The following is a 56,197-nucleotide window of genomic DNA, read 5'->3' as shown; positions in this document are numbered from 1 at the left end:
CAACCTCTGATAGTAACTCTTACATTTTCACTTTCAGTAGTTTGACAAAACTCTCAAAGCAAACTTGTCTCTGTCCTCTAAATTCAGTTTCTAATTTCATTTGTGATAAAGAATGCCTTAAAACAACAAAAGAGTCATTTCTCGTCCATGCTTGTTTTGGCTAGAGCATGGTGTAGTATTATATTCATCCTGGAACATTGTGCTGCTATAACTGTCAATCAAAAATGATTCATTATTAAAATAATACATATTTGTAGCTGTAAGAGCTTATAACGAATTTCCATCTCTGTACTTTACTTATATAAAAAAAATAAACATATATGCAAATAAAAACACATGTATTTGTCCGAGCCAACTTGTCTCTGTTCTCTGATATCAATTTCTATTTTCATATGTAATAAAGAACCCCTTTAAAACAAAACATCTCATGCTTATTTTGGTGAATGCATGGCATATTATATTTAGCCTAGAACAGTGTTTTGCATTGACTTTATCATTTTAGAGCATAAAATTCTGCATTAAACTAACAATGTTCTTTTTTTAGCTGTTTAATTAAAAACGTACTGCCCTTCAAGTCATCCTCGATGTACAGTATATGACGTCTGTTTTCTGTCAGATGAACACAAAGTAAATAAAATTTTTATCTTGCTGTAGCTCTTCCAAGATGTATTACAGGGGAATCTCCATCTTAGTCCTGGAGGTCCGGTGTCCAGCAGATTTTAGCTCCAACCCCAATCATACACACCTGGGCTAGCTAATAAAGCTAGGCTTTCTATAAACATCCCTGCAAATGTGTTAAGGCTAAAGTTAGTTAGTTGGAGCTAAAATGCAGGACACTGGACCTCAAGGACCAAGTTTAAGAACCCCTTTTGTATAATATTGGATAGTGACTTTCATTTTAAAGATTTGTAAAGGGAATATATCTGTCGTTAAAATAACCAACATGCTGTCAGGGGATTATTGCATGTCTTATGAAGTGGAGTGATGTGTTTTCATAGCAAAAAAAAATGTATATTGTTTTTTAAGTGATGAACTCCAATCACTAACTTCCATCAGCAACCTATGGGCTATATGCAGAGCTAGTGTTTTTCAGCTAATGATGAACTTCTGGTAAGAGCTTTATGTGACTATTTCTAATTTAAGGTTTCTTTTACAGCATTGATGTTGTAATGTAATTACAACACATTCAGTTAATAGACTTAAGCTTTCATTTAGTTGGCTTGCACAGAAATTGCATTAAAAATACTGGGGTAAAATTAATTTCCATATTTTTAAGACATGGCGCAAGAACATATAATTGAATGCAGTGCTTTTGGTTTGGTCTCTGAAGTTATATCGTATTTCAGTCAGCCAGTGAAGATTGCGGTTTTTTTTAAAGAAATCAGATCTTAAACTTGGCAATTTTGTAAATGAGATGACAATTAACCGGAAGCTCCAGGGCTGGCTGACTGAAATTAAAAGTCAGTGTGCAAATTGTTTGTTATGTGTGCAACGTATGATTTATGATGTAAGACACATTCGTAGCTTAAAAATCTCTGGCAGTACAAGAGAGAAGGGATACATCAGTTGCCGGAAGTTAATGATAAATATGTATATTATAACAGCAGTATAATTATCATACAACAATAATTTAATAATAACTGTTTTTACATTATTGTGAGGGTTGGGTTTAGGGTTGCGTTAGATGTAAAATAAAATACAATGGAATGGGTAATTTAATAAATAATATGAATACTACTCATTATATAAATATAATTTTTACATTACTGTGAGGGTTGTGTTGGGGTAGACATAAATAAAACACAATTTAATGGCTAATTTAATAAATATTAATCTGTATAACTACTGTTTTTACAATACTGTGAGGGTTGGTTTTAGGGTTGCGCTAGGTGTTAAATACAATTGAATGGGTAATTTAATAAATAATATAAATACAACTCAGTATAAATATCATTTTACATTACTGTGAAGGTGTTAGGGTAGGCATTAATAAAATACAATTGAACGGGTAATTTAATAAATAATATAATTAATACTCAGTATAAATATCATTTTTACATTACTCTGAAGGTTGTGTTGGGGAAGGCATTAATAAAATACAATTTAATGGGTAATTTAATAAATAATACTCTGAATAACCACTGTTTTACATTACTGTGGTGGTTGGGTTGGGGTAGGCCTCAATATAATACAATTCAATGGGTAATTTAATAAATAATATGAATAAAACTCTGTATATTTACCATTTTTACATTACTGTGAGTGGTTTAGGTTCAGAGTAGGTATTAATAAATTACAATAATGAGTAATTTAATAAATAATATGAATAATACTCAGTATATAAATATCATTTTTACATTACTGTGAGGGTTGTGTTGGGGTAGACATAAATAAAACACAATTTAATGGCTAATTTAATAAATATTACTCTGTATAACGTTCGAGGTTACAGAAGTAACCCTTCGTTCCCCGAGGAGGGGAACGGAAGTGCCATAGAGTGGATTGATTGAATCCACGAAATGGGAGGATTCGGATCAGAAGCCGCTTGTCTGGAGAGTATTGAACAGGCCAATGAATGAAATTAATTGGCAGCATAAGCTTGCGCAGGTGTGCGGCATCTGCAATTATCTCAGCATATAAGCACACCTGAAGCCAGCAGACGCCATCCTTTTAAGCTGAAGAGACTTTCAAACAGCTAAGGGACAGTCATTATGGGGACGGAGTATGGCACTTCCGTTCCCCTCCTCGGGGAACGAAGGGTTACTTCTGTAACCTCGAACGTTCCCCTTCGGTTGGGGAACTTCAGTGCCATAGAGTGGATTGATTGAATCCACGAAATGGGAGAAGTATGGAAAGCGCCATAATGACTGCACCTTACCAACACCCCCGATGAGGAGATAGTCAAGCAAGCGTGACGCACCCACATCATGGGGGGCGCGGTCCTCCAACGTGTCCCTGGCCCTAATTTATCCTACTTCAACAGAAGTTTTACGGATTTAGATATATTTTTTGGGAAGTCGTGAGCATCTAGATAATTCTAGGAAATACGACAGTACGTTGGGAAGCGTGCAATCCCGATAGGGAGGACGCTGCGGAGGCCATCCGTTACCCAAGGGGGGGATAGATGGCAGAATTTACATATGGACTAGCCCTAAAAAGGGGGAGTACTCATAGCAAAAGCGTGGTTAGCGGAGAGGGAAGACACGGGTCCGCCCAGGGGGGGGACCTAACCGTGGCGGAATGAGCATATGGGATCGCCTAGTGGGGATCACGCATAGCAGGCACCTATACCCAAAACGCGGGCTGACCAGCGGGCAGACCTACAACGTAGTGGGCCAGCAAGTGACTCCTCCGCTGAGTCAGTGCTGGGGGCCACGGAGGAATCTGCAGGGCTCACCTGACGGGGAACTTTACTGACAGATAAAAAGGCGCACGTACCTCCGTGTTAGGGAGAATGGCGCAGCAAGCGTGTTTCAACACCCTACCGAGTTGTCTCCTCAATCACCAAAGGGTTACCTAATACCCTTGAGGAAACCGGCTCCACTCGCAAATTGTAAAACCTTGCAAATGTGTTGGGTGTCGCCCAGCCCGCAGCTTTACAGATGTCTGTTAGAGAGGCGCCGCGTGCACGCGCCCAAGAGGATGCAACGCTCCGAGTGGAGTGTGCACGTACTCCCGGGGGACACGGCTGACCTCGACTCGAATAAGCGAGTGAAATGGCATCCACAATCCAGTGGGATAATCTTTGTTTCGATACGGCACTTCCCTGCTGCCGACAGACAAAGAGCTGCTCAGATGATCTAAAATTCTGAGTACGGTCCACATAAATGCGCAGAGCGCAAACTGGACAAAGTAAAGAAAGGGCTGGGTCTGCCTCCTCCGGGGGCAGCGCTTGCAGGTTCACTACCTGATCTCTAAAGGGGGTGGTAGGAACCTTGGGCACATAACCGGGGCGGGGTCTCAGGATGACGTGAGAGTAATCCGGCCCGAATTCCAGGCACGAGTCACTGACCGAAAATGCCTCCAGGTCCCCGACCCTCTTGATGGAGGCCAACGCAACCAGCAGAGCTGTCTTTAGGGACAGAAATCTTAGAGATACTGATTCGAGTGGCTCAAAGCGATCGGATCACAGACTCGTGAGAACGAGGGCGAGATCCCAAGAGGGCATGAGAGGGGGGCGAGATGGATTAATTCGCCTAGCACCCCTAAGGAACTGGATGACCAGGTTATGCTTTCCCACGGTGTCGCCAGCTACCGCGCTATGATAAGCGGAGATGGCGGCCACGTAAACCTTGAGAGTGGAGGGCGACAGCCTGCTGTCCAACTTCTCTTGAAGGAAAGAGAGCACAACACTAATCTGGCAATTTCGGGGGTCTTCTCTGCGAGAGACGCACCATTCAGTGAATAGACTCCACTTCAGGGCGTAGGCGCGCCTCGTGGAGGGGGCTCTAGCCTGAGTGATGGTATTAACCACCGCAGTCGGTAGGTTACCTAAGTCTTCCTCGCGTCTAGGGACCACACGTGGAGGTTCCAAAGATCGGGGCGAGGGTGCCAGATGGTGCCCTGTCCCTGAGAGAGTAGGTCCTCTCTCAAAGGGATCCGCCAGGGGAGGGCCGTCGCGAGGAGTGAGAGCTCTGATATCCAGGTCCGGTTGGGCCAAAGGGGCGCAACTAGCAGAACCTGTTCCTCGTCCTCCCTGACCTTGCACAGAAACTGCGCGAGCAGGCTCACTGGGGGAAACGCATACTTGCGCATGCCCCGAGGCCAGCTGTGGGCCAGTGCATCCGTGCCGAGAGAGCCCTCGGTCAGGGAAAAAAACAACTGGCAGTGAGCATTCTCGGGGGAAGCAAACAGATCGATCTGGGCCTCCCCGAATCGCGCCCATATCAGCTGAACAGACTCGGGGTGGAGTCTCCATTCTCCAGGGCGTAACAGCTGTCGTGAGAGCGCATCGGCTGCACGATTGAGCGTGCCTGGAACGTGAATGGCGCGCAGCGATTTCAGCCGCGGGTGACTCCAGAGGAGCAGACGGCGGGCGAGCTGAGACATGCGGCGAGAGCGCATACCCCCCATGCGGTTGATATACGCCGCCGCCGCCATACTGTCCGTCCTGACCAGCACGTGTTGCCGCTCCAGCACCGGTAAAAAGCGGTGGAGAGCGAGGAACACTGCCAACAGCTCTAGGCGATTGATATGCCAATGCAGCTGGGCACCCTTCCACAGGCCCGCAGCCGCATGCCCGCGACACACGGCCCCCCAACCCGTGTTGGAAGCGTCTGTTGAAACAACAACATGGCTGGACGCCTGTCCTAGAGGCACACCGGCCTGTAGGAACGAGGGGTCGTTCCAAGGGCTGAGGGCGCGGCGACACAGCGCAGTAACCGAGACCCGGTGTGTGCCCGCGTGCCATGCGCGTCTGGGGACCCGATCGTGAAGCCAGTGCTGAAGTGGTCTCATATGGAGCAACCCGAGCGGCGTGACGGCGGCTGCGGATGCCATATGCCCCAGGAGCCTCTGAAAGAACTTCAGTGGGACCACTAGTTTGCTGTCGAGCTCCCTCAGACAGTTCAGCAACAGGCGAGCGCGTTCCTCGGAAAGGTGCGCTACCATGGTGATCGAGTCCAGCTCCATCCCGAGAAAAGAAATCCTCTGCATGGGGGCGAGTTTGCTCTTTTCTCGGTTGACCTGAAGCCCCAGTAGGCGGAGATGCCGAAGCACCTTGTCCCTGTGCATAATCAATTGCTCCCGCGAGTGGGCTAAAATCAGCCAGTCGTCGAGATAATTGAGTATGCGAATGCCCGCGAGCCGAAGGGGCGCTAGGGCACCCTCCGCGAGTTTGGTGAAGACCCGCGGAGACAGAGAGAGCCCGAAGGGGAGGACCTTGTACTGCCACGCTCGACCCTCGAACGCAAACCGCAGAAATTGGCGGTGGCGTGGAAGAATGGAGACATGGAAATACGCGTCCTTCAGGTCTATGGCTGCAAACCAATCCTGAGGACGAACGCATTGGAGAATGCGCCTCTGCGTGAGCATTCTGAACGGCAGCCTGTGCAGACAGCGGTTCAAAACACGCAGATCTAGGATTGGCCGTGACCCACCGCTCTTTTTGGGTACGATGAAGTATGGGCTGTAAAACCCACTCTCCATCTCGGCTGGAGGAACCGGCTCGATTGCACCCTTCGCCAGGAGGGCAGCAATCTCCTCTCGCAAGACAGGGGCGGACAGGGGGTTGACCCTGGAGAAATACACGCCCGTAAACTTGGGGGGCCGTTTCGCGAACTGAATCGCGTAACCGAGTCTGATTGTGCGTATGAGCCACCGCGAGGGGCTGGCCCGCGCTAACCAGGCAGGCAGAGCCCTCGCTAATGGAGTCATCGCTACAATCGCTGACGTACCAGCGGTGGGGCAGCGCGGAGTGGGTGTGCTGATCCGGGAAGCACGAGGGTCCCGCGGAAGAGCTGGAGGAGAGCGATTCGCTCTGGCTCCGCACCCTGACTCCGGAGAGGGGGCTGGAGGGCTGAGGGAAGGGAGACCGTCCCCCCAGCGCTCGTGAGCCACTGGCGAAGCACGTAGAGTCTGCGAGCCGGAAGGCAGCGCGTCCCGGACTGGCAGAACTCGTGCAGTCACATCCGGGGAAGGGAAAAAGTGTTCTTTTACTGATGTTTTGGTGGCACTGAAAAGTACCGTTGTTATCGGGGCCCCGCCCTCCAGCGGGGAAAGAGCAAGTTTCCTCTTCTCCGGATGGCCTGTCTCAGGGACGCTTCGCGGTCCGTTTACCGGACTTAACGGAGCCCTGGGCAGGAGGGGCTGCCTGCTTTCGAGGTGTACGCCGCGCCCGCTTGGCCGGAGGCGCAGGCGGGGGCGGGGCAGCACTCGTTGGCAGGCGCCCTCGGCGAGGAACAGCGGAGTTGGATGGCTCGGCGGGCGGAGCGGGCTTACGGCCATGCCGATAGATGACATTGCCCATCGCATCCGACTGCTCTTTCACCGCCTTGAATTCCTGGGTGAATTCACCGACGGTGTCGCCGAACAGGCCAGCCTGGGATATGGGCGAGTCAAGAAAGCGAACTTTGTCAACATCGCGCATATCGGCCAGGTTTAGCCAGAGGTGGCGTTCCTGAACCACAAGTGTGGACATCGTCCTCCCCAGCGCACACGCGGCGGACTTAGTAGTCCGAAGAGCATAGTCGATCGCGGTGCGCAGCTCATGTAATAAGCTTGGGTTGGACCCGCCCTCGTGCAGCTCGGCCAGCGCCTGCGCTTGGTAGCGCTAGTAGGTGGCCATCGCGTGCAAAGCAGAAGCAGCCTGGCCCGCAGCCTTATAAGCTCTGGCTCCGAGGGAGGCAGACAACCTACAGGCTTTGGACGGGAGGCGGGGCAAACCCCGCCACGTAGAGGCGCCGCGCGGACAAAGATTGACCGCGATAGCGCGCTCCACTGACGGGATCACCTCATACCCCCTGGCAGCTCCGCCGTCAAGGGCGGTGAGGGCGGAGGCACACGCAGCACGGGCAGAGAAAGGTGCCCTCCAAGACTGCGTGAGCCTACTGTGCACTTCCGGGAAGAAGGGGACGAGAGGCTTCGAAGGCTTCGCCTTCTGGTCCTCTACGTAGCACCCATCTAGTCGGTCCGGCCGCGGAGCTGGGGGATAAACCATCTCCAACCCCACGGCCGAAGCAGCCCGGGAAAGCACGGCTAAAATGTCCGCTTCAGGATCCGATTTGACAGCGCTCACCTGCCCGGAGGGGGCGAGCGGGTCCGGATCTTCGTCGGACAGTGAAAGCCCACCCTCCGATGCCACGGAGGACATCTGATCTCCGGTGTCAGCGAGTGTGAGAGCTACCATCTGGTTAGACGGATCACTCCCACTACCCGAAGCTTGGATGGAGCGCCGTGAGGAGCGAGAGGTCCGCGAGCTCGTGGGCGGCGGATTATCTCCCGCTGAAACCCTCAGATCTGCCCGAGCGCCCGCTGCTTTTTTAGAACAGGAGGCAACTGGGGTGGCTCGCTCTCTTGCGAAAGTTAGCCGCGATCTTAGCTGTGCAACGGTCATGGCATCGCAATGACGACATGAACCGCCCGCGAGCACCGCATTAACATGCTGGACCCCCAAACATGCAATGCAGCGATCGTGTCCATCATACGGAGCCAGGAAACCCCCGCATCCAGAAACGCACAGTCGGAGCGCCATCCTGAAAAGGACGTGCTGCACGACTGTGTTGCTCTTTTTAGGAAAGTTTGCAACAATACGCACCGCTCTGGAGGACCGGACCCAAAGAACCGCAGGCAAGGGAGAAACCCAGCTCGACCGTCTGCCACCGCGAAGACCCACTCTGGACCGGGAGACACACTCGTTCGCTCTGAAGTGCTGATCAGCAAGAGGAATTTACATTGCTGTTTTTACATTACTGTGAGGGTTGGTTTTAGGGTTCCGCTAGGTGTTAATTAAATACAATTGAATGGGTAATTTAATAAATAATATGAATACCACTCAGTATAAATATCATTTTACATTACTGTGAGGGTGTTAGGGTAGACATGAATAAAATACAATTGAATAGGTAATTTAATAAATAATATAAATAATACTCAGTATAAATATAATTTTTACATTACTCTGAAGGTTGTGTTGGGGAAGGCATTAATAAAATACTATTTAATGGGTAAATTAATAAATAATACTCTGAATAACCACTGTTTTACATTACTGTGGTGGTTGGGTTTGGGTAGGCCTCAATATAATACAATTCAATGGGTAATTTAATAAATAATATGAATAAAACTCTGTATATTTACAATTTTTACATTACTGTAAGTGGTTTAGGTTCAGAGTAGGTATTAATAAATTACAATAATGAGTAATTTAATAAATAATATGAATAATACTCAGTATATAAATATCATACTTACATTACTGTGAGGGTTGCGTTGGGGTAGACATAAATAAAACACAATTTAATGGCTAATTTAATAAATATTACTCTATATAACAACTGTTTTTACATTACTGTGAGGGTTGGTTTTAGGGTTGCGCTAGGTGTTCATTAAATACAATTGAATGGGTAATTTAATAAATAATATTAATACCACTCAGTATAAATATCTTTTTACATTACTATGAGGGTGTTAGGGTAGGCATTAATAAAATACAATTGAATGGGTAATTTAATAAATAATACTCTGAATATCCACTGTTTTACATTAATGTGATGGTTGGGTTGGGGTAGGCCTCAATATAATACAATTCAATGGGTAATTTAATATATAATATGAATAAAACTGTATATTTAACATTTTTACATTACTGTGAGTGGTTTAGGTTCAGAGTAGGTATTAATAAATTACAATAATGAGTAATTTAATAAATAATATGAATAATACTCAGTATATAAATATCATTTTTACATTACTGTGAGGGTTGTGTTGGGGTAGACATAAATAAAACACAATTTAATGGCTAATTTAATAAATATTACTCTGTATAACTACTGTTTTTACATTACTGTGAGGGTTGGTTTTGGGGTTGCGCTAGGTGTTCATTAAATACAATTGAATGGGTAATTTAATAAATAATATGAATACCACTCGGTATAAATATCATTTTACATTACTGTGAGGGTGTTAGGGTAGGCATTAATAAAATACAATTGAATGGGTAATTTAATAAACAACATAATTAATACTCAGTATAAATATCATTTTTACATTACTCTGAATAACCACTGTTTTACATTAATGTGATGGTTGGGTTGGGGTAGGCCTCTATATAATACAATTTAATGGGTAATTTAATTAATAATATGAATAATACTCGTTATTTACTGTTTTTATATTATTGTGAGGATGGGGTAGGCATTAATAAAATACAATTTAATGGGTAATTTAATAAACAATATGAATAATATTCTGTATAATTGTCATTTTTACATTACTGTAAGTATTGGGTTTAGGGTTATGGTAAGGGTAGACGTTAATAAAATAAAATTAATGGGTAGCTTATTAAATTAATAATATATGTGTCTAGCTGGAACTACTTACAGTACTAGTTTGTTTACCACAGAAGACGATGATGAAAAATAAAACTATGTGGCTTGTGGCGTTGTCTGAAATCAGTTACTGGAGTTTTATGAAATTAATTAAATATTTATACTTGATACCAAACTACATTAATCCTCTTAATAAGACCTGAATTAACTCCTTGGTATTGTATGTTTGACTATCCATGCAGCATGAAAGAGCCAGGATAAATATTATAGTTACTCCAACTGTGTTTGTCTGACAGGAAAAAGTCAAGGATTGAGTAAACTATGGGGTTATTTCGTTTCTGGGTGAATCATTCCTTTAAATATCTGTTAAAACATATTTATTTACGCACAAAAACCCACACAAGCAAATAAAAAAGACAATTATTTGTCCAAACCAATATCAGACTGACAGAATTCTTTTGTCCAAATAAACACTTGCAGAAAATATTTGTGAGAAGCACCGCAGTCTCCATCTGATCCGCTAGTTTGCCCCTTTCACATCCTCTGGGTGGACACTGATGACCCCAAAGGGGCCTTGTTGCCTGCTGGGTCAAAGTGCATCACAAATCACTCCATCCTGAAGCTTCTTCCCAGGCCAAAAACAGACAGCCGTCAGAAGACACCAATCTTTAAACACTAAAACCTCATTACATATACAGATAAGACAGCGTTGCTTTAAGTGGTTGAATCAATAGTCTGAAACAACACTCTTAAAAATAACTAGCTGCTTATCTTGAAAACAGGCCTACAATGAGTCTTGGAGAAGAAAGGTTTTGGCTATTCTATTGTGATATGCAACATAAACTATTTATTTACTGCACTGCATTGCATATAGAGTAAAAAAATTTGTTCGCTAGCTATAGTACTAATATGCGCATGTGTTTGTTTTTAACTAATGTGCAACATTTCCTCATTCAGAGGTAGCAGTGAGGATAACATCAAAACATCAGGAAGACATCAAATTCCACTACACACTTTTTTGTTTCTTTCACAAACATGAACACTTCATCAGCACATCAAATTAGCAAGACCCATTTAGATGTTTGTCAGAACGTATATATGATGTCATTCATTTTAGTTTCATCAGGAAATACATTTAATAAAAATACATACGTTTCCGTTCAAAAGCTGTTGGTGTGTAATTTTGTTTAATTGATTGATTTTGTCTTTAATAGGGATATTAATTATTTTACCATGTTTTGAAATCTATCTATTAGGGCTGCACAATATTAGAAAAATCTAGCATTGTGATATCACTGAAAAATCCAGCTTAAACCAGCCTAGACTGGTTGGCTGGTTTTAGCTGGTCGACCAGGCTGGTTTTAGAGGGGTTTTGGCCACTTCCAGTCTGGTTTCCAGCCATTTCCAGCCTGGTATTAGCTGGTCAAGCTGGGAGTCCAGCCAAAACCTGCTATATCCAGCTTAAACCAGGCTGGTCAAGCTGGTTTTAGTTGGATTTGGCTGGTCATTTTCTAGCCTGATCAGCTAAGACCAGGCTGGAAATGGCTGGAAACCAGCCTGGAAATGGCCAAAACCCCTCTAAAACCAGGTTGGTCAACCAGCTAAAACCAGCCAACCAGCCTAGGCTGGTTTAAGCTGGATTTTTCAGCGGGGTATATATTTTTAGTATTTTGCAATATATATTACGATATGTAATAGGGATGTCCTGATCAGGTTTTTTGCCCTCAAGTCCAAGTCATTTGATTTTGAGTATCTACCAATGTCGAAACTCGATCCGATACTTCTATACAAAAGAATTAAGAAGAGCGAAGAAACAGATCCAGGATGTTCCTTATTTTTTATTTAATTTAGTTTTATTTGTTTGTTGTGTTAAACAACAGCAGACATACTCGCTGCTTCCGTGTTCTACTTTGCCAGCATTTAACCAATAGTGTCTGCAACAAAGTGAGGTCATGCCGCACACGTTACTGTTTCTGTGTGAGGTCAAGAAAAAGGTCTGACTCAGCATAACTATAGATGTTTTAAAAAATAATGAGAATAGTGCATCCGCAAAGTATTCATAGTGCTTCACTTTTTCCACATGTTTTTGTTTCAGTCTTATTCCAAAATGAATTAAATTAATTTATTTCCTCAAAATTCTACACACATTACCCCATAATGTCAATGTGAAATTAATTTTTTTTTTTTTTGGAAATTGTTGCAAATTTATTAAAAATAAAAAACCTGAAAAACCACATGCACATCAGTATTCACAGCCGGTAACATAAACAAATGTGAAAAAAGTGAAGCCCTATGAATACTTTCTGAATGCCTGTTTAAAATGAGCTGAACCAACATTTTTTTACAATTTCTTTGGCCAATTTATATGTTTTATGTTCAGTCCACTTAAATTTGTAAACCATTAAGTTAACTTAAGCGTTTGTGTTGGGAAAACATGGAGGAATTGTGTTGGTCTAACTACCTGGTCAGGGGATTTGTAGTTCCCAGCATGCTTTGCATGGGATTTAATTAAAAGCGAGAAATGTTGACAATAAAAGTAATCTTAGGTGTTTTAAGTTATTAGAAATCTGTCTATCTGCCTTTCATAAAAAATGTAAATCCTTGGTGTGATTGCAGTGCTAAATGGTGGTACTTTTTTGTATTTTATTTTGTGTGTGTGTGTGTGTGTGTGTGTGTGTGTACATATACACTCACATGATAAAAGAAACAACCAACCAAACAAAAAACATAGTTTAACATTTTAAATGTATGTTGGGTAACTTCTGATTACTTTCATGCGTCACTGCTGAACACTTAAATAAATAAAAAAAACACACACTAACCTTGAGCTTTTGAACGAAGGTACATTTTTTCTACCACAATATACAGAAAAATAAATCAACTTAAAATACAGATGAAATACAAATACTGAGGCCATTAAATATCAATAATATTAAAGTGTATAAGGTAAATAGCATGTATGGGTCCTGTTCACAGAAAATTCACAGTGTAAAAATAAAGCAATGTTTGAATCACTTTTTTGGATTACAGAAAGCCTTTTCCCGTGCCCTTATGCTCTCTTTTTTTTTTCTTTATTTCTTTTCTTTTACTATAACCCAGCATTTGTTGCAGTTGGATGCATTCCTAGAAATTACTCTTAAGTCCCACCAAGGTCAAAGTTTCACTTGAATCCTTAATGCTGGAACAGAATCCATCTGCTACCCTTCACATTTGCTGTCTTGTGTTTATGCTTGATTTTGTACATATTCATACACACGCACACACACACACACACACACACACACACACACACACACACACACACATGCACACACACACACGCACACACATAAAAACTCATTTAGCACTCAAACACAAATCTTCATTTTCTTCCTAAAGAGAGGTGACGTCCAGCGCACAATACAATTCACTTAAGAACTAAACAAAGATATAGGCAGGAGGTGACCTAAAGGTTCCTGTTTAAAAAAAAAACAAAAAAAAAAAAAAACTGCATTTTTGAATATGCTAACAATAACAACCGGATGCTGAATATGAAGGATTGGCTGCCTCCTCAGCAGAACGCTGGGAGTTTCTTTGGCAAAGTTCACAGGAGGGAACCAAAAAAAAACTTCACTCTTCCTTTTTTTGACTTCCTTTCTCATCGGACAGTGACGATCCTGACCGTGTTGGTTGTGCAGTATTTACCCAAGGAAAGCATGTGGAGCCCTTGATCAGGGTTCATTTGTAGCTGTTAGGTTCAGCTGCATCCTGTTGCTGTTGGTCTTCACTCCCACCACTTCTCACACAGCAAAACAACACTCCCGAAGTCTAAGAAACAGCTGTTGTGGGAGACTTTAAATATATCAGGTCCATTGTCTGGTCTGAAGCTGTATATATATATTAAAACAGCTTGATGCGCCAAGCACAAGGCCTTTTAGTCTTATATAAATGTTTGTATAAATGTTTTGTAAGGCATATTTGTTTAGAACGTTCTTCTCAGTCGCTGTATTTCCGGACTCTGTCGGTGTAGAGGTTGCCGGGCTCATGGTTTTTGCACTGAATGCTTGTGCCGTTCACTGGACCTGAACTGGACACCTGGTTGTTAGAGTAACACCAGCAGCACAAGCAGGACTGAAAGAGTGATAGAAAACAAAGTACACTGTTACCAATTTTTTTTAATATGTTAATACGCTAATATGTTAATAATTTTTTAAGCTGTTAATATGCCTAGTAAATTACTGTATATCAATTACGATCAAAAAAAAAAAAAAAAAACTTACATAGTATTTACAATTACAGCACTATTTATCTTGCTGAATAAGTGTTTACAGAATTGTATGTATATCTTTACTTTATACACTATTTTTTCAAAATGCAACTTTAAAATACATCCCACAAAACTGCCCTACAGTAAAATACAGGTCATATTTCAGTTAAATACCATGTAATTTACAAAAATCATTTGCAATGTATATAAAATCTATAAATAAATTGGTTCATAAATGCATACATTAAAAAATGTATACATTTTATACATAAATTTAGTGCATTTTTCAAAATTATTTCTTTTTTTTTTTTAAATGTGTACAGCAAAACACCAACATCTTTTAACACATTCAGTATATAATGTAATGAGCTGTTGCTTCCATCAATCTTTCTAGAAGAAGATGAAGCCTTTATACCCTCGTTTCGGATGCTCTCACGGCAAAACATCTGTTTAGTTTTATCATTCGTGTTGGACTTGTAACTTAGCAGTTCATGGGAATCTTTTAAAAATATGTACACTGCAAATAACCTAAACAAAATTCAATGTTTGTGCTAATTAACAGTTTGTATTTTATGGGTGTTTTCTTTTTTTCTTTTCTTTTTTTAAATTCCATTATTGGATGTTGATCTTTAGTGTCAACATTTTTATGATGATGAAAATTAAACTCCAGTTTAACTTTGATTGATATTTTAGTAGTTTGATAGCAACACTCAAACATTTTTGCTGCTTGACCAATCTACTTTTTTAAAATGAATTGAAACAACACAACTCTTAAGGTTTTTTTGGGACACCTTTAAATGTTTTATGTGTTATCCACAATTCCACAATTTGAAAAGTTAACATGATCAATTTGTGTTGTGAAAACATGAAGGAATTGTATTGAACCCAGGATTTTTTTTTACATTGAATACTGTGAATTCATAAAAATAACTACAATCTCACATTTGATAACAGTATTGGTTTATTGTAGGCGTTGTGTTAAATTCAAACAACATTTATGTGACAGTTCACCCAAAAAGGAAAATTTACTCAAAAATCATTTACTTATTCACTCAAAATAATAATAATAATAATAATAATAATAATAATAATAATAATAATAATAATAATAATAATAATAATAATAATGATGATGATGATGAAGTTTATCATTAACTCTTTGTAACCTTTTGATTTTATTTAATTGGTCAGTTTTTAAAATGTATGTTGTCAGATTTTTTAGAATCAAACTAAATCTGTTAAAATAAAATACTATTAGACTTAATCAGTTTGAACAAATGTATATGGTATAAATTTATAAAGCTGTAGAAAAAGCCAGATCCAATTAGTTAAATTCTGTGAGATTTGTGAGAATTTACTTAATAAGGCAAAATTGATGCAGCTCCATACTCCACACAATAGTGTGTTTTGAATTAATAAGAATATAAACCCCATTGGATTTACTGTTATTAAGTCTTCTTCTCATTTGTTTTATTTATGTTTAACCTAAAAATATCAATCACATAAAGTTTATTTAGTTTAAAGTTAATTTAAAGTTCAATTATGTTAAATGTACGTGATCCAATTTGCTGGAAATTTCTTATGTTACGTCTAAATATATATTTTTAAGCAACTCAAAATAGGATTTTTAAAGAATGTTAGAAACCGATAACCATTGAATTTCATAGCATAAAAAGTACTATGAAAGTCAATGATTACCGGTTTGTAACATTTCTCAAAATAACTTATTTTGTGTTTGACAGAAGAAAGATCCTCAAAAACAGGTTTGTGACAATTGAAGTGTGAGTAAATGTCAGAAATTTCAATATTGGATGAACAATCCCTTTAACATTTTAATACTTTTCAAATATTTCATTTCCAAACTTCCACCATACACACGACAATCAACATTATAAAATGTTATCAGGTTGATATTGATTTTAAATATAGAACTCATTGGACATTTTTATTTTAGGAGTAATAGAGCTATGCAATGTTAAAAAGTCTTTGTCAGAAATGTTTCCATAAGCACTTTCTTTTCACAACAAGGCTTGACAGTATTATACGTACATTAGTGCACTTAGGCATTGTATTCGAGGGGAATGAGTTTAAATAAATCTGTATTTCTTATCTGCAGCACCATGTTTGGCCACAGTAAATCAACTTTCAATATTTCTCTTGGCCTGACCCCATCTCTTGCACAAATCACCAATATGCTTGATACCCATGAACTTTGACTTGGTGTTGTTGTTTTGCTTAACTCACAAACACTTGAGCTGCATTGTATCTTTGGGATTGTCCTCATTATTCAAAAAAGGCCACTCTTTTGTGGGTCTGGCATCACTTTCAGTAAACTAGCAAGACAACCAGAACCAGACATAGCTTCTCTCTCTCTCTCCCTCTCTCTCTCTCTCTTTCTCTATCTCTATCTAAATTGGTGTTCTCAAGGAGCTTTAGACTCAATTTTTTATAATTCTAATGCTTTTTTGTAGCCTAATGTCTGAATAATTATGGAATTAATTGGTAATAAACAAAATTCTCTCTCTCTCTCTCTCTCTCTCTCTCTCTCGTTCTTTGTTTCTTTCGCTCTCTCTGTCAATGACTCACAGGACAGTAAATCAAAAACAGTTTGCTGATAGAATGCGCTGTTTTCAGGTTTTGCCAAGACGCAAGGAAAAACATTTGGTAACAGTTTGTTGTGAGTCTGTTTTTTATGAAGGAATAAACAACTCACCTTAAAGCAATTCTTGAACTTCTTGCTGACAAAGTAGAGGATGATGGGGTTGATGCAAGAGTTCACAGTCGCCAAGTTGATACCAAAATAATCCATGATCAACAGGAAGCTGTGAATTTTAAGAAAAGTCATAAAATCTTAATCTTTAGGACCTCTGGGTCTTGTACTTGTAAAATTTTAAAGAATTGGTTCAAGTCTTTTTTTTTTTTTTTGATTAATTAAAATGTACACTGTAAAGCCCAAAAAGTTATGGTAATTCAAACCATTTGAGGAAACTGATTGCAAAAAACTATTTAAGTTCAAAAACTAATCCCAATGAGTACTGTGAACTTAATCCATTCGAGTAAATGAAGCAATTTGAGCACAGTAAAACCCAATAAATGAAGAGAACTCAAACCAACTGAGTCCTGTAAAACCCAATAAGCTAAGGCAACTCAAACCGTTTGAGGAAACCGATTGCAACAAGGCATGAGTTAAAAAAAACAATCTGAGTACTGTGAAATTACTCTATTTAAATTAAAGTAATGAGGTGTTTAATTAACTCATTACCTTTAACACGGAGTTCAAAACTCTTTTCAAATAAGTAGAATTAAATTTTAAGTTATTACACTTATTTCATTTGATAAAGTCAACTGTTGGGTTTTACAGTGTATAAATAATTATAGATTTGTATCTATAAATATGCAAAAACTAAAGTATCCCATATTTTTTCATTAGGGTTTTATTAATTTTTGTCTATGTAAGAGTTTTGCAAAATAACCTATTCTAAAAAACTAATTTACAGACATTGTATCACAGCATAACACGAGATAAAAATTGTGAGATATCTTCTATTGAGAGGATACTATTTTTATTATCAGGAAAGATGTCTGTGGGTCAAGTTTATGGGTCTGTTTGTTCAATCACATCTCCTGATATACAGAGAATTAAAATCAAATGGGAAGAAGAGTTAGATACTGCTATTGATGAGGAAACATGGGTTGATATTTAATCTAATGGTAAGAAAATATCTGTTTGTACACGTTTAAGAGAAATACAATATAAATATATACATACACTTCTAATGTGCCTATGTGTTTAAAATGTAAAACTGGTGTAGGTACTTTAACACATTGTTTGTGGTCATGTGACAGACTGCAAAGGTTTTGGTCTTTGGTGCTGAGGGAAATGGAAAATATCTTTAACATGCAGATTTTGACCCAGTTTCATTGACTTTGGGTATCCCTAATGGACGCATTTTTTTCATCAGCTAATAAAAAAAATTGTGTAATACATTAACCTTTGCTGCCAGAACAAATATACTTAATTTTATTAATAATAAAGATTCATAACTTAAAGGTTGGCACAATATAATTTTTGAGGTAATTCCCCTGGGACACCTTACCGATGTTTTACACACACACACACACACACACACACACACACACACACACACACACACACACACACACACACACACACACACACACACACACACACACACACACACACACACACACACACACACGCACACAAAAAATAGAGTTAACTTGTTAACAAAGGTTCGGTGGTGGAACCACACCTTACTTTGTCTCCTTAACCAATCACCTACTTCCTAACACTTATTTAAGGCAGACCAGCTCTCTTGCACTGTTCTTCTTGTTCTTTCAAACCAATCCTCCCTTCCTCTATTTCCTCACTTCCCTATCACAGTCCTATAACCCTCTCTTCACTCCTAGGTTCAATCCGGGGTCCAATCATGCTACAAAAATAGTACAGAGATGGTACCAACACACTCTAAATCTCTTGGCATGTGTATGATAGGGCCCAAAGAAAATAACTGACAAATGGCATAAGTAGATTTAGGAACAAGTCCACAATCATTGAAAATAGTATACTCCACAGTGTATGTAATGGCAGTGCATGTAGTGTACAATTTGACATCAGCATCTTTGCTTAAGAAATGAGATGGAATAAAATCTCAGTCCTTAAGAACAGGATGTGGAACCTTCAGCACATAATCATTTTCAGTGTTGCAGGTGGAAATGCAGAGGAACTTTAGAAATATAAAACACCTAATCGTAGGATGCCTGATCAACCTTTATACCTGTTCACTGTTTATCCTCTCATTCTTACTTCCCTTCCCCTTCATCCCACTGTTTTCTTACCATCCCCTTCATCCCTACATTCTGACAATAAAGTCTAGCTCAAAGTGTGATGCGGTCCATGCTGGTGAAACAGAACATTTTTGGACTCTATATTTGGATTATTTGGAACCTAGTTTTTGCCCTATAATGCTAAAAGGAATAACTATTTTATTATCTGAAAAATAGCAATGTTTTTAGCCCCTTTTCTGATTTATTTGGGGTAGTCCTATATTTCATATAAACTTTTATTTTCTTTTTCCTTTTTTTTTCTCTCCATTGTTTTGTGTTGATTTTTTTTTTTTTTTGGTGTCTTTTGAAGATGTATTGTTCTGTGAAAATTTAATACACATATTTATAAAAAAACTACACACACACACACACACACACACACACACACACACACACACACACACACACACACACACACACACACACACACACACACACACACACACACACACACACACACACAAAAGCACACAAAAACTAAGGCGTCAAATCTAAACAGTATTTTTTTAATTATTAGTATTATTTATTATTTATATTTTACTTAATGTATGATAAAAACTCATCTTGAAGAATTATTGTTTTTATTATTATTATTATTATTATTATTATTATTATTATTATTATTATTATTATTATTATTATTATCATAACCCAATAAATCTTTAAGTTTATGCAAGGGGTATGTAAACTTATGAGTGCAGCTGTATAAACACTTCAGAATGTAAAGTATACATTTTATGTCAGGGCAAAAAAAAAAAAAAAAAAATACAGCATGGAAAAACAGTGAAAGAATGTAGGGCATAGAATAAATCTGTCCAATACTAAGAGTCACTCACTTGAGCAGGTCACAACGTCTTTCATCGTTTGGAACATAAACCATTTTCTTAAGCAGTCTGCTGAGATGCAGAGGGAACCAGCAGAGAGCAAAGATCAGCACTAAACAGAAGACGGCTTTAGCCACTTCACGCCGCTGCAGGACAGACACAAGCCATTAGAACATGTAGTGCATTTAGAGTTGCCACTTTCAATACAAAAAAAAATGCATACTGCAGCAGGGGGGCACATCCCCAATCACAGGCCCAATTGCATGCCAGAGAGGAGAACATACTAATAAACCTAATTTTAAAGGGTGGAATTGACAACAGATTTTGGCTAAAATATTTGTCATTATTTGCAGTAACAAGAATCCAAACATAGAAACAGCACACCAACTAACCACAAACATTAGTTAGTAAAGTTTTCAAATAGCATATTTCTAATTGAAAAATATAAAAAAGTTGCAATTTATTTTATTTTACTTTAAAAGGGAGATATTGTTGTTTATTAATAATTTAAATGTAATGTTTCATGTAATAAATTGATGGTTATGTGCCGGACTTAACCTTAACTACAACCTTAATGTGGTCGAGTACTTTCACTTTTTACTGCTACAGCTATTTTTAGATTAGATTAAGCATGGCAAGTTTATTTCTAGCACATTTCATACACAGTGGCAATTCAAAGTGCTTTACAAGAGACAAGTATAATAAAAAAATAATAAAGGGATTAAAAAACAATTAAAATGTGTTAAAACAGGTTTTAAAAGAATGAAAAAAAAGGAAAGAAAGATATAATAGTGCGATCTGTGGGACATAGAACAGTGCTGATTTAGTAAAAGCACAGCTGAACAATGTGTTTTAAGTCTTGATTTGAACGTACCTAATGTTAGATTAGATTAGATTCAACTTTATTGTCATTACACATGTACAAGTATTCAAGTCATCTGGTGAAATTGTATTCAAATGGCAATATATACCACAAATAACTACATATTAGAATGTTAGATTTGACAGATATCAAGCAGCTGTAACTGAAATGCAGAATTTTTAAAACAAAAGTGTTTTTAAAACCACAATTACTCTCTGACTGGTCCTCTGGACTATTGTGTATTAGGCCCTGATTTGTACACCCATAATACTATTACACAACCAGTAGACAGCAAGCATGTATCCCAGCAAAATATGTGCATGCCCAATGAGCATGAATGGTCACAAATAATGCACTTTATATATATATATATATATTTATCTATATATATATATATATAGATATATATAGATATAGATACCTTATTTCTTAAATGCAGTAAAACACTAGTACAGTTGAGGAGTGTTTTCATTCTAAAACACCTTTATAAAAAGTAAATGTACGACTGTAGAGCAGCTCAGTCTATTTATGATAGCAATGCAGAGTCAGTTTAACAATCTCTCTGCTTTTACGTTAATCATTGTCATCTAAATGAATCCAACACATGCTGTGCTCAACGCTGACTTGTTGTACGACTGATGAACGTACAGGAATTCAGATCAGCACAGTGTCAGCACTACCGTTTACTGCTTCACTAACGAGAAGCTTATTATGAACGATTATGCAAAACTATTATGACAGTAACCAAAATGGCACACTTTGGATCAAAGCCTGAAAGCAATACACACATATACACACTCTAGGGACACCTGAGGCTTCATTTATTATATAAAATAAGGGGGCATGATAGGTCCCCTTTAAGTGCAGAGTGATGTCATAAAAACATTGATTCTTATCAGTGGAAGTGAGAAACTGTGAGATAATTGTTTATATACAGAATACAGACATTTGCTGTTCTGTAAGTAACACCTTGCTTTTTATGACAATCAGACTTTTCTTTACCTGCTTAAGGTGTTCACTGAGGGCGATGCGAAGGCTTCCATCTCTGTGATGCAGCATTTCACAGGTCATGAGTGTGTAGAAAATAGCCGTGCAGGCCAGAGGCACACAGAAGTAGAAGCCAAATAACCACCAATCTTTCCAATACACATAGAACTGAGTGCAGAAAAAAACATTTTTTTAGGAAACATTATGCTGAATATTTATGGTAAACAACAAAAATATATCATGCAGTGTTACAGACACTGAGAAATCATGTAAATTGAGTTTTCCCAATAATTAGTTAGTAAATGTGAATTTGACAGGTAGCTAGCTGTCAGTAAAAATAGCAAAAATTGAGCTGTGAAAAATTCTGTTCAAGACAAAAGTATTGTCGCCTATCTACGTTTTAGAAACAATAAATAATAACTTGACTTCTAGTTAATCATTTGGTATCAGAAGTGGTTTATATGAAAGGCAAAGGCCTCAAGATTACACTTATTTTACCAAAATAAAATATGATCATGTCTTGATTTTTAACTATTTCATTAGGACAGTAAGGTCTGACTTTGCTTAGACAAAAGTCTTGTCACTTAACAGAAATAATGCACAGTATAGAAAATAAAGTCATGGTGCAGTGGAAAAAGAATTATTATGGTCTATGACTCCCATGAGCTTGGAGGACTGCATCCATACACCTCTGCAATGACTCAAATAACTTATTAATAAAGTCATCTGAAATGGCAAAGGAAGCGTTCTTGCAGGACTCACAGAGTTCATCAACATTTTCTGGATTCATCTTCAATGCCTCATCCGCCATCCAATTCCATACATGCTCAATAATGCCCATGTCTGGTGACTGGGCTGGCCAATCCTGGAGCACCTTGACTTTCTTTCATTTCAGGAACTTGGACGTGGAGGCTGAAGTATGAAGGAGTGCTATTCTACCGAATAATCTGCCCTCTCCTGTAATTTGTAATGCTATGTGCAGCAAAAATGCCTTGATACCTCAGGCTGTTGATGTTGCCATCCACTCTGCAGATCACTCACATGCCCCCATACTGAATGTAACCCCAAACCATGATTTTCATCAAACTTAACTGATTTCTGTGAGAGTCTTGGGTCAATGTGGGTTCCAATAGGTCTACTGCAGTATTTGTAAGGATTGGGATGCAGTTTAACAGATAATTCATCAGAAAAATCTACCTTCTGCCACTTTTTCAAATGATCAACTAGAAGTCATGTTATTATTTGTTGCTCTTACAACTGGAAACAAAGACAAGACTTTTGCCAGTTAGTGTATGTATTTGTTTTTTCATTCACTCATTTATTCAAAGTGTTGTTTATTAATTCTAATATTGATTGAATGAATTATAGTTTATTTGGTTGATCGCCATCTTTGCCATCATATAAATAAATCACTTATTTGACTGTTTTTTCAGTCTTAATCAGGTAACCTTGCTTATAATAAGATCAAACATAACATTTAAAAATGACTAAAATATACCAAATCTGTGAGCCATGGAGCGTGTTTGCTAACATATCCATTAAAATGTATGGGACACTTTACATGTATAAGACTACTAAAATTAAAATCATTCATTAATTTTCTCTCCGGCTTAGTGCCTTTATTAATCAAGGCATAACATGTAATTTAACTGAATTTTTCTTCATGCAAGTTGACGTTTTAATGAAGAGTTCAGTTATTTATTAATTTTAGCTATTAGATTTTAAAAAATCGGGATCACTGGGGGTTATAAGTTGATAATGATCAGCTGACCTTATGTTATTGCTAGGTTACAAATTCAAAACAACACTCTGTTAATTTAATCCTTATAATTTCATTTGCACTATATTGAATTGTCTGGCCTGTTGTTTTTGTGATTAATGGCGGAGTGAATGTTTCTAATCTGCACATATGGCTCTCCTTGAGGAAGATCCATCAGCTTGTAATTGCACTCAAGGTCTGCTATCAATTTACTTCTTTGGACCCAAACAAAAGCAAACGAAATCTCTAGATATCACCCACATGATGCTTGATGAAGAAAACTCAAAGGTTTTACTTTTATCCCACTATTTTTTTTCAGGATTAAAGTTTGCAGAAGATCACAGAAATGCTGCACAAATGCTCCGTTTATTGGAAAGTGTTTAAGAGTGTTTTGGGAAGGAAAGGAAAAGACCATCTGGTTGAAACCTACATTCATGAAGTCGGTTTCAGGCTTGAGCATGCAGGTGCGTATGGTTTGATTATTGTAGGTGAAGGTGATCATGTTGAAGACCATTGCCTCAGGTACTGCCAAAATAATGGACAGCACCCAGATGGAGAAGATCTCGATGGCAGTAAGAAGAGGAACGCCGACCCCCTGCACTCTGCTCCAGGAGGCTACAGCCCTGTACCTGATTGAGACATGCAAAACATACAACCATGACCAAACATTGTTGATCTGTTTGATCAGTTCAGACCAGAGTCATATTGTTTACAGGGTGTTGTTTCTAACTTTTCTTTAGTGCTGGAGACAACAATGACAGCGGTGTAATAACAGCGGTGTAAATAAAGGGCGTTGCTTATAGTGATACTTTTTAAAGTAACAAATAATCAAATTAATTGCTGTTTCCCCGTTACAATGACAATACCATTATGTTACCATAACTAAGATCACTGAAGCAGTTTTCATGCAAGCAGTGTCTCTCTCAGCAATAGGACCTCTGTTTCTCTGGGGTGTGTGTGTGTGCTCAGGGCCAGTGATGATGATTGGTGTGTCTGTGAACATGGTGTAACCGAGAACAAGATGATTGGCTTAGATAGAGTACATTTCCATTGTTTATCAATTAGAGCCAGAGTAGTGCGAGCATTTACACACAAGCACACGCACAGACCAACGACCGGGAGTCAGAACAACAACAAATCCAACAAGTTGAAAGGTAGCTTTTGCTGGAAATATAAGCACTACTTTTCCCTCGTTGAGGTGAAAGGCAAGAATGTTTATGTATCATTCAACTTTTGCTCAATCTTCTGTTTGCCCTATGTATAGGGCCAGACAGAATCTTCAAACATTTTTTTCTATTTCTACGGAGAATTTTGTAAAAGTTTGCGGATTTATGCAGAAGCAATAGTTACTTTCAATGGTAATTAACACTTTTATAATTATGTAACTCAGTTACTAACTCAGTTACTATATGTGAGATGAAACTAATTTCTCTTTTAAAAGTGCCATATGCTGCATTGATTTAATCATTTAAATTGCTCTCTGATAACTACATAGTAGGTTTATGGCTTCAGTAAGTTCCAAAAAAAAAAAAAAAAATCTCCAGAAATTGTTTAATAAGCTCATTTATAACTCCATAAAACACCCATAGAATCAGAAGGTCAATGATTGACCATGTATGGTTTGTTTCATGACTATTGTATTTTGAAGCTATAATGTCAAAGAAAACACAGCCAGAACTTAATTTGGGGTCACAATTTCAAAATAAAAGTCCCACATACGGAGTAAGTGAAATATACACATAAAAATATCTAAGGGAAAAAAATGACTGCATATTAGTTGGTGCACTCTTGATGATGTGGCTGCTTGTCTGATTCGGATAAATGACCTAAAGTAGGCATACATGCAAATGAGGAGGGCATGGCTTGTGAGTCTCATCACAGTTTTTTTTTTTTTGGTCTTCTGATTGGCCCGTTGTGCACCTAGGTTTTACACTTGTGGAATTTACATGAGAACAAGGAAACAGTGGTGTCAGAGACTCACAGTATGCACATTTCATTATACTGGTCTTTTATTATTCTACTATGCCTTCATTTACCCAGATTTTTCTTATAGGGCACCTCTAAAGGAACATGCCCAACACTACAGGCAACCCACACAAAACTTTTTGTTTTGTATATTTGCATACAGATGAAGTCAGAATTATGAAACGCCCTGAATTATTAGCCCCCTGTTTATTTTTTTCCCTAATTTCTGTTTAATGGAGAGATTTTTTTACACATTTCTAAACATAATAGTTTTAATAATCCATTTCTAATAACTGGTTTATTTTATCTTTGCCATGATGACAGTAAATAATGTTTGACTAGATATTGTTCAAGACACTTCTATACACCTTAAAGTGACATTTAAAGATGTAACTAGGTTAATTAGGTTAACTAGGAAGGTTAGGGTATTCAGGCAAGTTATTGTATAAAGATGGTTTGTTCTAGAGACCATCTAAAAATATATATAACTTAAAGGGACTAATTATTTTGACTTTAAAATGGTTTTTAAAAATTTAAAAACTGCTTTTATTTATTTAAAAACTGCTTTTATGTATAAGAATTTCTACAGAAGAAAGAAAAATATTGTCAGACATACTGTGAACATTCCCTTGCTCTGCAAACATCATTTGGGAAATATTTTAAAAAGAAAAAGAAATTCAAAGGGGGGTTAGCAATTCTGACCTCAACACAAAACTGCGTATTTTAAAAAAAAAATATTTGTTGTCGAATATAGCCACCTCATCCAACAACTATTTTATTTTCTCTCTAATAAAATATATTGTACAGTTGTGTTGTGATGCCATTGCAAATGATTCATAACAAATTAATCCAACTGAGGTATATTGCAAATCTGTTGGACTGATTAAATGAAAAAAAAATTGCAAATCTGCATCAATTGAGTTTTTTTTTAAAGATTTGTTTCAGTATAATAGATAGAAAACATCCAAAATCAATTTTAGGCATTAATTTTATTACATATTATTAAGTAAAATTGCAATATATATTTAATTTTTTTAAAATGCTTATTTCCCCTACACTTTAGTAGCACATATATCTATATTGTTATAGATTTTACTGAGAAATATGTAGTTTTTTCCCTCATTTTATAAATTGATATAATATATACTCATACTGTAAATAATTCCAAAAAACATGATATTCTACTTTCTTTATCAATTACTCTTATAAGTAAAAAAAAAATAAAAATAAATAAATAAATAAACAATGCAACTAATGCAGTATGTTAAAATGTGTATGAATGTAAACATAGGTATTGACATGACTATGCTATAAGTAATATTATTTATCCATAAACTTTTCTGAGGACATGGCAGCAATGTGAGCTCAGTCTTCGCTGAGGCCATCTTCCAGCCTAAACCACGGCGAATGAAGCTCTGCACAAGACTTTTGGCCAGCGTAGAAATTAAAATGGTCCTGCCCAACTGAGTCTGGTTCTCTCAAGGTTTTTTTTCTTCACTCCCATCAGGTGAAGTTGTTTTTCCCTCTCCGCTGTCGCCACTGCCTCGCATGGTTCAGGATTGGTAGAGCTACGCATCGATGAATTGGCTCTTCAGTGTTTGAACTCTCAGTAATGATTAAATCACACTGAACTGAGCTAAACTAAACTAAACTGAACTTAAACACTAAAACCTGAACCACACTGTTCCAGTTACTATGACCATTTATGTGAAGCTGCTTTGACACAATCTACATTGTAAAAGCGCTATACAAATAAAGCTGAATTGAAAAGCTGAATTGCTCTTTGACTTGAAAAGTCTTTCTTTTGTTGTTGTTAATATGTAATCTATTATTATTAGTAGTAGCAGTATTAGAAGTAGTAGTATTTTTTGTTTTCACACAGGTTCATTAATTTGTATTTGTTCAATATTATATAACTTTTTTGTTGGTCTTTAATCATTTTTATGTTGGTCCTTAATTGTATGTATATTATATGACTTTTTATTATGTGTTGGTCCTTAAGCTGACTTGTAACCCAAGCCGGGGGCTCGTCCAAAATGAGAAAAACAAATTCTGCTGATACTCCTGGTCTTTTAAACTTCACTTCATGTGCACTAAACATCTCTGACCTCCAAGAAGAATGTTTAAACTTCAACAACACTGTTTACATCAACACCTGCAAGGCTTGACTCATCAGACTCCTACTTTGTGGGAAAGATTGTATCAAAAATATTGCTGTGCAGCTGTGGCAACACTCAGCTATTGGTTTAGAGCTACGATAATCCTACAATAGCTGTGAAAAGTTGATCTAAGATTAATGAAAAGACTGCTATGCAGTTTTATTATTCATATTACTAAAATGCTCACAGATATACTTCGGCTGTTTGTTTGGATAAAGTCACTGGTTTGCCTGGCTGCTTGTTTTCCTTTGCTCATAGTCATGTTTGCTTGTTTGTTTCATTAATATCTTTCCTCTCGTGGCTGTTTCGGTAAAATGGTGCATCAAGATTTTATACGTAACTATATATATTTTTTATGACCTCTTTGAATATTCCTGTTTAACAACAATGGGGCATTTATATTTCACTAATTGGAGATGTATCCACTTTGCCGGATGAGAAAGACATGATATGTAAGCTCACGCAACATTAGGGAACACGAATCGGACGAGATGTGCTGAACATTTCCTCGGCATGAATCAGAAACTAATTGAAAGCGGCTGTGCGCTTGTGAAATTAAGGCCAGACGCTCAATTCAAGTGATTCATTCTTTTAAAATTGCGGCAGGCTGCTAGACAATAGTGGTTTAGATTGTCTTTTTTTGGATGTCAATGAAACATTCTTTACTTTGAAAAGTTCATTGTGTAGAGAGTGTAAATAAATATCTGTTTTGTCATGTTTTTGTCATTTATTTATGCTTTTGGTTTGTCCTGCAACTTATGATGTTGACAAGTGTAAAAAAAAGTGACTTTTGTTGACATTTTTAATTGCTTGAAATAATATATTTTCTGTATTGGTGTTGTAAATTACTGTACTGAAACTTGGTAATGAACTGCCAATACTTTCTCTGTTAGTTTAGTCACTTTGTTGAACTGCAAAGTTGAATTTTCAACATCAAAAGCTGGAACAAATAAAAGTCTTGTAATGGATAAATGTAAATAATCAAAAAATCCTAACAAATCAAAGAATTTTGTTTTGCTAAAAAGTTATTAGCCCCCCTTAAATTATTAGCCCTCCAATATTTATTTTCCCCAATTTCTGTTTAATGGAGAGAAAATTCTTTCAACACATTTTTAAACATAATAGTTTTAATAACTCATTTCTAATAACTGATTTATTTTTTCTTTGCCATGATGACAGTAAATAATATTTGACTAGATATTTTTCAAAACACTTCTGTACAGCTTAAAGTGACATTTAAAGGCTTAACTAGATTAATTAGATTAACTCGGCAGGTTAGGGTAATTAGGCCAGTTATTGTATGACGATGGTTTGTTTTGTACACAATCAGGAAAAAAAAAGCTTAAAGGGGGTAATGATTTAGACTTTAAAATGGTTAAAAAAAAATAAAAATAAAACCTGCATTTATTCTAGCTGAAATAAAACAAATAAGACTTTCTCCAGAAGAAAAAAATATTATCAGACATACTGTAAACATTTCCATGCACTGTATTACTATATTACTGTAGTAACCTGAATTTTCTTATGTGTACATTTTAACATTGGTATAGCATGAAAATTAAAAGTATTTCATAAAAATTGAGTATTTCATGCCACGAATGACTGTAACAATCAAATATAACATGCAATATAGATACTTTTGTACGTCATTCAGGTCTGTAAAGAATTTTACTTTGAATTGAAATGTATCATAGGGATGCTTTTATTAATAATAGGGATGTTTTATGCTATTACAAGATTTATTTTTATTTCAACAAGAAGTTAAGAGAATATTCTCTACAGTATTTTGAATTTCTGGATAGGTTTCTGAACCAGTGTTGGGTTAAATATACACAAATTTGAGTTGGTTAAAAAGTGTGGTTTGGTTTGTTTATTTTTGACCCGTCACCCAACAACCCATTTTTTTGATAGTAAATTAGCAGTTGGCATTTCTGTGTGGAATTTGCATGTTCTCTCCGTGTTCAGGGAGAACCCGGTTTCTTACTGGTGCTCCGGTTTCCCCCACAGTCCAAAGACATGTGCTATAGGTGAATTGAATAAGCTAAATTGGCTGTAGTGTATTTATGCAAGAGTGTATGGGTGTTTCCAAGTGTTGGGTTGCAACTAGAAGGGTATCTGCTGCATAAAACATATGCTGGATAAGTTACCGGTTCATTCATGCTGTGGCAACCCCTAATTAATAAAGGGACTGAGCCAAAAAGAAAATGAATAAATAAAGGAATGTACTGATTACAGTGGTGGCTGCATAGAATTGTTTCTGATAACTACAAAGTGTTGCAAGGTCAATATGTTTTGACAAAATATCGATGTGATAATTGACTAAATTGTGACAGACGTTCAAGGCAGAGTTTTCAAACCTCAAAAAGACAAAAAAAATACACTGTAAAAAGTGATTTGTTGAGTTTATTTAAAAAAAACCGATTTAGAACCATTCGATGGTTTTGCTTAAAAAAGCGAGTACATTCATTGCTTCAAAGTTATTAAGTATAACGAATTATGTGCACATTATAAAAACAAGGTTAAATTAAACAGTTCCAGCCTACAATGAGTTTACTCACTTTTTTAAGTTATCACTTTTTACAGTGCATTCAATATAAAATGGTACGTAAGTCAGTGAGTTCTACGCTGTGAAAACGCATAAAAGTCATGCAAATGAAGTCACTTCGACATATTTTAACCTGTTAATCAAGTTTAAAAATTATTTTTAAGTGTTTAATTGAAGCAAGTTAAGACTTATAAAGTTAATTTGATTCAACTTGTATTCAAAATGTATTTTTAAAATTTAACTATTTACATTTTATGGTGTTGTGTTTTGTATTTGTTTAGAGGTTTTGGCTTACAATAAACAGTAGTATTTGCAAAAACTATTTAAAGTATTTTACAACTGCACAACAAGATACTTGCTGTTCGGTGTTCTTCTTTATGGTAGTGATTAGACTGAGGTGGGCAGGTGCCTTCAGGCTCCTGATGGGGAAAATGCTTTGTAATGAGAGGTGCCCATTAGATGTGACCTTATAAACTTGAAGGAAGTGGTTGAGAACTTGACAAGCCCACGTCCCGCCTTTTCCCTGAAACCGTCAGCAAATGCATTCACATTTCCTGAGAACCACCCTGATCAAGATGATACAGAGATTACACATGTCTCTTTTTTATACAAAAGTCCTAAATATACACTGGGGAAAATAAGAATTGAACTATATATTTGTATATAATCATCTAAACTGCCTATATTGTTGTTTTAGTTGATAAAGGAAGAAAATACATTTACATGTAATTTATAATACACATTTGTTTTTCATTATTTCATGAAATCTAAAAATTAAAAGTATAAATATGTTGGTTATGGTATCAAGATTAATTCATATTTTAAAATGTGGAATTAGAATATTGTGAAAGATTGTGATTTTTAATTCTGTTTTATGATTAAATCAGAAAAAAAGTTATATGAGCACAAGGAGTGAAAGATTATAACGCTCAGAGGCCTGAAACCATAAACACAGCATTTGACCTTTGTCTGTTCCTGACCCTGAGAAACCTCACTGTGACCTCAAGTTTAAAGGTGAAATTAGAGAAAGGTGTTTTTTTACATAAAGGTTAGAAGCTTAATTTTATTAGGTGATGTTAAGTTTCATCAGAAGAAAAAACGGTCAGAGGGTCTGAACATGAATAAAAATCACCAAATATTTTGGAAATTAGCTTTAAAGCAGCAAGACTTTGAAAAGCCAAAAAAATCCTTGTTTTTGTATTTGTGTATGTAGTTGGTTAGTTTTGTTGTTATTTTTAAATTAACTTTATAACTTTTTATTTTTATTTGTTTGTTTGTTTGTTTGTTTGTTTGTTTGTATTTGTGAAGCCTGGGGTCTGGGGTCTGTTCTTTGTACGTGGATTACTCAGTTAGCTGGATTTGGATATTGACGATTGGACATGATCCAGGATCGTTTCGTTCTTCAAAGCTGATCTGAGAGTTGTTGTCATGGCAACAGTTCTGCTAGGTCAAACCTGATAGGGAGCAGGTTCAATTCATATAAACAGGATTAGATCGGCTCAGTTCAAGCAAAGATAATACAGAAAGTATGTTCCGAATTCTGATATTTTCTTACAGTAGTAGTTATATACACTTGGGAAAATGGTACATATTTTTTTAACTATATATATAAAGTTATAGTCATTAATAAAATAAATAAAGTTATACATATTAATAAAACGTATGCAATCTGCACCCTCGAAATGAAAGTACAAAGACTGCCACCTGGTTTAGCACAGAGAAAACTTATTGATATGAACGTTTTAGATCGCTTTAGTACAAATTGTGTATGATAGAAATGCACAATATGTGACTTTTTTCTTTTAAAGCAATAATACATTTATGCAGTCATAAACATGTTTTGATAGTTAATATGCCAGTGATTTGATGCTTCACAAAAGTTGCAGACGCCTTTACCAATATCAAAATGCTTTTGTAAACAACCAGTTATTCTTTACACAGATTAAAAAACAGCTACTATAATAAAGAAAATATTTTCTAAATGTGGAACTAAATAAACTGATTTGTATTGAAATACATGATGAATACTCTTGACACATGAAAGTGTAAAGCCTGCAGCTCACAACAAATGTGGAAGGTTATTGCGTGTCATATTTAACAAGCCGTTTACTGCTAATTTGATGTAATTTTGCTTATATGGATAATTGAATATTAATCAGATGATGTCATTACGCTGCTGTGCCGTCAGCCAATCGTTTTTTTGCTGATCATGATTTCGAGGATCGAGAGATCTGTCCTTCACAACACACGCAGCGATCTCAGATCAGTTTATCCAGACATTCTAATCTGATTCGCGAACTCGTTTGAAGAACCAAATTAGCGAGAGATCAGTTATCAAGATTAAAAGATCTGGGATCTGCCAAATAATCTTAGATCATTTAAGCGAGGTACGAAGAACGGACCCCTGTATGAGTACAACATTCATAATAAATAAAAGCAACAAAAACAAAATTGCAGAATTGTGAGATAAAAAGTCTATGCTTTTTAAATAAATTTTTATCTTATTCGGTGTCAAAAACAAGCATGTTTAATAAAGGTTTAGCAATATAGGAACCAAAATAATTAGGAAGTAGCTTCTAAAAATAATTTAAATGCATTTACAATAACGAAGGACAGAGAGTTGCTGAAAAACTACTAAAAATTTCAGCTGCAATCTGGACTTTCACTGTCTTTCTACACCTTCCTTTTTTCATGTGTTCAATACTTTTTCCTGCATTCATTTCATTATGCATAACTTAATTCGTAAACTAATTTGATTTGTTTCTTTGCATATATGGATTTTTTTTTGTTTGTTTTTACCTACATCTGGGGAAAATTTCAAGTCAACAGCATCATTAGAATATGATTTTTGAGAAAAATATTGACGTGTTCAAAAAAATAAACAGCATGTATTGATTTTTTATTATTATTATTATTATTTTTTTTTTACCAACTCTGTGGTGTTAGTTCCTGTGTTCCCCTCAACACTTCAGGTGTCCCTCTTTAAACACACCTGTTTCAGATTTGAAATATGTGCATCAAGAACCAGTGTTTTGGTTTATGCACATAATTATCCAGCACTTTAGAACCACATATGCATGCTTTAATAAGAAAAAGCTGAAGCTGTCATTTACCTGTCCACACTCAAAGCACATAGATTGAGCACTGTAATCCCAACAGACGCTTTCTGGAGGAATGGCACAAGTTTGCACAGGAAGAGTCCAAAGGAGCTGTCATCAAATGGCCACTTTGTGACCAGCAGCTGCAAAGAAAATACAAAGACATGAATGAAAACTTGAAAAACACAATAATATGCTACAGTTAAGTCATGGAGGTTTGGATGAAGAATTAATAAACCACTATTTGAATCTAGGCATGGGTCGGTATAAGATTCTGATTATATGATAACCTTGGATGATAATATCACGATTTTACAGTATAACAGTATTGTGATCACTGCTCTAAAATAAGTTTTTTGAGTAAGAAACAAAAACTTTTCCCCCCCTTTTTTTTACAAGCTTTGAACACAGTTTTATTTTGGGAAACATTTAAAATATTTTGGAGCTGTAAAAGATATCCAGCTAAATAAATAAAATGCTTTTGGAAATTATGTTATCCTAAAAAACAAAACCTACAAAATAAAACACCTAAAAAATGTACATATAACATTGGAACGGTAAAACTAATTTGTTTACGGTTTTAAAACCTTTTTTCAAACAGCAGTAAACCTTGAAACCAGTTATCGTCCCATGCAGTCAAAAGTTTGGTAACAGAAAGATTTTTATGTTGTTTTTTAATTAATTATATCATAGACTTGCTTTATCTAAAATACTGTAAAAAGTCAAATAAATAAGTGTTTAAACTACATTCAAATAGTTATTTTAAACTGCAATAATATTCCAATACAGTTTTAGTGTTTTATTATTTATTTTTTATCAGATACATGCATCCTTGTTGACAATTGAAAAGCTACTGATGCCAAACATTTGACCGGTAGTACTGTATAAGTTTACCCATAATTGAGGCTAGTCTAGATTTCTGGTATTTGCTTGGGTCTGAAGAGTTTGACTTAAATACGAAGCAGATTTGTTTTTTCTTTTGCTTCGACTCTGTCCTTGGCCTTGGGGGCACACATCTTGTCTTGATGAAACAGTTACAAAGGCTGCTTGTATAGTTTTCTTTGGTCATTGTGCTTTGTGTTTGGTATTTTCACCTTGGAGGACTGATTAATGTTTAAAAAAGTCTCCTATCTCTCGTTTTACACTTTTATTTATTCATTTATTTATTTTTAAGTGTACCTTTTTTTTGTAATGGCATTTTGCATCAAAATATATTATGAGGGGATTGAACTTCAGCAAAGTCTTATCATTCAAGTGGTCTTGACAAGGTTCTCTCTGCAAAGGGCCTCGTCTTTTGTTAAACAGGAAAAGTATGTGGATTTTGCTCAGGTTTGGAGAGGAAACTCTTCACGGGTGTATCCTGACCCTGTTTGTGTGTGAAGTGCAGAGTTTAATCAGTGGCACAGCTGGAGGAGTGTGTTTCTGTGTGGATTTGATGTATATTGGAAGTCAGTGGTCTGGAGTGCATACAAGTCTGTGCGTCACAAAATAAGCCATAATAAATGCCACGTTTCCTTTTTAAAACATTGATGTTGTTTTTTTTCATATGAACTTTAACCTTTCATCTTAACAGAGAAGCACTTAAGATCTCTGATCTTCATTAACAATGCTGAAGAGTATGTTTGTAAAACATCTCCACCCAATATCCTGTCGAAAAGTCCCTTGATATGAAATTTAAATAAGATAAGATAAGACTTTATACATTTTGAAGGGTCTGTAGTTTACTGATTGACACATAATTTTAGAGTCTTTTAACATTGTAAATTAAAAATTTTAATCCAAGACAAATTAGAGTCCCTGACAATTTAGAAGGAAAGCAGATTAAAACTGATTTTAGAATTGTGTATCTGCTTGTTTAATGATTAAGAAAACAATGTTGTTTTCTTACAAACAAGTATTTGATTTCAGAAAATGGTAAATTAATCAAGTGAAAAATATAATTTACATATATATATATTTATATATATAATTAGTAAATCATTATTACAAAGTTTTTAATATGCATTCATTTATTTTCCTTCAACTTAGTCCCTTATTTATCAAGGGTTACTACAGCGGAATCAACCACCTACTGTTCCAGCCAATGTTTTACACAGCGGATGCCCTTCTTCCAACCACAACCCAATACTGGGAAACGTTCGAGGTTACTAAAGTAACCCTTCGTTCCCCGAGGAGGGGAACGGAAGCACTATAAGTGGATTTGATTGTAAAATCCACGCATTGGGAGGTTCGGTTCAGAAGCTACTCGTCTGAAAGAGTATTGAACGGGCCAATTAAGAATGAATTGGCAGCGCAAGCCTGCGCAGGTGAGCGGCATAAGCAATCAACTGAGTATATAAGCTCACCTGGCGCAGCAGACGCTATCCTTTTTAAGCTGAAGAGACTTTCAACAGCTAAGGGACAGTCATTATGGCGACGGAGTATAGTGCTTCCGTTCCCCTCCTCGGGGAACGAAGGGTTACTTTAGTAACCTCGAACGTTCCCCTTCGGGGGGAACTTCAGCACTATAAGTGGATTTGATTGTAAAATCCACGCATTGGGAGCCCATTGAAAGCGCCATAATGACTGCACCTTACCAACACCCCCGATGAGGAGATAGTCAAGCAAGCGTGACGCACCCACATCATGGGGGGCGCGGTCCTCCAACGTGTCCCTGGCCCTAATTTATCCTACTTCAACAGAAGTTTTACGGATTTAATATATATTTTTTGGGAAGTCGTGAGCATCTAGATAATTCTAGGAAAATACGACAGTACGTTGGGAAGCGTGCAATCCCGATAGGGAGGACGCTGCGGAGGCCATCCGTTACCCAAGGGGGGATAGATGGCAGAATTTACATATGGACTAGCCCTAAAAAGGGGGAGTACGCATAGCAAAAGAGTGGTTAGCGGGGAGGGAAGACACGGGTCCGCCCAGGGGGGGGGGACTTAACCGTGGCTGAATAAGCATATGGGATCGCCTAGTGGGGACCACGCATAGCAGGCACCTTTACCCAAAACGCGGGCTGACCAGCGGGCAGACCTACAACGTAGTGGGCCAGCAAGTGACTCCTCCGCTGAGTCAGTGCTGGGGGCCACGGAGGAATCTGCAGGGCTCACCTGACGGGGAACTTTACTGACAGATAAAAAGGCGCACGTATCTCCGTGTTAGGGAAAATGGCGCAGCAAGCGTGTTTCAACACCCTACCGAATTGTTTCCTCAATCACCAAGGGTTACCTAATACCCTTGAGGAAACCGGCTCCACTCGCAGATTGTAAAACCTTGCAAATGTGTTGGGTGTCACCCAGCCCGCAGCTCTACAGATGTCTGTTAGAGGGGCGCCGCGTGCGCGCGCTCGAGAGGATGCGAAGCTCCGAGTGGAGTGCGCACGCGCTCTCGGGGGACGCGGCTCATCTCGGCTCTGATAGTGAAAGAAAGGCATCCACAATCTAGTGGGAACTTATTTCGGTACGGCACTTCCCTGCTGCCGACCGCTATAACAGACGAAGAGCTGCTCAGATGATCTAAACTCTGAGTGCGGTCCGGATAATACGCAAAACGCGAACTGGACAATAAATAAGGGCTGGGTCTGCCTCCTCCGAGGGCAGCGCTTGCAGGCTCACTACCTCGTATTAAAACGGAGTGGTAGGAACCTTGGGCACATATCGCGGGCGGGGTCTCATACGTGAGAGAAGCCAGCCCAATTACAGGCACGAGTCACTGACCGAAAAATGCCTCCGGGTCCCCGACCCTCTAATCGATATCAACGCGACCAGCAGAGCTGTCTTCAGGGACAGAAAATACTGAGTCGAGGATCGAAGGGATCTGACGCGGCTTGTGTAGCGAGGGCGAGATCCTAAGAGGGCATGAGAGGGGGCGGGGTGGATTAATTCGCTTAACGCCCCTGAGGAACCGGATGATGAGGTTATGCGTTCCCACGGTGCTGCCAGCCACCGCGTTATGAGAGCGGAGATGGCAGCCACGTAACCTTGAGTGTGGAGGGCGACAGCCTGCTCTCCAACTTCTCTCGGCGTAAAGAAAGCACAACGCTGATCTGGCAAATTACGGGGGTCTTCTCAGCGAGAGACACACCATTCAGTGAATAGACTCCACGTCAGGGCATAGGCGCGCTCGGGGAGGGGGCTCTAGCCCGAGTGACGGTATTAGCCACCGCAATCGGAGGTTACCTAAGTCTTCCTCGCGTCTAAAAATCTCTTCAAAGATCGGCGAGGGTGCCAGGTGGTGCCCTGTCCCTGAGAGAGTAGGTGCTCTCTCGAAGGGACTGCCAGGGGAGGGCTATCGCGAGGGAGAGCTCTGACATCCAGGTCCGGTTGAGCCAGAGGGGCGCAACCAGCAACCTGTTCCTCGTCCTCCCTGACCTTGCACAGTAACTGCGCGAGCAGGCTCACTGGGGGAAACGCGTATTGCGCGTGCCCCGAGGCCAGCTGTAAGCCAGTGCATCCGTGCCGAGAGCACTCGGTCAGGGAAAGAACAACTGGCAATGAGCGATCTCGGGGGAAGCAACAGATCGATCTGGGCTTCCCCGAATCGCGCCCATATCAGCTGAACAGACTCGGGGTGGAGTCTCCATTCTCCAGGACGCAAGGCTGCCGTGAGAGCGCATCGGCTGCACGGTTGAGCTTGCCTGAATATGAATGGCGTGCAGCGATTTCAGCCGCGGATGACTCCAGAGGAGCAGACGGCGGGCGAGCTGAGACATGCGGCGAGAGCGCATACCCCCTATACGGCTGATATACGCCACCGCCGCCGTACTGTCCGTCCTGACCAGCACGTGTTGCCGCTCCAACACCGGAAAAAAACGGTGGAGAGCGGGGAACACTGCCAACAGCTCCAGGCGATATGCCAATGCAACTGGGTACCTTTCCACAGGTCCGCAGCCGCATGCCCGCAACGCACAGCCCCCCAGCCCGTGTTGGAAGCGTCTGCTGAAACGACAACAAGACTGGACGCCTGTTCTAGAGACACCCAGGCCTGTAGGAACGAGGGGTCGCTCCAAGGGCTGAGGGCGCGGCGACACAGCGCAGTAACAGAGACTCGGTGTGCGCGCGCGTGCCATGCGCGTCTGGGGACTCGATCGTGAAGCCAGTGCTGAAGTGGTCTCATATAGAATAATCCGAGCGGCATGAAGCGGCTGCGGATGCCATATGCCCCAGGAGCCTCTGAAATTGTTTCAGTGGGACCACTATTTTACTGTCGAGCTCTCTCAGACAGTACAGCATCAGCTGAGCGCGCTCTCCGGAGAGGCGCGCTGCCATGGTGACCGAGTCCAGCTCCAGCCCGAGAGAAGAGATCCTCTGCACGGGGGCGAGTTTGCTCTTTTCTCGGTTGACCTGAAACCCCCACAGGTGGAAGTGCCAGAGCACTTTGTCTCTGTGCATAATCAACTCTGTGCATAATCAAAAGAGAGGGCAATTCAGCCAGTCGTAAAGAAATTGAGTATGCAGATGCCCGCGAGCCGAAGGGGCGCTGAGGCACCCTCCGCGGGCTTGGTGAGGACCCGCGGAGACAGAGAGAGCCCGAAGGGGAGGGCTTTGTATTGCCAAGCTCGACCTTCAAACGCAAACCGCAGAAACTGTCGGTGGCGAGGAAGAGTGGAGACATGGAAATACGCGTCCATCAGGTCTAATGCTGCAGACCAACCCAGAGGACGAACGCACCGGAGGATGCGCTTCTGCGTGAGCATTCTGAACGGCAGCTTGTGCAGGCAGCGGTTCAAAACGCGCAGATCTAGGATTGGCCGTGACCCACCGCTCTTTTTGGGCACGATGAAGCGTGGGCTGTAAAACCCACTCTCCATCTCGGCTGGAGGGAGCGGCTCGATTGCATCCTTCGCCAGGAGGACAGCAATCTCCTCTCGCAAGACAGGGGCGGACAGGGGGCTGACCCTGGTGAATACACACCCGTGACTTGGGGGGGCCGTTTCGCGAACTGAATCGCATAGCCGAGTCTGATTGTGCGTATGAGCCACCGCGAAGAGCTGGCCCGCGCTAACCAGGCAGGCAGAGCTCTCGCTAATGGACTCATCGCTACAATCGCTGACGTACCAGCAGTGGGGCAGCGCGGAGTGGGTGTGCTGATCCGGGAAGCTCGCGGGTCCCACGGAAAAGCTGGAGGTGAGATATTTGCTCTCACTCCAAACCCGAGCTCCGGAGGGGAGGCTCGAGGGGTGGGAGAAAGGAGACCGTCCTCCCAGCGCTCGTGAGCCACTGGCGAAACGCACCGAATCTGCAAGCTAGAAAGCATAGCGTCCCAGACTGGTAGATTTCGGGCTGTCACATCTGGGGAAGTGAAAAGTGCCCTTTCATAATGTTTTCATGGCAGTAAAAAGTGCCGTTGGAAATGGGGCCCCGCCCTCCAGCGGGGAAAGAGCAAGTTCCCTCTTCTCCAGATGGCCTGTCCCAGGGGCGCTTCGCGGTCCGTTGCCGGACTTAGCGGCGTTCTGGGCAGGGGGGCTGCCTGCTTCCGAGGTGCCCGACGCGCTCGCTTCGCCTTAGGCGTGTGCGGGGGCGGAGCAGCTCTCGTAGGCGGGCGCCTTCGGCGAGGAGCAGGTATGAATGGCACGGCGGGCGGAGCGGGCTACGGACCGCCGATAAGACATCACCCACCAACTGCTCTCTCACCGCCTTGAATTCCTGGGTGAATTCACAGACAGTGTCGCCGAACCTGGCTGGGGATATGGGGAAGTCAAGAAAGCGGACTTTGTCGACTTTGCGCATATCAGCCAGGGGTGGCGCTCCTGGACCACTAATGTGGACATCGTCCTTCCCAACGCACACGCAGCGGACTCAGTAGTCCGAAGAGCTAAGTCGGCGGCGGTGCGAAGCTCGTAAGCCTGGGTTGGACCCACCCTCGTGCAGCTCGGCCAGCGCCTGCGCTTGGTAGCGCTGGTAGGTGGCTATCGCATGCAAGGCGGAAGCAGCCTGGCCCGCAGCTATGTAAGCTCTAGCTCCGAGGGAGGTAGATAACTTACAGGCTTTGGATGGGAGACGAGGCGGACCCCGCCAAGAAGAGGCGCCGCGCGGATTTACCGCCATCGCGCACTCAACCTGAGGAATCGCCACATACCCCCTGGCTGTTTCACCGTCAAGAGTGGTTAGGGTGGAGGGACACGCAGCACGAGCAGAAAAAAGTGCTTTACAAGACCGCGTGAGCCTACTGTGCACCTCCGGGAAGAAGGGAACGCCCCTCTAGTCGGTCCGGCCGCGGAGCTGGGGGATAAACCATCTCCAACCCACGGCCGAAGCAGCCCGGGAAAGCACGGCTAACATGTCCGTTTCAGGATCCGTAGTGACAGCGCTCACCAGCCCGAAGGGGGCGAGCGGGTCTGGATCATCATCGGACAATGAAAGCCCACCCTCCGATGCCGCGGTGGACATCTGGTCTCCGGTGTCATCGGGCGTAAGGGCTACCATCTGTTAGACGGATCGCTTCCTCCGCCCGAAGCTTGGATGGAGCGCTTAGAGGAGCGGGAGGTCCGCGGGCCCGTGGGCGACGGATTATCTCTCGCTGAAACCCTCAGATCTGCCCGAGTGCCCGCTGCAGAGCAGGGGACAACTGGGGTGGTTCGCCTTTTTGCAAAGGCTAACCGCGATCTTGCGCAACAGTCATGGCATCGCGATGACGACATGAACTGCCCGCGAGCAGCGCATTAACATGCTGGACCCCCAGACATGTAACACAGTGCCCGCGCCCATCATCCGAGGACAGGAAACCACCGCATCCAGAAACGCACAGTCGGAGCGCCGTCCTGATAAGGACGTGCTGCACGACTGTGTTGCTCTTTCTGTGAAGTTTGCAACTTTATACGCACCGCTCTGGAGGACCGGACCCAAAGAACGCCAGGCAAGGGAGAAACCCAGCTCGACCGTCTGCCACTGCGTGTACACACTCTGGACCGGGAGAATGCTCTCGTTCGCTCAGAATCGCTGGTCACAGCAGGAGGAACCCTCATCGACTCGATCAGAAAGTCTCTGAAGCGAAAAGGATAGCGTCTGCTGCGCCAGGTGAGCTTATATACTCAGTTGATTGCTTATGCCGCTCACCTGCGCAGGCTTGCGCTGCCAATTCATTCTTAATTGGCCCGTTCAATACTCTTTCAGACGAGTAGCTTCTGAACCGAACCTCCCAATGCGTGGATTTTACAATCAAATCCACTTATAGTGCTGAAGTTCCCCCCGAAGGGGAACACTCATACTCTCTCGCATTCACACACATATACTATGAGCAATTTAGCTTACCCAATTCACCTATGGCACAGAACATGCAAACTCGACACAGAAATGGCAACTGGCCAAGACAGGGCTTGAACCAGGGACCCTCTTGCTGTGAGGCGACAGAGCTAACCAATGAGGCACCATTATACGCATTTAATTTATTAAAATAAATGTAAAAAAATGTAGGATTTACAAGATATACTTGTAAAGTTATTTGATTTGATTCAGCTTAAAATGTAAAAAAATTAGCATATACAATTAAATAAAATAATTGCATATAATGTATTTATCATTCATTTTATTTTCGGCTTAGTCCTTTTATTAATCTGGGGTCCCCACAGCAGAATGAACCACCAACATATCCAGCTTATGTTTTACGCAGTGGATGCCCTTCCAGCTGCAACCCAACACTGGGAAACACTCACACACTCATTCACACACATACACTACAGACAATTTAGCTTACCCAATTCACCTATAGTGCATGTCTTTAGGGTTGTGGGGGAAATCAGAGCACCCGAAGAAAACCCACGCGAACACATGAAGAACATGCAAACTTCACACAGAAATGTAATGCATTTATATAGTGCATTTATTGTGTATGGCCATACACCCAAAGCGCTTTACAATCATAAGGGGGGTCTCTTTACACCACCACCAGTGTGCAGCATTTATTTGGTTGATGCAATGGCAGCCACAGGACAACAGCGCCAGTGTGCTCACCACACACCAGCTATTGGTGGAATGGAGAGACAGTGATAGAGCCAATTCGGTGGATAGGGATGATTAGGAGGCCATGATGGGTAAGGGCCAATTGAGGGACTTTGGCCAGGACACCGGGGTTACATCCCTACTCTTTACGAGAAGTGCCATGGGATTTTCAATGACCACAGAGAGTCAGGACCTTGGTTTAAATTCTCATCCGAAAGACGGCACACACTGGCATTATAGTGTCCCCTTCACATTTAATGGGGCATTAGGACTCACACAGACTACATGAAGAGCGCCCCCTGCTGGCTTCTCTAACACCACTTTCCCACTTTGACCCAGCTAAAGCCTGATTTATACTTCTGCGTCAAGTGACCGGCGTAACCCACGGCGCATGCAACGCACGTGGCTGTGCATTTATACTTCTGCGCGCTGTCTCTGTTGGTCTGCATTAACACTTCCGAAACGCTAGTTGGCAGTGAGGTGTAAATCTTCCTCTGTGACAAATTTCTTCGCTGCTTTTTTGCTTTTCCTGAACACTTCCGGGATGTACAAGTGGCTCAAACTCGCTCATTTTGAGGCAGGAACCGGCGGACGTACAACAACTTTAACTATGAGGTAAACACAAAACAAAACTATCCATCCGGAGCTCCTTCACGGGACTCCACATTTGTAAACAATCGCTAGCACCAGGGGCTCTCGGTCCCGCCCAGACTCGTCAGCGCTACCAAGCCGACCAATCACAGAGCTTGCGCTACACATTGTTGCGACGCGTAGTTACATTTTTTGAGAGGTGCACATCAGTGCACCTGGCCACGGCGAAGGGCTATGCGTCAGCACCGTAGCATACGGCGACGTTTGATGCAGAAGTATAAATCAGCCTTAAGGGTTAATCCACTGACCTTCTTGCTGCGAGGCGACAGAGCTACCAACTGCACAACTATGCTGCCCATGTATTTTTGCACTAATTTAAATTCTAAGTTTAACTTTTACACCCCTGTTCTACACAATAGTGTGTAAATTACTGTTTAAAAATTTAATTTTGTCATGAATTTCCTATGAACCAGAAATTGCTGAGAGTTTTATTTCAGTATGTTGATCTACTTCCAACTAAAATGGAATATAGGGTAGGGGGTGGGACTTTCCTTTTGAGCATCATTCACATTCCCTCATACTAAATTAAAGGTAAGAGTGGCATGGTAAAGAATATTGTTGCTGAAGCTGGCAAACTGATGTCAACCACCACTCTGAATGCAGAAGCAAATGATTAGTCTTTTATTACAAGTTAGCAAAAAAATAAATAAAAATCTGTGTATTAACTTGCATGAATTAAATGTGGACCTAAAGAATAACAATGTGTGCCAGTAAAATAAACAAATATAAATGTTGATTTCACACAGGCTTTAACAAATTTTAAAGCCTGAGGTAAAATCATTTTAGGAGAATTATGTTCATCTTGCAACAAATTCTAAAAATATTCTAAAGCATCTTTGTTATGATATATTTTCTTTCTATTCCACCATAAATAATAATAAAAGATAGTGCAAAAATGTTTTAATCACCCAATTAACAAAGAGACTAGACAACTATCTCATTTTTTTTAGCAGAAATTCAAATATGTTCTTTTGATGTGGCTTATTCAAGTCATTGCATCCGAATAAAGTAAGCCTTATCTAAAGCCTTATCTGACTAAATTAAGACACTGTCCCATCGCTGCCCCATCTGCTAGCAATAGAGGCCTCTGTTCACCGTCAGTTACTGTCTTCACTGACAAGCGGAGAATTCGACAAGCGATATTTGGCTAGCGATGAAGCAACAGTCAGAACAGAGCCGTTCATTTGGATGACGGCCCTTCAATCCCATGTTTACTTTACCAGGCCATATCCCTGCTGCTCTCATCACAAAAGCCTCAGTAACCGTAATAGGACGGCCCTGGAGATAAACTCTGGATGACCACATAATTGTACTTCCCTGTCCCGTGCATCTAAACCCCCTCCCGACTTCCTCTGCCAGCTTGTTCACCCTTCCTGCCCTTAAGTACTCGCTTTTGTATTCCAGCCTGGTTTGGGAACAACATAACGTCATTCTAGGGATGGGCAATATCTTATTGTTAATAATCGTATTGTTGATTAAGAAAAAAAAAAAAAACAGACTTGTCATAAGTAAATCAATAAAATATACAGTTGGTCTGTGCCATGATTTATAACAGCACCACACGTGAAACTCCAAAAAAATCTCTAAAGTTTTGCTTTAATGATCCTCTTTAAAGATTTACTGTCATTCTTTTACTTTAAATTCAGTTGAGTGTTTGAAATTACTTCGTTTTGCGACCAGGCGTTTCATTTCAGGAAGTATCAGGATTTCTTATCAGGATCATACTATGATACTATTTTATAGTATTCAATACAAGTATAAGAGCTAGATCAATTAGCATTTCATAATAAATATACAATATCTAGGACGATTGAAAGCAGTGGACAATTGGTGAAGTTTTTTTTTTACTCGTTGCTGTCACCACTGGCTTGCATGGTTCGGGACTTGTGGAGCAGCACATCGATAGATTTGCTCTTCAGTGTTTGAACTCTCAACAGTAAAAATTAAACCACACTGAACTGAACTAATCTGAAATTTAACACTGAAAACTGGACTGACACTGTTTCAATTTAGTATAATCTTCTATGTGAAGCTTCTTTGACACAATCTACATTGTAAAATGAATTTAATTAAATTAAATTGGTCATCAACCAACGTGACAGTACCATTCCGTGGATCAATTGGTACTGGGCCACATAAGAAATCACAATTTTTTTTCTGTTTTATTTATTATCTTAGTCTGAATGATCTCTTATTTAAAAGAAAAAAAAAACAAAAAACTGTATTCTCTCGCTGGCATTGCCAGATGTACGATAATTGTCATATTTGTACAATAATTTTGACCTCTGTACGATTAATAATGAAAAAAACCCTATAATGTACCATAATTTCAGAGTTTTATGGCATTTAAACAGAATTTCATTGTAATCATAGGGCTTCTATACTTATTGATCTAGCTGCATCTTTTGTCTACTGTCTGTGAGGAGAACATGGAGTTGGGCACGTTTTCTCTGTCATCTTGTCACATCTTCTCAGCCAATCAATGTGGAGGATGACTCTGTCCCACGAGTTAAAGTTCCTGCTGCACGAGGCTGTGCTTAGGTCAATAGTTTTCAGGTTGAGGTCGATCGTTTAAGCAATAAAGTAAAAAAAAAATTGTGCTGAAAAGGAAAGTGAGAAAGATGGGAGTTTGCCCTTGATGTTCTCGTTTTTCCACATTATGTGAACGTGTTTTAAATAATCTCATCAAAACAAAGTCACAAAATTGGCTCATTACAGAGACTGTGAATGGGCTCATGCACACCTCGGAGTGTGTTAAAAATTCGGGTGGCAGCACTGCTTTCAAGCAAACCAGCACTATGTTGCCGTCTAATTTGTACCGCAAAATGAATCCCTCAACATCTGGCGACACGCAGGTATCCAATGACAGCGAATCGGATGTGGACTCTGAACCTTCCCACTAAGGTATGCTTATTTTATTTAATTTTATTTATTGTGGTAATTTGCACTTTGTTGAAAGCCCAAAATTAACCCACAAGCAGCAAAATGAGTGAGAAACAGATGACTTCGGAAAGTTCCTTTGCTAAGGAAAAAAGGCCAAGTCAAGGACTTGCGGACTGCCAAGGAATAGATCTGCAACCCTGTTGTCAACAAATCAGGTGAATCCAGCATGGCTGTGCAAGAAGATCTGATGGAGATCCCGAATGACGGTGGCCTTTTAGGGGCATTTTGGTGGTGCGTGGCTTGATTGCACAATCGACATGACGCGCTTGCACCTTCCAGACCGGACTCACCTAGTTGAATAAATCCCACGAGTGGTGGAACAGAAATAATCCACATATTGCCACAAGCATTTGTTTATTGTGCTCATGTTTGATCCATTTATATGTTTTTGTCACCTTTCTAATCATTTTTGTTCTGCAGCAGCAATAACACATCTTTATTTAGTAATCTAGATGTGTAGTTTATGCACAAGGGCGCCTTCTAGTGTCCAGTATGAATGAAACAGGAATAATATATTTCTAAAGGTGTTGTTGACTTTTCTACCAGATGTTAGTGACAACCAAATAAATCCTTATATGAAAATAAAACAAATCTAATTAGCTTACAACATAATGTATGTGTAATAAAATGAAATGACACAGGAAAAAAAGGATTAAACACACAAAGAAAGCGAGGTGTAGAAAGCTCAGACAGCAGCTGAAATCTCACAGAAGTTGTTCAGTAACCCTTTGCCCTTCATCATTGTTAATTAATATCAGCTGCTTCAGTCGATTACGATCAAGATGAAACCAGAGTGGACATTTCAGCAAGACAATGATCGAAAACACAGCCAAGGAAACTCACAAATGATTTAAGAAAAAGAAAATCAAGCTGTAGAATTGCCCAGCCAATCACCTGACTTAAATCCAATAGTAAATACAAAATAAAGATCAGATTGTAAATGAAACCCATAGAACCATCAAGATTTTTACACTCTGATGAAGTCTAGGGGAAGAAAAATGCACAATTTCAAGTCAACAGCATCTTTAGAAATATGTTTTCTGAGAAAAATGTATTATATATATAATATATAATTCTAATAATTGATCAAATGTTTTGAAAATATAATGGATACTTAGGAATTATATCATGATTAAAATCATTATCGCAAGAAAATAATGTGATATATTTTGAAGTCTGTATCACCATCCCTATATCATTTGTATTGGAAATAAAGTTGTGCCTACCTTGTAGACATTTATAGGGATGTCTATAGTGATGTAAATGAGGTCTCCAAGAGCCAGACTGGCGATGAGGGCATTGGGTCCGTTCCTCATACACTTATTCTGGTAAATAATCTTCAATAAAGTGGCATTACCCACTATTCCCACCACAAACACGATGCAGGAAATGATTGTGTTGATATACTTAAAATAAAGCTTGATGGAAGTGGGATCCCTACAGGGTGGATGCTTCATATTGAAAACCGAAGCGTCTTTTTTTGTGGGGGGCTGGAAACCCTTGAGTACGTTGGTTTTGGAGGTAGTAGAGTTTGGATATAAAGCATCCTGGGCTTCCTCTGTGCCATTTATCAGACATAATCCACCAGTGGCCAGAACGGCCATTAGCAGAAACAATTGTAGCGTCGTAACGGCCATTGCAGAACACTGGCCGCTCTTTGATTTCCAGATGAGGTGATAAGAGCCTGATTAGGGTTATTTAGCACAGCTGCGGGATAAGAAACAACAGGAGAGACATCAAAACATGCTGTGTTGTAAAGCAAGTCAGAGTTCTGTTTGTCACAGCACAAAATAAAGAGACATGCGGCCTCGGATTAAAACCAAATCAAAGAGAATTGCTTAAAAGTATAACGCTAACTTCAACACAACTTCAAAAGGGATTTAGTGGAGGAGCACAGATGGAGAGTGCCAGTATGAGTTACTGTCATGCTATGGGGACGAGATGTTGCCTTTCCTGTCATTCCCGGCAAGTACCCATCAGTGCTGGCATGGTGTTAGTGGCACAGCACCAAGCTTTTGTTTTTTTTATTTGTCACTATTTTTTTTCTAAATGCACCCGTTGTTCGACTTTCATCACTTTGGTTTCTACAGAACACATTCCTGCTCTGGTTTGCATGTGGATTTCATATTGCAGTTTGCTAAAGTTAACGTGAAAAAGAGACGCATGTTGTAATTTCACAATGAACTTTTAGGCTACTGGTAAATAAATCAAAAATCTTTTTCACAATTTTCACAGCATGTTTGATAATATTTTTTTATTCTGGAGAAAGTCTTATTTGTTTTATTTCGGCTAGAATAAAAGCAGTTTTTAATTTTTATGAACCATTTTAAGGTCAAAATGATTAGCCCCTTTAAGCTAGTTTTTAATTTTTTTCCGACTGTCTACAGAACAAACCATCATTATACAATAACTTGCCTAATTACCCTAGCCTGCCTAGTTAACCTAATTATCCTAGTTAAGCCTGTTAATGTCACTTTAAGCTGTAGAAGTGTCTTGAAAAACATCTAGTCAAATATTATTTACTGTCATTATGGCAAAGATAAAATGAATCAGTTATTAGAAATGAAAACAAAAACTATTGTGGTTAGAAATGTGTTGAAATATCTTCCCTCCTTTAAACAGAAATCGGGGAAAAAAATAAACAAGGGGGCTAATAAGTTAGGGGGGGCTTATAATTCTGACTTTACTGTAAATGCAATGTAACTTAGATTTCAATAAACGGACCATCAAAATAAAGTGTGACCTTATTTATTTATTTATTTATTTATTTTTGCTCTGTTGAAAACATACTTTAAAGAATGTTGGAATTAGTTTGTCCAACTTTGGTTGTCAATGCTAACAAGTTTCTAACATACTTCAAAATAACTTTTGTGTTTAACAGAACAACAACAAAAAGACAAGAAAGAAAGAAAGAAAGAAAGAAAGAAAGAAAATAGAAAAAGAAAAAGAAAGAAAGAAAGACAGAAAGAAAGAAAGAAAGAAAGAAAGAAAGAAAGAAAGAAAGAAAGGAAGGAAGGAAGGAAGGAAGGAAGGAAGGAAGGAAGGAAGGAAGGAAGGAAGGAAGAAAGAAAGAAAGAAAGAAAGAAAGAAAGAAAGAAAGAAAGAAAGAAAGAAAGAAAGAAAGAAAGAAAGAAAGAAAGAAAGAAAAAGAACAGGGTGAGTAAATGATATCAGAATTAGATACTAGAAATATCCCTTTGAACTTTTCTCCCTTCTCTGTGTCTTTTAAAAAACTCAGACCTGTATTTAAGGTCAATAATATAAGTTAAGGTCTATAAAATAAGGTATAAATAAGTTGACAATTAAAGAGTTTAAAGTTAAAAAGAGTTAAAAGTACATTATTAAATCAAGTTGTAGTGTTCAACATAACAAAGAACACCCCATTTAAAAAAATAAATACTTTTATCCATTTCTCAGTGAATATAGGCAATGTATTTTGGTGCATTTAAACAAAACAGATTTATTAAACAGATATATTTAATAAAATAATATTTTAGTCACCAAAAATATTTAGAAATTTAAAGATAATGCAATTAAATTCAAGCAAAAAATACAAATAAAATAAAAATATACCCTACAAAATTTCAACAAAATTTGTACATTTTTTGAGTCTCTTGATTTTTCCTCTTTTTAAAATGTGTATTTAATATTTTCTATAACATATAAATTTGGGTGCACTGGTTTTTGGACTTTTATCGTAAGTTATTTTGTTAGATAAGCTCCAGATTTGGCTTCAGTACTGACTAATCTAATGTGTATGCATAAATATAATATTGTATATTTTCCTATGAAAGAAATATTAATTTAAAAGATAGATTTGTGCAGGTTGTGGTTATATTTGCTGAGCACCATATCTGTTAGTATTATTTAAGGGTTGCATTTAATAAATGTACTTTTATTAATTTACATTTACATAGATTAATCAATATTAATTGATATCCAAAAAAGTAAAAAAATAACAATTTTACTAAAAATGGTTATTCTATCACTGCAACAATCCTGGTTCAGAACATTTTTAAGAGTGTAACAGATGTTGTCACATGTTTTTTAGAATATAGCAGCCATATAAATTTTATCACATTAAAAAGAGAATTAAACATCAAATCCATATTGAAAAAACTACTTTCTACCCACAAAGAATGATCTGAAACTCTTCCCCCCGAAACAAAAGTTCAATAATTGAATCCTCAAATAACAAATATAGCCTGTTTAAGCCCCGCGTAAGAATCACAAGTGAGAAAAGTTAATCAACTCTCATCTTGTTTGAAATCATCTGAACCCCCCTTTCATTATCTTGACAGCAAAGGAACACTTCAGAGCCAAGATGTGTTTCCTGTTCAAAGTCCCTGCCACCACCTGGTACACAAGGAACTATTTAGTAGACAGCCCTTCAAGTAGCATCTCAGTTTAGCATCAGCTAGGCACTAAAGGGATCCTTAACGGCACGTAAACTGCTACACTTATGAATTATAAATGTCTCCTGGTTTTTCACCTACCGCTCCTTAAATGTCTGCCTTCCCCAGGATCCCGTCAGTCAGTCAGTCAGTGAGTTAGTGAGAGACGAATATTCGGCTAGAGCCCCCCAGACATCTGTGTGGTATCATATGAGTAATTAACCAACTATCAAAGTCTAGCAGAATCCCATTTGGACGCCACGACGCACCAAAGCTGCTGTGAAGGGGCTGCGCATTCTGTCTCCAGCTTTTCCTGTAGAGAGTTGCTGTATGTGTGTGTGTGTACTTGTGTGTACGTGAGTGTTTAAGAGAGAGCACTTTGACGGGGTGGGATTGTAATTCTCCACCTCCCCCCTCGGCCGGGAGGGGGGCCCCAAAGGAAACACCAGCGCTTGCTGAGGCACAGCCTGCCTGACTGTCGACAGTCAGCCTGAGCTCGGGAAGCATCAGGAGGAATTACCAGTCCTCTCCTGAGGTTTGCCATCTTTGCCGTTTTCCTTCTCTTGCCCTGACAGAACCCCTGCCGCCGTGTCGTAACCTTCTTGATCAGCAGGGATATTTGCATCTGACAAAACTCACAAAAACTTTACAAAACTGCTGGCAAACTGATACTTACAAAATAGAATGGGTGTCTAAATGGATACTTTAAAAAAAAGTAGCTACAAACTGATGCTATATGATATGTAAATAAAATATTAATTGCTTAAAGTATACTTAGAACAATATATTTATTACTTAAGAAATAAAGGTAATGCCTCTTATAGACCTCTGAGCTTTTGGCCACTCCAGATGCACTTAAATATGTATGACCACACCAAGAACAACAGCAGTAAAGTAATATTAAAGTACCTTTTCTTCCCTATTTTTTATTTATTTAAATATTTATTTATTTATGTATTTATTTATTTTTCTCTACTTTGTGCACTAGACAGTATTTCTTACCAGTTTTTTAGTATTCAAAGACTTAAAATGTTTCTTACTGCATTTGTCATTTGTTAGTGTCTCAATTGTTTTGTTTAGTTACTATTCTATTTTGTATATTAAAAACCAATTAAAATGATTAAAAAAAGTTTAAAGTATACAAAAATCGAAGTAAATACAAAATACAACACATTAATAATAAATTCAGGTAAGACTTTATTTTATGGTGTCTTTGTTACATATGTTCCATGTACTCTATTTTGTACATTTAAATAAGCTTAACTGCATGCAGGTAACCGTAGACCTAACTTTGACCTGACACCTGACCCTAACTTTATTGATTATTTAATTACAATTACTCAGTTAAATGAATAGTTACACTGTAACAAGGACATCTTAAAATAATATGTGGCCTAAATTCATAATAAAACTCAAGCCATCTGACCAAACTACAACAATTGAATTATAAATAACACTGAAAGTACTAATAACAGCAAAATTAATCTTTCTTTTTTTTTTTTTTTTTTTGCATTGCTACAAAACAGCTTCACATTTCAGCAGTTAATTTCTAGAAGTGTGGCCATAAATGATAACTTTTTCTGATTTATTGTATTTCATGATCTATTATGAAATCATTTAAAACAATGGAGCAATAGAGCACATAATACATGTCTATATATATATATATATATATATATATATATATATATATATATATATATATATATATATATATATATATATATATATATATGTGTATATATATATATATATGTGTGTATATATATATATATATATATATATATATATATATATATATATATATGTGTGTATATATATATATATATATATATATATATATATATATATATATATATATATATATATATATATATATATATATATATATATATATTTATTTATTTATTTATTTATGACTAGAAGCACAAAATCTGTCTTGTGTTGCACAGATGTATTTTTTGACAGAAGCAAAAGTTTCATTAAATGGATAAAAATTATCACTTTTTTTTTTGCCAAAACTCGTTAAAATATTAAGTTCATGCTGTATGAAGATATGTTGTAAATTTCCAGCTCCTGATATACAGTTGAAGTCAGAATTATTAGCCCCTCATTGATTTTTTTCTTTCTTTTTTAAATATATGTCAAATTATGTTTTCCAGGGCAAGGAAATTTTCACAGTAGGTCTGATGATATTTTTTTCTTCTGAAGAAAGTCTTACTTGTTTTATTTTGGGGAGAATAAAAGCAGTTTTTAATTTTTTAAACACCATTTTAAGGTCAAAATCATTAGCCCCTTTAAGCTATATTTTTTCGATAGTCTACAGAACAAACCATCATTATACAATAAATTGCCTATTTACCCTATTCTGCCTAGTTCACTTAATTAACCTAGTTAAGCCTTTAAATGTCACTTTAAGCTGTGTAGAAGTGTCTTGAAAAATATCTAGTCAAATATTATTTACTGTCATCATGGCAAAGATAAAATAAATCAGTTATTAGAAATGAGTTATTAAAATTATTATGTTTAGAAATGTGTGAAAAAAAACCTCTCTGTTAAACAGAAATTGGGGAAATAATAAACAGGTCGCTAATAATTCTGACCTCATTCATACATTCATTCAATTTCTTTTCGGCTCAGTGTCTTTATTCATCTGAGGTCACCACAACGGAATGAACCACCAACTTATCCAGCATATGTTTTACGCAGCGGATGCCCTTCCAACTGCAACCCATCACTGGGAAACACCCATACACTCCCATTCACATACATACAGTACAGACAATTTGTCTTAGCCAACTATACCACATGTCTTTGAACTTGTGGGGGAAACTGGAGCACCCAGACGAAACCCACGCGAACACAGAGAGAACATGCAAACTCCACACAGAAATGCCACCTGACCCAGCCGAAGCTCAAACCAGCGACCTTCTTGCTGTGAAGCTATCGTGCTACTGTGAGGGCCAATTCTGACTTAAACTGTATACAAAAAATAAGCTTAAGAACTTAACTAAATAGTTGTCTCTTTATAAATTGTATATATAATTGTTATTTATAACAAGCATGTCTTTCTCTGGCTTTGCGCAATTTATCGCACGAAAGCAGATTTGAATTTTTCAGCTAATTATGTAATGCACTGAGCGTCCTAAATCACAATGGTGTAATGGTACACTTCAGGGACCATACTAGACTGATCACACTGGTGTGATCGTATGCACCAAAGAGTTAAAAATAACTCCAAATTACTTATTTACGAGTTACAGATTTAAAATGTAACTCTTTAATTTCTCTATATAACAAAATACATTTGCGGCCCTCTTCTGCACCTCTAATCTATATCAACAGCTCAGGTTTTTAAGGTCTCATGAAATAAAAATGAAATTGTATAGATGTTAGTAAAAGTATTGATATCTATAAGCTAGTGTGCTTCAAAGCAGGAACACAGTTTGCGTTTAGAAAACATAAAATAGATATAAACATGCAAAGCTTGGAGTTTGTCACTTTCAATTCAGATTGTTTCATGTCATCACATACTTTAATGTTTCTAATCAAATATTGACCAATCAAATGCTCTCTAGTATCTGACATGTCCTGCCCCCTTCAAGATGCTTCTCATTTGCTTTTCATTTGATGCGCTCAAGCTCAACCATTCTCAATGGCAGAGCTGTGATAAAACAAAATGCTATTGGCTGTTTTTTTCAAAGGGGAGGTGCTTCTCTATGTCCCACCCTCTCTTCATAATTCAGTTGAGATTATGTCAAACCTCCAATAAAAAATGCACATTTCAAAATACTTGCATACTCACTTGATCCACTACCACAGAGCTCTTTCCATTAGATGCAAAACTGACAGATATGTAATGGACGACTTTGGAGCTGAGAGCCAAGTATCCCTTGAACTTTCTCCGCCCAAAATATCCCAATGTGGGTGGTCAGACTCAGGGGAAAATGAACATAAAAGCCCACATAAGCCTTTGGCCCAAGCCTGCCTTACATAAATTGGAGCTATTTTGGATTCTTTTTCATTATGTGCCCTGGCAGCATGATGGGCTGACTTTAAGAAGGTCGATTACAACAACACGCTCATATAAAGCAAAGTTTCTGGCCGACTACATCACTGTCCATTATGCAACCTATATGTCTCTGCCCAGTAAAATGGGCCATTATCAATATGAGGTCTAAGTGCAGGAAGGCTGCTATCAGCACTGCAAACAGGCACCTGAATAAGCTGATGCAGCATCTGTACTTGTTTCTAATAAAACCTTCACCTTAATATCATTACAAGCCGCTGGGCTATGGTGATGTTTTGTATAATGATGATGCTTCCTCATTATAGCTGCTTTATGAAGTTGCGTTAAGATGTAGATGATTATCTCATCATGTTGTATTCTAGGATTGATTGGCTCTGTCTGCCAAGACGTAGGATGTTCTACTGATAAACATTTATTTACAAAGCACTAATTAGTTTGTGGCCTTCATATCTGACAGTGTATGTTAATTCAATCAAATATGTTAAGCCTGCTCTGGTAGTTTGCCTTGGTGGACATTCATCAGTGTTTCGTTTATTTGTTTGCTTGTGTTTGAATACACATATACAAATGCTGTCATTCTAAAGTTGTGGTTCAAAGGGTCAGTACATTATATGTTAATGAATCCATTAAAAGAAGTAATTAAGTAAGTAAATAGACATGTTTCAAATGAAAGATTATGGCAGAACGTTTTACAAAAAAATCTCTTACTGTTTTTACATTAAAAAATTTGAGTTGGCTTAAGTATTACATTTTTCTTTGTGAGTTAAAAAGAGTGTCTTGTGCTTGAATTGCTTATTTGAATAAGATTAAATAAAATAAGGTTTAAATAAGAAATACAGTAACACTAAGAAACTGTTATAATGTATTTGTATTACAATATAAAATACGTTTTCATTGTAAAATAATTTAAAGGTGCAGTATGTAAGTTTTACGCCCAGTGGTTGAACTAGGTATTGCATTCCTGGATTATAACAAACGCAGGTTGCCAGATGCTACCAACAGGAGCTGACTCTTGAGCCTAAAGACTGATTTAAGGCTAATTTAAACTGTGTTCTATATAAAAGCAATGGCATGTGATTGTAATATTTTCCATATTAAAAGGAGTTTTTGTTCAAATCAACACCTGAAATTTATATTTTAGAATCGACTTCTATTTCTTGCAGCTGAACAACAGAATAAACTGACAATAAACACCTCAGGTACACCTCATGTGCTTTATTCAGTGTTAAATGCGAACAATGTGAGTTTAAATGCCCTTTTACATTACATTTATTGCCATACAAGTGAAAGCAGCAGCTGATTCACCTAAGATCTTGGAAATCTTGGAAAAAAAACTTTTAAATTTTACTTTAGAACTGTGACAGTGTAAACCAACAAATATCAGTGATTCAGCATCTGCATTTAATAATGTTAAAGAGGTTTAATATGTATCAGATTATAAACCTTACCATTTCATTGGAGTGCACTGGGTGTTTTGTCTGATGTAAACAGCCAAATTACTTATCACTTTAAATCTCATCACGTAGTGTGTTGTTAGGACACATGGTTTCAATATAAGCTGCTCACCCAATGTTTACATTCGTAATATTTATTTTATTTGCAAATTAATAACCACCTCATGTGGAACTCTGAATCTGTATCTCATTTCAAAGCCAGCTACTGTCCACCGGCAGTCACATTTCGGACACGGATGCATTTTTTAAGAGCCTTCATGAATCAAATACGCATAATAAATTTCCAATAAGGAAATCCGGGGTGCTGAAATATAATTGGCTAAACTGGCATTGGGCAGCTTAAAGGAAGTTTAGTTAAAGGCAGTAAATGCACATTTTTAAAGAGAATATCTGACTTCAGCACAGTATTTCAAATAAGTGTTCACTCAGCATGTTTTTTTAAATGTCTGCAAACATATTATGGTATTTCTATGCTTTAGAAGAGTCAAAAACTAACATACAGCACCAGTACTATTTTTTGAG

At 38.7% G+C, this 56,197-nt stretch overlaps 1 protein-coding gene across 1 annotated transcript; it reads right to left on the bottom strand.

Annotated features, from left to right (window-relative positions):
* Positions 1-12,809: 12,809 nt before the first annotated feature.
* ednraa (endothelin receptor type Aa) lies at positions 12,810-50,529 on the bottom strand. Its single transcript, NM_001099445.3, is given in 8 exon segments — positions 12,810-14,096; positions 16,946-17,054; positions 19,917-20,050; positions 21,769-21,921; positions 23,943-24,141; positions 33,295-33,422; positions 47,024-47,504; positions 50,294-50,529. Coding segments are annotated over 7 exon segments (1,269 nt in total). The 5' UTR covers positions 47,435-47,504; positions 50,294-50,529; the 3' UTR covers positions 12,810-13,961.
* Positions 50,530-56,197: the final 5,668 nt, after the last annotated feature.

The sequence above is a fragment of the Danio rerio genome, chromosome 1 (genome assembly GCF_052040795.2).
Source record: "Danio rerio strain M-AB ecotype USA chromosome 1, GRCz13ab, whole genome shotgun sequence".
Lineage (NCBI taxonomy): Eukaryota > Metazoa > Chordata > Actinopteri > Cypriniformes > Danionidae > Danio > Danio rerio.
The sequence above is the reverse complement of the archived record's forward strand: the minus strand, read 5'-3'. Positions and strand labels throughout refer to the sequence as shown.